Here is a 72,089-nt window from a genome sequence, read left to right as displayed (position 1 = left end):
TGCTCCCAGGACTCAACCAGATCATTGCTTGACCCCACTGTGTTATCAGATCCCGGAACCCCTGATCAACATGATCTAGACACTTAGAATGGATTGGATGCATCCCAGACTGAAGAGGACACTGAAGAAGTGAACGTAAGGCCGCGTCGCAATGTTCAGCGACCAAAGAGACTCATTGAAGAGATGTGAGTGAACATGTTAACAGTTTTGTTAAGAAAGGGGGAGATGTTGTGTGTTAGCAGTCTAGTAGCTGGGTGGGAGGAGCTAGGTGGTCAGGGACAGGAAGAGGCGGAGTAGGGACAGGATGAGGGCAGTTAGAGTAGGGACGGGGAAGGCACTGGATGTACACAATAAAGCTCCAGTTAGAACGTTACCAGTGTCTGTGTTTACTTGTAGCAGGATGCTACAGTTTTGACCCCAGATTGCTGTAGGCGTCTAAAAACCTTACGAGGGGTTTTCCGCAGGACTGGAGTGGATGAGGAGGTGGGGGTGTTGGGGAGGGGGATTACCTAGGATTAAAAAGAACAAAGGGACTTATTTATCAGGACAAACAGGGAAATACATTTAAAAACTAAAGGGACAGAGCTAATTACCGTGAAAAGTCCCACGGTGGGGGGGATCATGGGATAATGGGCGCGTGAGCTCCAAAACATCAGAGAACGGCACCTGCAGCAGGAAATGCAAGGTGCAGACTATCAAAAAAGCGCTCCTCAAGCAGCGATGGAGTGGCACATTAGCGAGTGAGTTCAATATAAATGAGAAAGAAAACTCACTCAGGGCTAATCACTATCGTGTCCCTTCAAATTACATGTGTGTGTGGCCACCGTAGTTTGCCTCACCTCGGGAAATTAAGTCCAAACGTTTAAAATCTGGAAGAACAACAAACAACAGGATCCGAAAATAATGAATACCAAACTCCCGCCAAAGTATGCATATCAACACAACTGAAATCGACAACACAGTGAGTTGCCGTGAGTTGCCCGACTAGGAATTACCTTGGGGGAAGGAGAAAGCAAGTGCTATCCGTTCAGGGTTTACGATCTAAAATACACAAATGGTAGCGTTGTACAAGGCCAGGCCCATCGATAGTCATAATGCTAGAAAAGGAGAGGCCGCAGAGCACGCGGTCTCGCAGAGAACACTCACCAGAGTTCGCCGTGAAATGCTCCGTCCAGGTGTCAGACGCTGATAGTCGAAACGCGAGTCACTGCGTCGAAACAGAAGAAGGACTCCCCCTGGACTCACACGCATATGCTGTCATGTGAACTCTTAAAAAAGCCTAATTCGGGCGGATCAGTTGCGCCACATGGAATGTCCGTAGTGTGTGTAAATATCAACGGTGCATTATGCTAGAAATATTCTGTGGCATTTAAAATGACGTTAGTATATTAATACAATGTCACTACATGACACGTACCTCTCACACAGGAGGGTAAAGTGTCAATCGAGTAAAACCGAAATGCATAGTTGGCCAAAAAGTATAAATATCAGCGGTGCATAGTGCTAGAAAGATTCTGTGGTATTAAACATTACGTTAATGTATTAAAAATACAGATTCACTACATGACACATACCTCTCACACATGACGGTAAAGTGTGACAAGACGTAATGTTTTAGAGCAAACAGCTACCTCACACACAGGGGGTAAACTAAATGGCATATGTATATAAATACTGAATGATGCGTACCTCTCACAAAGGAGGGTAGAGTGTTGGCTCAATCAATTGCACAAAGCATGGTTTGAAAAAACGGAGACTAGCCTTACAGATAGACTGTATGCAATTATGGTATTACAGATAAAATGAGAGAATGGAGCCTCTAAACCATGGGTATACACTGAATCTGGTGCATTGACTTGCCATGTAATATATGCATAATGCCATAAGACAAATAAATACATTTCCATACTATGGTTATCTAGTTGGACTTGTAGAATGGCAACCATTACTGGTATAGATTCAGATTCCTGGTTGTGTGGTACTGGTTGTCATACACTGGTGATGCATCAAAAACCATTGAAGTTGCTTGGGAACACACACGCAATGCCCATGGACCTCCTCCCTTGCGCAGAGTAATGCACTCCCAGAGATTTGCGATGAGTTGCATAACTCCAGATTTTTGAAGCCATTCAAAGCCACTAAAAGTGGCTTTGCGAAGCTTCAAAAATCTGACAATGTTTGCGTCACTCGTGCACCAGATTCCGTGGTGCAAGAGCGATGCAAAGTAGGTCTGACTGCAGAGGGAAGGCAGAGGCATGGATCTGTGGCAGCTCTCTGTTCACAGAATGATGTCACCTCCCCATGCTGGGAACACAAAGAACTAGCCCAACCATGATAAGTGCTTTGATGGTGCGAAGGAGAAAACCTGGAAACAAGGCTGTGGTCCATATGAAAGGAGGCGAGGAATATGTAAAACTGGAAATAAAGGCGTCTGGATTGGATTATGATCCTCAATGTGAGCCCTCTCTAGTTGCGGTGGAGGAGATGAATCTCCAGATGCTCCATTTTTGGAAGAGATGCCCCACACGTCATGTAGGCTAAACCTCTTCGCCATTGGGGACTCCTGGAAGATGCTCACAGGGCATTGTGAGGATTGCTTGACACATGTTTAAAGATTGGATGATGACCTGGGGGCTGTGAGTGGCACGGCATTGTGTGCCGTGTTGGGGGTGGTTGTAGGGTTGCCTGTTCTGTAGATAGGTCTGCTCAGTGAAAGAGAGGAGTGCGGCTACAAAGGGATGTCCAAAATCAACCAGTGCTAATTTTGTGCAGGGGATACAAGATAAATCCCTTTCAATGACCATTGCTAGAGCTTGGACAGTGACCGAGGTGCAAAACTTACTTAGGAAGGATGAGGTCAAACCATGTTCATCAAAAGAAGGGATGAGGAATACTTGTCCCGTTCAGTTCCCCAAGGACAATATTATAGTAATCAAGTAGAAAAGGACACTTGTATCTACAAAACCCATTGGTTCACTTTGACAACCCTCATAGACGCCAGAAGTTTTAACGATGCGGTATATTTGTTTGTCCGCCCCTCTTCTAGCGACATGGCATAGAGGTCAAACCATGTCTGGCTGAGCTAACATCTAGATCTGACACATCCTTGGTACACAATTGGATGTAGCTAAAAGCAGACCGTGGCAAGGACATTTCAGAAAGGACAATATACATGCAAAACATAACTACCCAATTTGACCCCATTGAGGCTCATTTGCAATCGGCAGTGCATGCAGAGCAGGTGGTCATCACACCCACTGTAGCCTTGCAGGAGCAAACCAAGCTTCTTGTTAATAAATGTAAAGAGCTCCAAAAGTTCTCCCAACAAGAAGATATATGTGGACAATCTGAAGGAAATGGGGAAGGAGGCAATACACTAACAGGTATGCAGGGCCTGTTCCAAGTTGAGTTCCCTCTGGGCATCGAAAGGGCACATATGGTGGGGATGAAAAGCTGCCTTAGTAGATAGGCTACGTGAGATAGTGGTCAAAATGTTCTCCTCACTGAAAGAGAGGATCACACTCGCGGGTGGGATGCACTGCAATACAATGACAGTAAAGTAACACAATTCCACTATGTAGCTGTAGCCGCTCTGTTCAGATGGAAGCAGTTCAAGCAAGCAGTGTTGGAAATCAACAAAGAACTGATTAAATACCACTGACTGTTGCTATCTGGTCTCTAATTCAAATACAATGTGCAAACTCCAGAAGTGGTCAAGGTGCTGTTGCATATCGAGGAGGATGCTGGAGGAAATAGGCTGTCCACTTGCACCAGGATATTTACGCATATGTATGAGTGGAGAGTGGATGATAAGCAGTGGCGTAGCTAGACTAGTTGCCTCCCGTTGTGGCCCTTGCGACGGCCGCCCTGTGGCTGTATGTAAGAGCAGAGGGGCTGCTGGCGATACCTGCGTCAGCCGCCCTGCCACCGTGTGTAAGAATGGGGGGTCTGGCGATGCTGCAAGAAAGAGCAGGGGGAGAGAGCCCGTCGCCCCCAAAACTTGTGCCACCTGGAATGGACCTACCCCATACCCTCCCTTGCTACGCCACTGATGATAAGGAACGCAACTAGGTTAGCGAGAGCAATGTTGATGGATGCAGACTGATGGAATTAAATGGTGGAGTCCTCAGTTGGGTAGTTTGTGACATAACACCAAATATAGTATAATGGATCCCCCACAGTTGATATCATTATTAGGGGTGGGGTACAGGCAGGTGAAGGCCTGACCCAGAAAGAGTATGATCCATGCGCACTGTTGTTTTGGAATATAGCAGGGTTTAGGCAAAAAATTACAAATCCGGCATGGGAGTCAGTAATAAATGGTCAGGATATAGTGGCTTTGCAAGAAACCTGGATACAGGAATCAATCCATGTAAGTGGCTATAGAACCTTTTTTACACCAGCTGTTGGAGGTCATTTTGGAAGAGCTAAGGGTGGGTTGACAACGCTTGTTTCAAATCAACTTAAAATTAAACAAGCTCACTGCCATTTGAGTTCTTGTTATTTCCAAATTATAACCTTACGGAATTATAAAGGAGCTGTGGTGCTAATTATTAATTTTTATAACAATGTCCCAAGAGATGATATCCTGGTTGTAATGAAGCAGCTTAAAGATGAAATTCAGTTAGAGGTAGACAGAAATGAAAGGGACCTGATAATTATATGGGGGGGGGATTTTAATTGTTCATTATGTACTAAAAGGAACCAGGGCCTATGTGGCCTAATGACTGAGAGAGACATGTACTTGACGCACTTTGATCATACCCTGATGGGTGACTTACTAAATGAATTATTATTCATGTTTGACTTGGGGTTTGCCAATGAATCTGCCCCAGAACCTACACCCTTTGTTCCGACTTTTGTTGGCAGAGGCTCATCGACAACTATTGATTTTATTATCACTTCCAGTAACCTCAATCATAGACTCCTGGGGGTGACGAATATCCAATTACCCATAAGTGACCACCTTCCACAATCTCTTAAGGTAGTAGATTTGTTCCCAGACCCATCGACGGCCGCGCCTCTAGTAGAGACAGCGGTTGATGTTGTCCTTGGGAGACAAAATGGGTACACACTTAAATGGAGTAAAGTAACCCCCACAACCTTTTTTGAGAAACTCTGGGAGGTGTGCGCAAATAGTTTCAGGATTTGCCTAAGTGATAACTCCACTAAAGATCAAATTATTGAGCACTTTGGAACAATAGCTGCAAATATAAAAAGTAGCCTAAGGGTGGAGGCAAAACGCAGAGGCAAGGGGCCTAAGAGCTGGTTTAATACTGTATGTACAAGAGCTTTGAAAAATTTAAAACAGGCTGTACACAGATGCCCTAAGGATAAAAATGAAATAAGAGAGTGTAGGAATACATATACTCAGGCCCTGAAAGCGAGGAAAACCGCATTAAACAAGGAGGCATTAGATTCCCTTTGTGAGGCCTCGCAATCCAAAGATTCCGCTGCATTTTGGAAAGCAGTTAATACTCCTTTCCCCTATGAAACCCACACGGCGCGAATTGAGATTGCAATAGATGAGGATAAATGGGTAGACCATTTTTCTAATCTTTATAAGGCACAGGAAGACATCCATGTTGGGGGTATTACCTCCAGCCTGGATGTACAACAGAGTTATAATCTGGTTACGACAATTGATGAAGTGCTCTTAGCCTTGGGATCAACTAAATGCGGTAAGGCTGCCGGACCTGATGGGATTCCGGCAGATCTATTTAAAGCTAATATTGAAATTTGGGGGCCAATGTTGGTACAACTTTTTAATGCAGCTCTCTCATCGGGCCTGAAAGAATCCTGGTTCACCTCAGTCATCGTCCCGATCTACAAGAAGGGGGATAGGAACAGCTGTGCCTGTTACAGACCAATCTCCCTTCTTGATTCTTCAGTAAAAATTTTAGGACGTGTTGTATTGGCAAGACTTCAAAGCTGGGCAGAGGAAAATGATATTATTAGTGATTTGCAATTTGGTTTCCAAAAAGGGATTGGTACAATTGAGCAAGGGTTAAACCTAATGCTCTTGCAGCATAAATACATAAGGATAAAATCCGAGCGCTTGTATTTTACTTTTGTCGATCTCTCTTCAGCGTTCGATTGTGTATCACACTCTAAATTGTGGAATATAATGAAAGGTTTGGGAGTGGATAATAATATTATCTGTTTTTTGAGGGAACTTTACAGTGGAGCTACAGCCTCTGTTCGTTACGGCAGGGGGGGAGAATGCTCCAGACAATTTAACATAGGTCGCGGAGTGCGGCAAGGTTGCGTACTGGCACCTTTTTTATTTCTTCTTTATATCAATGGGCTCGAGCGTCACCTGCTGCAGGAGTGTAGGGATATGCCCAGGGTGGGGAGGAGGGAAATCCCTGCGCTCATGTATGCGGATGACGCAGTACTCATGGCACGCACTTCTTGTGCTCTACAAAAACTAGTAGTTAGCTTTGAGAAATTTATGTTGAACCTGGATCTACTAGTTAATTGTAGTAAGACTTTTTCAATGAATTGCGGCCTAAAACCAGGTAAATCAATGAAGCGTATTGTTTTAAACAATGTCCCGCTGGATAACACCCCAACCTTTTCTTATTTGGGCATTTTATTCCATGAGTCAGGCTCCTGGACAAGCGCTATTAAGGCTAGAACTCTTTTATTTATGAAAACGATCATGGCCTTACAGAATTTTGTTAGGAAATTGGGCAGGAAGCCGATAAAAGAAATGTTAACCATCTATAAAGCTACATGCTTGTCTGTGGCTATGTATGGCTCTGGTCTGTGGGGATATGCAAATGTTGATCAAATCCAGCTGGTAGAGAACAAATTTCTGAGGGGAGTTCTAGCAGTCCCACAGTGTGCAGCCACATTTAATTGTCACGCTGAACTTGGCCAACCTTACATAACGGACATTATCAGAATTCAACCTATCCTATTGTGGCATAGGGTATGGACTACTAATGAATGCGTTATGAATCGGGCTCTGCTACGTGACACCCTCAGTTTGGACCATGCGGACAGAATGGAATGGTTGAGTTACGTAAATCATTTCTTGACCGAGATTGGTCTACACTCATATTTCTTGGATCCAATCTCAATGGACACTATTCCTAGGAAGTTATTAAAAACTATCTGCCTGGACCACCTGATGAGTAAGAGGAAGAGAGTGGAAATTTTGAAATCTACAGTACACTCTCACCTTCCTACCCTCTGTGAGACTAATACTGTACAGCCATATTTATCCCTGCCCATGACTAACTATGATCGCTTTCTTTTAACTCGTTTTAGATTTTGTATATTTTTTAGGTTAGTGTCTTTTCCATGCATGAACTCATGGACTCATATTTTGCCCACTTGCCTGTGTGATGGTACATCACAACAATCTGATATTCATATCCTTTTTTTCTGCAAATTTTATACTGCTATACGTAGGAAAACTATTGTCCCTTTTTTAAAAAATATGAATTTAACCAGATGTCGCCCAGCTTTTTTAGAAGTACAGAAAATGGACACGATTTTAACTGTTACTGTGATTTTAAATTATTTAAAAAGTGTTTTTAAATTTAGAAAACAAATTGAAATATCATAGATTACTTATTGATCTACCTCACTGTATTATCGATCATGAGAAGAATTTACTGTAATCATTGTATTTTGTTTTATGTTTGCTACTTTTATGGTTAATTGTTTTTTAACCGAATAAAGTTTATTGATACTGATACTAGTATAATGCATATAGCATTACGGGATAGCTCTAATTTCATCCCATCTTAGATAGGTTGTTTATTATAGCCTTATAGCCCACTGCAGGGAGCTATACTGGTTGTTAAAGGCTCTGAACCTAAGTAATAGGGCTTATAACGAGGGAGGGGGCCTTTGACAACTGGTATAGACCCAGGCAGAAGGGCTATAAGACTATTAGAACATACCACCCACTAAGGCTAGAATGTTTTGAATTAAAAAGGGATAAACCTGAAGACAAACATTGGAATGTTGGAGCTCCAGGCTTATACCAGTTATTAGAACATTGGATTATTGGGAGCACCATTAAAGACAATGGAGTGCTCCGAGCTTCTAATGGCTGCTAGAAGCCCGGAGCTCCAACATTCCAATGTTAGCCTTTGTTCACAGTTATTGCTGTAAACAAAAGCCTCACAGAGCCCGAGGGAATTTCAACCCCCTCAAGATCGGCAAGACCTTTGTTTTACTATTAAGAACATTCTGCCCTCTAGGGGTGGAATGTTCTAATAGTCTTATAACCCTCCTTAGAGGGCTGTACCGGCTATTAAAGGCCAACTCCCTTGTTAAAGTCAATTGCCTTCGGCTCAGGCTTTTAAAGCTGGAGCAGACCCTTAATGGCCGGTATAGCCACTACAGCAGGCTATAACGCTATGTTATATGCCCAGAGCTACTCCATTGTCTTCAATGGAACGCTCAATACTACAATGTTCTGATTACTCTGTCATGCATTTGAGGCATTGTTTGTGGTCAAGGAGAGACTGTCCATGTATCTTTCTCTAGAAGAGTTGTTTGGAGGTTGCAGTACAATTATCACTGGAAGAGTGATGTATTCGATGTATTCTGCGTGCAAGGGGTGAATGCAAATGTGGAATCTCAGTGGGCTGTAGCCATGTTGGCAGAGGTGAAGTTTGTAGAGGCAGGTTCCTATATTCTCTCACTTTGTGGACGGTTGACACAACCAGGTTTCTAAAACAGGAAGATCATAGTTAGGTTGCTCTCCTTAAATGTGAGGGGCCTTAATACACCAATTAAGAGGCAGTCAATCTGAGCAACTTACTCACTAGAACCAATATTATTTTTCTACAATAAACACATTTGCTTAGGAAAGACCAGTTTACTCTGAAACACAAAATGTATGAGGTGCAACTGTAGGCCTCCAACACCTCCAAAACTGCAGGGTTAGCAACAGTGGTTAGGCATGCTTTAGAGGTAATGGTCGGCAGGTTTTAGAGGGAAACAACTGGCAGATATCTCTGGGCTGAAGATCAAAATATAGAAAGTTGAGTGCATATAATAGAAGTCTAGATTTACTATTCCTAACTCTACATCTACATACCTTGAACATATATATATATTGGCACATTGGCACATTGTACGTAATGATCCGGTACTAGGTAAATTGATCCAAAGAAGACCACAGTTTACTTTTAGAAGAGCTTGTTCGCTTCACCAGGCATTGGTTAGCAATATGCTGCCAACCAGTTCTGGCAAAAAGCCCACTTCCTCCTTGCTAGGTAGGAGAAATGGTTTTGTCAAATGCCTAAAGTGTAAGGCGTGCACTTTTGGCAAGAACACCAGCAGTTTCCCCTTATGTTTCTCACAGAAGTCTGAGCAACAAATAAAAGAACAATTTTTGTGCAAAAACTGAATATGCTGTCTAAGTGCTTCAGTGCCCCTGTGGCCTGAAGTACGAGGGCAGCACTATTCTCTCTGTACATAAAAGGGTGCTTCAGCCTTTACGTGCCATTAAAAATGGGGATAAAACTTACGCCGTGGCACGACATTTCCAACAACATCATACACAAAGTGCTGAAGGGTTGTCCTATTTTGTAATCGATGCTGTCCCAAAAAATGTAAGGGGGGCGATCGAGAGAAGAAAGTAAGAAAGCTTGAATCCAGCTACATCCTTAAGCCTAACACGAAAACCCCAGAAGGTCTCAACATGGAAGAAGATTTATTCACATATTTATAGGCTTCCTCTCGTTATCTATTGGTTTTATTTTCACTTTTACACATAAGCACTATTTCTGTTACAGATGGCGGACTTCAATTTTGGATTTGATCTGGTACATATTCATACTGTGCAGTGGTGGTGTTTTATTGCCCACTTGGGCTGAACACGGGTGTCATTCGTAATCAAATAAACGGCGGTAACCCTGCATAGCTTGGATTTTGTTTAGTTTTGCCCACTGGGGCTTAATGAGGGGATTTATTGAAATTGAACAATAATCTAATTTGATTATGTATGCCTAACCCACAAGGGTGGAATATCGTTATGTTGATTGCCTGTAACAGTGACAGCTTGACAAAGATATTATGGCGAAATCACATGATTTTGTTTGATGCTGTACCGCAAATGGGTACGGCTATAATCTCCAGCTATTGCAATATGTGTCTTTTGACTAATATTACATACCAGACTGGTAAATACTTGAGTACAATTTTGTAATGCTCACAAAGATACTTTATGTTCAAAAGCATGAAATAGCAACTGTTCCTATTAATGAACTGTAGCCGGTATATTTACACCATGAACTACGAGTCTGTTGTTTACCTCTATTGTGTAGTACGTTACGTGACTTATTTGCACTGAAAGTTTAAATCACTTTGGAAAACTTTATTAAAATGCTAGTGACCAAGCCTGCAGGTCATGCGAAACGCGTCTAGCACTATCCAGCTGGCATTAACCACTTGGATGCTAAGGCCCTGGAAAGATTTACAACCACTTTCCATTGAAATCAATGGAAACTCCATGACGAGTTACCCTTGTCATTAGCAGCCATGGGGTTAAAGTAATTCTGCACAGACACGGCGTTGACTGCTTTCTTTTGAAACATTGGAAGCGCTGGTGAATTAATTTGGATCGCGACTGGGAGGTCCATGTGTCGATGCGCCCTTTGGTCTGGCGGCAGTGGGTGATCCCAATCACTCTGTGGAATATATATATATATATATATATATATATATATATATATATATATATATACGCCAACCAATTCCCGCCACTTCCGACCACACTTGTGCTTTGGCGAAGAAGGAACTCGGACCACCACAGCAATTTCAGGCAAGATGTAAGTTTATTCGGGTTCCTCACACAGCCTACAACGACGCGTTTCGGGCTTACAGAGCCCTTGATCACATTCAGCTAAAATCATGTCACTGCACTTTTTAAATATTTAACACACACTGTGCACGCCCCCTTGCTTCCGTGAAGTGCAGGTCACATGTCAATAGAAACGAACAACAGACTGTCATATTTCTTATGCTACAAAAACGAAAATTCTATATCTGCTTAAATGCATTTCAAATATACACGATAAATGCGCTATCTCTGACAATAGCATAACCCAGTCAAATTTATAATCAAAAGTATATATCAGGATAAATCCTCATGACATGTCTACATTAACATTCTGACAGAATTAATAATGTAAAATAACACTGACTGTGTTAATAACCGTGTGTGTTATTTGTAGACGTCAGTGTGTTGTCAAATCCACTCTGACTAAGTGACCAACAAAAGTGCTGAAGTGCTGGTAGTATATGGGTCATTTTTTAGTTCATACAATAAAGTGCTTAGATAATTGTGCAACAGTGCAAGGATAATAAATATATAAAGTGTCATGTGTGCATTCCATAATAATAAAGTCGACAACATCAACATTTCATAGCACGTCAATTACATACATCTTTAAAAATGGGTTTTCTCCAGCCGGATTAAAACCACTATCAAAAGTGTATTTGCAAAATTGCCATAAGAACATTTGTTTTCATACTTGTCAATGATGTCAATATAAAATTATTGTTATAGTGCATTTCATAGAAAACTAGAGAGAGAAACACAACTAAGCAGATGAGAATGCTATTGATGGGCAGGATATTAAAAAGCAAATTTGGCATTTGTACGATACATATAGAACAATGCTTGTAGTCCATATCGTTGGCATACACGAATTACATTGCTGTGTACAATTTATAAAAAGGTATACATATCCTCAGCATTATTGAGTCCCCGGGGCCATTTGCTATCTAATTCTAGAATGAATTTGGTTTCTAGCTGCCGCAGTTTCCTTTCTCTGTTGCCACCTCTTTTACATTTAGGAACAGCGGCGATAACAAAATAAGAAAGGCAATTGATATCTTTATTGTGGCACTTAAAAAAGTGCCGCGCCACGGGATAGGCGGCGTCATTATGGAGGATAGCCCTTAGATGTTGCAATATCCTGACGTGCACCTGAGGCTTCGTGCTTACCACGTAATTTAAGCCACAAGTGCACGTCAGGACATACACAGCGAAGTCCGTTTTTACAATTAAAGCTACCCTTGATGGCAATAGGGGATGTATCAAATGGTGTTTGGTAAGATGTCTTATTACAACCAAGGGGGCGTGGTTTCGGCGCCGACCGGGATGGCTGCGTGAGCGAGTTGCTCCGCGCCGCGTCCCATCCTTTATCCTGCTGAACGTTGCCCCGGGTCGCCTGGTGGCTGGGACTGAGGACCGGAGGGGCTGCTGCCCTACTGGGGAACGTTTGCACCCGAGCGGAGCCCTGGATGCTGTGTGCGGGGGGCCGTAGTGCTCGGCTCCCTCCGGCGAGCAGACAAAGGCAAGATGGCGGCATACCCTGCAAGATAGCTCCGAAGGCGGAGCGGTGAGGGACGCAGGAGCGGCGTCGGGCGCCTGCGGCACCCCCGAGCAGCGGTGGTTGGTGCGGTGACCCGTCGGAGCGGGCCCCGGACTGCGGAGAGGTTTGGAGGTGTTGCCGGTGGGAAGGGCCCCCTCCCCCCCCCGGGCCCTCGATCAAGGTGAGAGCGGCGCCTGAGAGGGCGCTGCGCCGGCGGAGGCACTGCTGTGCTGTGTGGCCGCTCGCCAGCCGGCCGACCCGCAGTGGGGGCTGACAGCGCATGGAGGAGTGCAGCGAGCGGCTGGGGCATTGAGAGAGGGACCGCCCAGGACGCCCACGCATCCCGGCTCAAGAGGCACACACCGTGGGTCTGGTCCTTGCCGCGGGTCCTGCCCGGTGGAGGGCACGGAGGCGCCGACCTACTAGCGCAGCGCTGGGCTGTGCTTGGTGTGTTGCGGTGACCAGTGTTGCCGGGGACAGTGTGCTCGGCGGGCCCTGGGACCCACTTCATTGCTTGGCGGCCTCTTCGGCGGAATCTGCTCCCCCTGGCCCTGGGGAGCCTGGCAGACGCCCTATGAGAGGCTGAGGCGGCATGGGATGCTCCTCTGAATTGGATGCTGTTGACTGACCAGGCGTGAGGGCAGTTGGCGCCACGCATTCTCCCTTGCCTGGGAATTGGTGGACCGCGCTGGCTGGGACACCCCGCTGAGCGTTTCTGGTGCGCCTAGCCGTTCTCCGAGGGAGCGGCTTGAGAGGCTGGATCCCTGCACGCAAGATGGCCGCGAAGGGGAATGGCGCCGCCGAACCGTCTGAAAAGGGATGCCGGGGGTTGGAGGATGCGAGTGGCGGCTTCCCAACGGAGGCCTCAACACAGGAACAGAGGCTGAACCTCCGCCTTGATACTATCCTGGCCGCGATCACTGCCACGAAAGATGAGCTGCGCCAAGACATTGCGCAGGTGGCGTCTGGCCTCGGCCTGCTGAGGGCGGACCACTCCAAGCTCTCTGACCGTGTGAAATCCAATGACTTGTTGCTCCAGGAGCTGAAACCGGCGGTGGTTACGGCGGAGCATAAAATCGATGACGTTATCCGGCGACTAACGAATCTGGAGCGCCGCACGGAGGACGCGGAAGGCCGCAACCGCCGGAACAACGTGCGGGTAGTGGGGCTACCAGAGAAAATTGAGAAAGGCGATGCGATAGCCTACTTGGAGGACTGGTTCCGCACGGTGGTGGCGCCGGAGGGCCTCTCCCCCTTCTTCTCCCTGGAAAGAGCGCACAGGGTGCCCGCGAGGCCTCCTCTGGAGGGCCGACCACCTCGACCGATGGTGGCCAGACTGCTGCACTATAAAGACCGAGATCTGCTGATCCAAAGGGCGAGAGATTGTGGGCCCTTCCAGGTGGATAACAGTAGGGTGACGATCTTTCCGGACTATACGCAGGAGGTACAGAGGAGCAGGGCCTCTTTTCTGCCGGTGAAAAAAGAGCTGAGAGAGGAAGGGGTTCAATACTCCTTGCTTTTCCCGGCCAAGCTGCGGATCATCGTGGATGAGAGGACGCACTTCTTTCAGACGCCTGACGAAGCGTGGTCCTGGCTGGAACTATATCGTGCAGGAACGGATCGGGCTCACCGGCCCGCCAGGGAACGTGAGCAGCCGGTCAGGGTCAGGAAGTCGCAGCGCATCCGCTCCAGGAATAGGCGCCAACGGGCCGAGCGTGAGGCGCAAATACTTGCTGATAGGAAGAGTGCGTTAGAGGCCACGGCGACCATCACGGGCTCACAACGGGATGATGCCTCCAGGGGCTCGGCATCGGAGGAGGACGGTGAAGGTGAGAAGACCGGCGACGAAGATTTGGAGAGGGGGGGAGCGCAGGGGCCAGAGGTTACCCCGCAGACTTCGGATGGTATCTTTAATGGATGAAGTTCGTGGTTGCTGAACTTTTATCGGGTCTGGACGCTCCTGACTTCGTTTGGACTACCAGGTATGGGGCTGCATTAGCAGCATGGGACTGTAGGCGCGGGGTGGTTGCTCTGTCGTCCTGGCTCGGGGCCCCATAGCCCTCTTTAGACCCTTAAGGTCTTCTGTGGTGTCGACCACAGATTAGTGTGATGTGTTGGGTGTTTGAGGTTTGGAACGGGGCTGAAGCTGGGTTATTAGGCCCTGTCCTGGGGAGGGGGGGAGTGGGAGTTGTGGGGTGTGTTTCTAAGGGGTTGTTCAATTGCTGCAATGCGGGTCACAGTTCTTGGCGAGCGCCACTGTTGGGATTGATGCTCTATGGGGACGTTACCTAATTTAAAATGTGTCACATGGAATGTCCGGGGAATTCGAACTATGGTTAAGCGCCACAAGGTGCATGCCTACTTGGTGAGGCGGGGAGTTCAGATAGCGATGCTTCAAGAGACTCACCTGACACAGCAGGAGTGTGGGGCGTTGCAGAGGAGGTGGCGGGGTCAGGTGTTCGGCACGACTTACTCGGCGTTCGCCAGAGGGGTGTTAATATGGATCAGAGCGGGCACACCATTCCAGGTCACGAGTCAGAAGATTGATCCGGAGGGTCGTTATGTGGTGGTGGAGGGGAGGCTGTGTGGTAGGGAAGTGGTGCTGTGTAACATCTATGCCCCCAATGCTGATCAAGCACATTTCTTTGAGGGATTGTCGCGCTCACTGGCGTATTATTTGGCGGGCCCGATATTGCTAGCGGGGGATTTTAACTCCATTTCGGATGTGCTGTTGGACAGGTCGCACCCGCCTTTAGCTGACTCCCCAGTGCGCAGACTTGCAGCTCATAGGCGGGACTGGCAGGAGAGGTGGGGCTTGGTGGATGTATGGCGGGCGCAGCACCCCGAAACTCGAGATTCCTCCTTTCACTCTGCCCTGCATGATCTGCATGTTCGACTGGATTCAGTGCTGTGTTGTGAGTCTCTGGCGCTGACGGTGACTCACTGTGAATATTTGTCTAGGACCATTTCGGACCATAACCCACTGCTGATTTCTGTGCAATGGCAGCTGGCGAGATCGGCGGTCCCTTCGTGGAGACTTCGCCCGGAGACGCTGGAGGACCCGGCGTTCTGTGACACGGTCCGACAGGGTATAGACGAATACTTCACGGTTAATGCTGGGTCGACGGAGACTAGAGCGAATGAATGGGACGCGATGAAAGTGGTGGTGAGGGGGGTGTGTATGGGTCGGTTTCTGACTGTGAGAGGTACGGTGCTGAATGACCTCGCGAAGGCGGAGGCAGTGCTGAGAGGGGTGGAACGGCGGCGGCCCGAGCGGCCGGAGCTGCAGGCTAGCCTGTCGCGGGCTAAGGAGGCGGTGGCGACAGAGACAGAGAGACTGCGGTGCTATGATTATAAGTTGTATGCGGTGAAAGTGCATGACGAACGAGATAAAGTGGGCACGCTCCTTGCGAAGTTGGTTGATCCGAACCCTAGAGGATGTCCGGTTATGAGTGTGCGCCAGGAGGATGGGGAGGTGGTTTATTCGCAATCGATGGTCCTGGGGCGCTTTCAGTCCTACTACGCGAACCTATACACCAGCCGCCTCGAAGTGGATGCCGCGGACATAGGTGATTATTTGGCTCAGATCCCTCTGCCGGTACTAGATGAGGAGGACGCGCGGGATCTGGGGGGCCCTGTAACTCTAGCGGAAATCAGAGGGGCGATTAGTCATATGGCGCGGAACAAAACTCCTGGGGTGGATGGGTTGCCGATCGAGTTCTACGCCAAATTTATGGAAGTGTTGGCTCCCAGACTGCAGGTTGTTTATGCGGAAGCGGAACAATTGGGGCGGCTGCCTGACTCTATGACGGAGGCGCTGGTTGTGCCCCTGCTGAAGCCGGGCAGGGATGCATTGGATGTTTCTTCCTTCCGTCCGTTGTCTATGCTGACTGTAGATTATAAGATCTTGAGCCGCATCCTGGCCACCCGGCTCCTCCCACTGATGACCTCTTTGGTGCATAGGGACCAGGCGGGATTCATTCCCTCGAGGAGCACTTCGATGAACGTCCGCCGGCTGATTGGGGTTATTGATAGTGCTGCCCTGGCAGACCCAGGCCCGGTAGTGTTGACGGTTGATATTGAAAAGGCGTTTGATAGTTTGGAATGGGATTTTTTGGATGGTGTGCTGTCGAAGTTCGGAGTTGGGGAGGGGTTCCGGGGCTGGACGAAAGTGCTCTATTCTTCGGCTAAGGCGAGGGTGCGGTTGGGGTCCTTGGTGTCCTCGGTTTATCCGGTCTGCAGGGGCACGAGGCAGGGCTGCTCACTGTCTCCTCTGCTCTTTGCTCTAGCAATGGAACCGCTGGCGGCGCAGGCGAGGCAGGGAATTGTTTTTGAGGGGATTGCGCTGGGGCTCGACTCGCATTATATTTCGTTGTATGCCGACGACTTGTTACTGTATCTGGCAGACTCTGGGAGGGCTCTTGAGGGTGCGGTGGACATGCTGGACAGGTTCGGGAGGCTCTCAGGCCTCAGGGTGAACTGGACTAAGACTTGTGTGTTTCCGCTGCGGAAGACCGCGCTCTGCCCACAGCTCACGAGGCCGGTAGTGTGGGAGCCCTCTTGTTTTGTTTATTTAGGAGTGCGTATATACCATGACACGGCGGACCTCCTTGAAGGGAATGTGGGGCGCTGCATTAGGGCGCTACGAGGCAGTATGGACTTTTGGGCCTCTCTCCCGCTATCTGTCTTGGGCCGTGTGGCGCTGTTGAAAATGGTGGCACTCCCGAGGCTCCTCTATTATTTTAGAACACTGCCGGTGTGGATCCCGCAGGGTGTCTTTCGGGAGCTGAGGACGTTGGTGACCGGCTTTCTCTGGGGCCGGGGCCGCAGACGGGTGGCATTGACCACCCTGATGAGACCCAAGTGTGAAGGTGGGGTGGCAGTCCCCGACTATGAGCTGTACTATCTGGCAGCGCAGCTCCAGGTCCTGACGCAGAACGTGGCCAGAGAGTTCAGGGGACCTGACGATGGCCGGGAGGTTGGCATTCGGAGGTACGTCTTGTCATCCATCGTGATGCAACAGAAACTGGCCAGTAGGGACCTCACGATGGAGGAATGGACGCTCAGGTTATGTTGGAACAGGCACCTGAAGAGGGCTGGGAAGCGCCGACCGTACGCGCCGGAGATTCCGCTGGGAATGCTCACTGCCTTACCGCACGGGGGTGATTGGTCCCAATTGTTGGAGTGGGAGGACCTGGGACTGCAGATGGTGGGTGACCTTTATGTGGACGGGGCGCTAGCCCCGTTCCAAGCCTTGCAGGAGCAATTCGGCCTGCCGAGTGGTACCTTCCTGTTGCACGCGGCGGTTATTGCGGCCCTGCAGAGGCATTGGGGGGGCGGATTGACGGAGCCGGAGGTGACGACGGTGTCCCAATATGTAGTGATGGCCGCGGGCACCGTTAAGGCGGTGACCTGCCTCCATAACAGGATGTTAAATGAGGGTCTGGCCCCGTTGGCTGAACTGAAATCGCGTTGGGAGACCAGCATTGGCAGGCAAATCCCGGACTCGGTATGGGGTCAGGTGCTCCACAGGACCTGGAAGGGGACGAGGAATGCGAGATTCCAACAGGTGCATTATTTTGTGCTCCATAGGGCGTATTTGACCCCGGAGAGGCTGCGGCGACATTTCCAGGTGCTTGATGCCATGTGCCCGCGATGTCTAGAACCTGAGGTGGATCTTGACCACATGCTGTGGGGTTGCCCGAAATTGGGGGACTACTGGTCTGAGATAGGGGACCTCTTGAATGCAGTCACGGATCGGGAGGTAGATTTTGACATGGCCGCATGCCTACTTCTTTGGTTCCCTCATACTAAAAAGACCAAGGTCACGAGCAAATTCATTGGGTTGGGACTGATACTGGCGCAGCGTGAGATCACGTGGCATTGGAAGTCTAAAGAGGGGCCGTCCATACGGAGGTGGAAGAATGAATTGGTGAGGTGGTCGAGCTGTGAGAGTGTGTTACGAATGCGCCAGGCGACTAGGGCTGGCAACGAGAAGTGCTTGGAACTGGCGCGGTCCTGGGAGTTGGTGGTGCAGGCATTGAGGGACTATCTCACCGAAAGCGAGGACACTGCTTAGTTTCGCCCAAGGGTTCCGTGTGGCTGCTTGCTTATCGAAGCTTCCTGATAGTGGTCACCCGGGAGCAGTACGGGGGTGGTGGATCCCGCATTAGCAGCAGTTGGGGGGGGGGGGGCACTGGGAGGGAGTTATATGGAGGAGTGGTATGCCGACTAGCGGCAACCTCCCGGAACTGACTGGCCCAGGATAGTACTTATGATGCTTTAGTGACATGACATTAGAGTGGCCTGGGCTCTGGTGGAGACTGTGGGTTGGTTGTTGTGGGATAAAAGCGGATAAGAAGTGTTATACTTGACCTGTGTCCCGAATAGGGCATGCACCGAGGTACCCCCAGTGTCCTGACTTATTGATACGCCGCCCAGCCTCCGGGATGTGGGCCGATCGGCTGTGTACTGTATTATTATTGCACTGTGTGATGGGGACTGTTGGTGTACGGGTTGGTTTGTTGGATGGTTTTTCTTCCTGATTCTGCAATAAAAATATATTCCCAAAAAAAAAAATGTCTTATTACAACCAAATTTGCATGCACGACACACAGTGCATCTTTTGAACCCCCTGGATGAATGTAGCCATAACATTGGTTTAATCGTCTCAGGGGAGTTTTTATCTAGGTCACTGCCCATCGATCTACCCTTTCTGAAAGTGACAACAAGGGAAGATGTCAAACGTTCACCCAGAACCTGATCAGTGAGGACAATAGGCCAGTGTTTTTGAACAATCGCTCTAATTTTTCTCTCTTGTCGTGAGAAAGTGGTGATGAGTCTAGGATTGTCAGAGTGGGTATTGGTAACACTGGGTGTGGACTCAATGGCAACTTGCTTAAATAGACTAGCTCTTGGACGTTTGTCTGATTTGCTGATCGCATTGTTGATGAGTTTGTTACTGTAACCTCTCAATAATAATCTTTTACGCATATCCTCAACGCAGATGCGAAAATCGTTTTCATCGCTGCAGATTCGCTTAAGGCGGAGCACCTCACCATAAGGTATACTGGCGATGAGGTGCTTAGGATGTGAGCTATTGGCGTGTAATGTAATATTACCTGCCGTAGATTTTCTATGTAAGGTACTTTCAAGTTTGTTGTTATTAACCTGAAGCTTAACATCCAAAAACTCTGCTTGTGTGGTATGGATATGTGAGGTAAAGGTTAAGTTGAGGTCATTGTTATTAATGTCATCAATACAGTTTTGTGCCATTGAGATGTTACCACGCCAAATTATAAAGATATCATCAATATATCTGAGATACAAAAGCATATGTTGCTCACACACTGTTTTGTATTGGCGCCTGAGGACCTGTTCCTCCCACCAGCCCACGTGTAAACATGCGTAGCTGGGGGAGAAACAGGCCCCCATAGCAACACCCCTCAATTGTTTAAATAGTGTGTTATTGAAGAGGAAAAAATTGTTGTGCAGGCACCAGTTGATCAATTCAACAATAACTTTGTTGTGGGCATAAAGATCAATGGGTCTAGTAGCTAAGAAATGCTTGGTCGCTAATAAACCTTGTGTGTGATTGATACTTGTATACAAGGATTCTATGTCTAAGGTTATTAGACATAGGTCGTCAGACCATGTAACATTTTGTATTTTCATCAAGAAGTCCCCAGTGTCTTTAACAAAACTAGGGAGAGATGTAACCAAATCCTGCAAAAAATGGTCGATGTATTGACCAATGTTCTCACTGGCACTGTCAATGGCAGAGATAATGGGCCTGCCTGGCACCGGTGTTACCTGCTTATGTATCTTAGGAATCAGATACAAAACGGGCAACACTGGATGTTCTTTGAATAGATATTTCATTTCATCATTGGAAATCAGGCCCTCTCTTCTCCATTGAGCTAGCATTTTCTGCAATGCCTGTCTCGCATTTTCGTATTTTTTGAATGTGGCTTTTTGGTAACACTGTTCATTGCCTAGTTGTTTATCAGCTTCAGCTATGTATTGTTTTTTAGGCCAGAGAACAAGGTTTCCCCCTTTATCGAATTTTTTTATCACAATATCATGATTATCGCCCAATTTTTTTATCAACTTATCATATGCCAGTTGCCTGAAAAAAGAGCCACGCTGTTGCTTATTTTTCTTGACATTCATATTCAGTTTTTTTAAGTCATTGATGATCATATCGTGGTAGGTGTCAATCGAGTCTTTCGGCATTAAGGGAACAAACCTAGATTTGTTCTTAAACGAACTAAAATGGAATATATATATATACATACATATATATATATATATACATATATATATATATATATATATATATATATTGTTGTATTTCTATCTAGGACCCTAATTCGATATTCCCAATTTATGCCCTTGTATGGCTATAATAAATAATATCCTTATAAAGGCATAAGAATCATATCCATATTTAGTCGTAGCCCATGCAGTCCAAATTAAGCAAGGCTACTTCCCCAGACTCCTAGAGAGTTCAACGCGTTCTTTAAACAAACCAAACCTCCAGCAACCTGGGAATTCCCCATGCTCCTGTTTTGATTTGTCCTAGAACTCCTTCGAGCACTGAAAGAACGGCCAGTTCTTAGTGACATCTTTTATTGACGTCTTATGTCCAACCTTACGTCAAACCCGGCACCTTTCAGGTATAAATATACCACCGTTGCCTTAAGCAAACACACGGTGGTTTGGAGCAGAGCGGCTATCTACTTGCCCGAGAGCCCAGCTGATGCGAGAGCCCACGGACGCCGCCCCTGCCTTTTGACGCACTGAGAAAGACGCTGTCTTTTCTCCAGCCGAGAAAATCCAGCTCCGGTATTTCCAGCCACCCTTGCGGGTTGCTGGGATATCGAGTCCTGAGAGAGAGATACCAGACCTCCTGCATTCTATTACCCAGGTACGGAGCTGACTAAACCCTTAAAGAGAATTCTTGATTCAGATTCTTGGCAAAACCAACTTAACTTAAACTGCTACTTACTTACTCCTTCCCACGTATTAGGCTTAGGTCAGATACACCGGGGTAGGCATATTTAGAAGCACCAGTTGACTACGTTAGTCAATGTTTTTATGTATGTATATATTTTATCTATTTTAAAGTATCATATGGCTAAGAAACCATATCAATGCTTTTACAGTATTATTTTATAATACTCCTTTTACTGTACGCAATTTACTTTACTATAAGTATTGCAATTGTGGCAATTCATTTCTCTTGCATGAGAAAGAAGACTGCTCAATAAATAACACCTTTTATTGAAAACGCCCGTCTCTCTATTTCTCTGCACTCTGGTGAAACTAAGTATGCACAATTGATTGAGTGAAGTAGCTGTCTATTGATTTCACAGGACTCTAGAGATGCACTCTTATTCTGAGGGAGCAAAGTTGTCATGTTTTATGGTTGTCAGAAGCTAATCCCTTCTTGTCTATCCAGGGAAGTTAAACTCCTCCTTGTTTATTCGAGAAAGTTTCTAGTGAACTCTGAGCTAGCTGGCAAAACTAATTAAGTCTAATATAGTCAGTAGAGACCTAGTCGACCTCAGTCCTACGTCTACACTGCTGTTTATATTATTCCAATGCGCAGAGCCTATTGGGAATATAGGAACTACACTACATGGCGCCCAACGTTTGGTAAGGCGATAAATCTAACGCAAGACGTTAGAGTAACTCAGTCGTGCTTTTTCACACAGACCCTTTTCCTGTAAAAACTCCAATAGACGTCTGGAGTGGGTAAAAGGTTAAAATCCGCCTGAACTTAGTATGAAGAGATTCCTATGTATAGTTTTTGGTTTAGTCAACGTTGAAGGATACAGTGTTCCAAAATATTGTGCACCTAATCTTTGTTTCCTTGAAACTTGATCTGCAACAAAAACCTTTCTGTCAGTAAAATGGTGGAAAGTGACGATGAAACGGAGAGAGATAGAATAGCAGCACAACTGGTAGCAGATGACACAACTCTCCAACAAAATGACCCGGATGCTATTATCATCCCGGAAAATATAAGAAGAACTATAACTCTTCAACTTATAGAAAATGGACTGACATCACGAGGTGGTACAGTCATATTAGTGGTAGAGGCCCATGAATATCGGCAGACAGAGGTATTCTATTCATGGATAAACTTTCCAGCAGCAAACGCTGTAACACACGAATTCCACTATTACAAAATAGAGGAACCTTCGGATGAATACACTCCTTTCGAGGATGTGGAAATCCCACTAAATTACCAAGAGCACCTGCTCTGGTTTAAAGCCGCCCTAAAACATCAAAATCACATCACCAGGCTCAGTCCACTAGGTAGACCAGGAGCAACGTGGCCCGTTCTAGCCAGCTACACACCACATCCCGACATTGATAAAAAGTCAAGCGAAGAACTTTTAGTTAAACTAAAAGAATTAACAAAGGCATATAGAGAATTAGTTCAATTGGCAATGGACGATATAACATATCGCCAGAAATTGAAAGAAACAGATATAACAGAACAACCATTTGAACTTGCCAGAATCATAGAAAAATCCTATGAAGAACTAGGTAGAGATAGTTTGGGTGGGAAACCAGTAAAACCCCAACTAACTGAAAATCCTGAAAAAAAACATTTATTAAAAATAATCTAAATACTCCAAAAAAGAGTTGGGATGGTAATAAACAATCCACTCCCATAGAAAAACGATTCCAGTCCAGAGGAAGGTCTCCTCAACCGAGAGAAAGATCTCCGGACCGAGGAAACAAGTCTCCCCAGAGGGAGCCCTCTGAGAAAAGATACAATCTTAGAAATAGGGATAATTTGAAAAAACCTGATAGATATCAAGATATTGATACACGTCCCTCTCGATATTTTTAGACTTCCTCGCAGTAATCGGAAAGAAGAGGACGGTCAGAACACAGGGAAGAGCACGTCAAGTCCAAAGACAAGGAACCTGCTCATCAAAGTAAAAAATTACAATTTCCAAGAAAAAAGGTAGCCAGTATTAAAATAATAAAACATGCCGAGGATACTGAGGACACAACTGAAAAACGGAGAGTGGGCCCAGACAATGCTAGACAGCGCAGCAGAAGTGACCATAGCTCGCAAGATCCTGATGAATCCTCTGGAGACAGTGGACACGAATGAATACATTCAGGTGGAAACTGCAGATACCAGAGTTAGCAAACCTCATAAAATATACGAAATACCATTGCGTATAGAGGGAGATAAGACTAGGAAAATAAGGGGTCTCTTTTGGGATAACCTTTCGAAAGGCTATGACATCCTGTTAGCTGAGAAAGACTGGCCACCAGAGTTTTTCAGGGAGTGCCCTCATGGCGAAGAAATGATTATGCCTGCCTTCTCAAATCATATTTCAATTCATAAAAAATCCATATATGCAAGAAAAGGGGCAGTGGCCCAAGCTCCTGCATTATACAAAAATCATGTAGGATGGGATGAGGATTCTCCTCACCACAAAATCCAGTTAAAAAGTCAACCCACTGCACAAAGGCAGTACCCAGTTAAACAAGAAGCTAAAAAGCAAGCCAGGGAGATCTTAGATCAACTTAAATACCAGGGGGTGATTGAAACATGCACCTCACAAATGAACAATCCTTTGTTTTCTGTCTCCAAGCCAGACGATTCATATGGTCTAGTTTTGGAGTACAGACACTTAAACTCCTGCTGCAAAACATTTGCAGTACAAAACTCACACAGTGCAGCACTAATGAATAAAATTGTGCGCAAAAAATACAAAATGACATTAGACATCTCTAATGGATTCCTTTGTCAAAACATTGCACCTGAAAGCAGGTATTTGACCGCTTTCTCAATAATGGGGTCACAAAAAAACTTCTGTCGACTCCCACAGGGATTCAAGAATAGCCCAGGATAATTCTCAGCAAGGGTAACAGAGTTACTACAAATATATGATGATGAGGCATTATCTTATTTCGATGACATCTATCTCACAGATGATGACCTGGAGACTCACTTGAAAAGAGTGAACACCATAATACTGGGGTTTGCAGCTGAGGGTTACAAATTCAACTTTAAAAAGTCACGAATTGCCCATCTAATTGTCCTGTTTTTAGGATATGGATTATCAAGTGAAGGCAAAAGGCTAGCAGACAACTTCTTAGAGAAGTGTGCTGTACTCCGAGCACCAAAAACGCTGAAGAACTTACAATCAATACTAGGTTTCCTGAATTTCGGAAGAACATACATTCTAAATTATGCAGAGAGGGTTAAACTTCTCTATGAATTAATAAAACCCGATTTCAAACCAATCAATTGGACTCAGAAACACACAGAAATTTTAAGATCATTGCAAACAGACATGTTAGCTAAAACAAAATTACAAACTCGCGAAAACGTACGCAACCTTGTAATCCGAGTCATCCCAGGAAGATGCGGATTCATGTACCTAACCTCTAATGAGGGAGAAACGGTACCAATAGCTTACAAATCACACTTGTACACACAAGCTGAAATGAAATTCAGTTCTACTGAAAAAATTCTAATAGCGGTTCAAACTGCTGTAGCAAAAGAAAGAGCCCAAGCCCAAGGCAGAAGAATAACTGTTTTAACAGCAGAATCAGCCCTTGAGGCATTAACAAGCCCACGCAATTTGACTGCTGTGGCATTAGATCCAAAATGGATACAATGGGAAAATTCTCTTGCTGCAGAAGACGTGAAATACTATTTTGACCTGAAAATGAAAAAACTAGAAAATCTAGAATATGAAGAAGAATATCCTCTTTCAATCGAAATTCTCCCTCTTGAACAGTACACATGTGTAATCTACATGGACAGATTTGCACAACATTACGATGTAGAGAAAAAATCCGACAATGCAGCGTGCGCGATTGTTAAAGGTCGCTGGCGCTTTGGTAAATTCAGACCAATAGTCACCAAAACTGAATCACTCAGAAAATGCTCAACTCAGCGAGCTGAAATAAGATCTTTAAAGATGGCGCTTGAAAATGCCGATCGCGAATTCCCCACACTAATAGTGTGCGATTCGCATTACTGCGTAAAGTCTTACAATAATGACTTGCAGAACTGGGTTCAAAACGATTACAAAGATGACACAGGTGCCACAATAAAGCATAAGAGGCTTTGGGAACAGGTAGTTCTTTTGCAGAAAGAACTACAAAAGACTCATGTGATACATACACTGAGTCATCAACGTGATGGCGTTCACGTTGTAGGGAATTCATTGGCTGACACAGCCACGGCGGAAGAGGTGCAACCGGCTTTCGTAGCCACAAAAAAGCGTTCAGAAAAATACATAGATGGGGAAACGATGCTGGCGGTAAATGCGTCTTTGAAAGGCGACTATGCAGCATTACCTGTGAACTATCCACTCAATAATACATGCATAATTGATGCAAACTCCGTTCCTTTTGCTCAAATCCCTGGAGTGGGGGACAGAGTAATTCCAAACACGAACAGGAGAGTCTTCTTGATTGAAGCGGCACACATGGGTTTGGGACTAAGGCACCAAGAGATCAAGGAATCTCTGAAAGAATTACAATCAGAATACTGGTGGCCGGGGATGAGCCTGCAACATTACAGATGTCCAAACTGCAACAGAGATCGCAGTCGTGAACCGACCGGAGTATTGCCAGGACCCTTTTATTAGAAAGCATCAGGATATCTATACGCAAAAATCCAGTAGGAAAAATGCGTCCCCATAATATTTAAGACTTAATTCACCTAAAATGTAGACACCAGCGCTCGGCTGATGCCAGAACTGTTATAAAAGATTTGCGAGTCTTTATCGGCACATACGCAATTGGCATGCTACATTCTGACCAGGGTCCTGCATTTAGCTCTAGGGCTTACAAGGAGGCAATGGCCAGCATGGGCATTGCATTGCGGTACTCTTGTCCATTCCATCCTGAGGGTAATGCGGTAGTGGAAAGAACAAAACGGGACATAAAGCAATCTATAACGGCGAGGATATTAGGTTCGGTGATGGGTGGGTCCAACATTTAACAAGTGTCCAACGTAGTTTTAATAATCTGCCAAGAAATTCTCTAGAAGGTCTCAGTCCATACGAACTATTGTTCAGTACTAGAATGCACATTCAGGATCTTGATAGTCACACTTCAGTGGTAGAAGAAAAATGCTTTGATATCAAAGACCGTTTGGCTGTTTTACAGGACTTAAATGAAACAAGACGAAACCTGAGTAACATAAAGATAAAGCAAAAGCCAACAGCCACTGAAGAAAAACCACCTGTCCCAGCAAGACCTGTCTGGATTCCAAAGATTGGGGATCTGGTCAGAGAAAAGATCGCGGTGAAGAAGGAATTTGGGCCTTCTTACAGAAAAGCAGTACCTGTCTTAGCTGTCAGCGGAACAAGATCAGTAGTACTACCACCCCTTGCTGGTAAAAAGGAGAACCGAGTTGTATCCATCGATCTGGTAAAACCACAATCATGTGGCCAATAATAAGTAGTAGGCCCAGTGGACTCCCAAGAAATAGCAGAGTACCAAAATTTGCTACAATCCAAGAGGTTCAAACTGAGAGACTAATCACATTTGATAAACCTGCAGTGAATAAAAAAGGACTATGCAACAAAGCCATGGAACTTGTGCCTCTTGAAACCCAAATTGCAACAGTTCGTCAAGAAACACCAGTCTACAATGATGTAGCCTCGGACAATGCTAATGAAACAAAGAAAAATCCAAAAGCAAATGAAAATTCGGAAGCAATTCCAACAATTGACAGAACTGCATCTGGCTACTTCATCAATTTCGATGACTTTTCTGTAGATCCAAGCGAGCCTGAAGAAAAGCCAGCCACAAAAACTTTCAAAGACAAAGTGACTGAACTCTTTCATCAACTAAAAGAAACCTATCTGATTTCTCCATGGATTGAATTTTGGATTGTGTTAGGTGTACTTTTCCTGCTGCTTTGGCTCATCATGGGTCTATGTTTTGGAAAATTAATTGAAGGAAAATACAGTACAATGGACACAGCAAGTCAGAACATCAACTTGGTCCTAAAACCTCACAAGTCAACTCACATCGAGAAAAGAGAACTGTCATCAGTGAACATCACAGCCAATCCAATACCCGGTGGGGTAGCATGGGACAAAACGGATTATGAAATTTATGGCCCGATTGAGCTCTTGAAATATCCACACCGGTTCAAGGTTTCCTTAAGTGACTTTGTAACACCAAGTACTTTTTCTGATGATTGGGACTTTGAAAATATTAATAATATGATGTCAGACTTAGTAATGTCAGCAAAATTTACAGAACATGATTATTTACAGGGTTCATCAAATTATGAAGAAATGTATTGCTATAATCATTTTGGTGATCACTATTTGCATAAATCTGCTCAACCTAGAAATGTTTTTAATTATAACCAATGGGAACATTGTGCAACACCGCCTAAAAGCAGCTCGAAAACATTTTATGAGAAATTCCCATACTTCTCAGGGTTTAACACAAGTGATGCAGAAACATTTTATATTAAAATGTTAAATAAGACAGGAATGAAAACAATGCTGACAAATACTAAATTGATTTATTCTGAAACATGTTATGAAAAAATGACTACATTTGGTTTTGAATTCTGGAAAAACAACATTGAAACAAAAACCATCTGGGGTACAAAAGAATGGCAGGTCCAAGGTTTAGAAGCATTATTTAGAGCCTGCATGATCCCAGAACAACTAATATTCTTGAATGACACCATTCAACAGACTACTTGTCTTGGCCTAGCTAAGATAAAAGACTTAAACAAACCGTCTATTCCGAAAACCATACCTGATAGTAATAGCACTACAGATGTGGAGATAGACGTATCCCATATTTTATACCAAAACAGAACACATCCTGATTGGAAAAAAAGGTTGATCTGGCCCACAGACACAAATAACTGTCAAGATAGATTCCTGAACAAAACACAGGGGTTTAAAATTACCAGGCCAGACCCAAGATACTCCCAGAGACAACATCCAGGGATAGTTACAACATACAGTGTAGGGAAACTATGCTTCGAATGGCTACAAAAATCCACACTGGCAGAAATTAAGCAACACTTGACTTTACTTAAAGACGGTGCTGACTTGCGTGATTTCATACTGGGACCATGCAAACAGCGTCAAAAACGTTTCATAGCGGCCGGTATATACGCTGCATACAACGAGGCTTGGAAAGTAACACAATTTGAAACAGCAGAAAAAATACGAGAAATTGATTGTATTAATTTGGAAAAATCACTTTCTGTTGTGGATAATGGGTTAATGACTCTGTCCTTCAGAATATATTCACTGGACAGTATTGTATCATCTGCTATTGATATAATAGAGCAGGACTTGCTAATGTTACAACATGGTCAGTCCCAATTACGTTCTATTGTACAGCTTGGCTGGACGTTGCAAAATCTGCGTTCAGGCTACGTGCCATGGCGTTTAATCAACACAACGTCATTATTCTCTATCTTTAACCTTACTGATAAACAAATCAGTTTGGCACAAAAAGGGGCAGACTATACGATTCTGAGCATTGAAAAACTTGAGAGATTACCATTGACAATGTCAGAAAGACCGGTCATTGAATGGATAATACACGGAAGAATTACAATTCCGATAACAACTTTCCAGTTTACATATTGCCAAGAGTATATACCAGAGGGCCAGTATGAAAGGTTGGGTAAAGGGTACATCAAGTCAACATGGAAATTACCTTATACACACAAATGTTATAGTGAAAAGAAAAAGGAGGTATTTCTTAGTGGTAACAATTGTAAAAAATCACTAAGCGGTACACTTCTGTGTCAAGGTATTAACTTGCATGGGGCCTGCGAAGGGTCTTCGAATAACCTTTCATGTCACCTGCACGGCACTCCTGCAACACAGATAGAGCCATTCTTTAGACAGCTTTCTAACGGCAGCTATATTCTAATAAATGACCACAGCTGTTGTGGCATGGTGCCAGGAAAAGCCTATCTCTTGAGAGTTAGTTCCATGGTCACTTGTTGTATGCAAGTATTGTATCCAAACAGCACTCCAGACATGGAGGCGGCAATATGGCCTTATTTGAATATCTCTTCTATTCGAATTGATACTTTAAGCAGAATGAAGTCTATTCTTTTACAGACAACTGTGCCTTTGACCTCGTCCAAAGAAACGTATGATCTGCAAGTTGCAAGGACAACGGCAGAGATACATTCCCTGTTATCAACAAATTGCCCCGTGCATTTCGTAGAAATGTTAAGCCAAATCTTAAACATGTCAGATACCAGTGGCATCGCACATGTATTTAAGACAATTTTTTCGGGACTGTTAACACCCTTTGAAACAGTTCTGGGCATCTTTCCTAATTTTGTCCATTCTGTCTTTGGCGGCCTACCTCTACTTTTGGGACTCGTGGCAGGAGTTTTATTTTTGAGCCTTCTGCTTCGATATGGCAAGCCAAGCCGCAGACAAGACTCCAGTTGCTGGAAGAAACGATCCTAGCTATACGCTATCGGGACCGCATCACTAAAGTCCTCGGATTAGCCCCGCTAAGAGATCTGAATATGACCTGGTTTCTTTCATTCAGACCAATCTGGCAAAATTGCATCTTACCTGTGCTTCGATGTATGCTATGCGGAGAAGAATGCATGTTGGACGTCTGTCTTACACTACCATCAGCAGTACCAATGGATACAGATACCTTGCTAGGTCATGTAACGGCTCATGCATCGTGTTGTCCCCAGCGGCTACCCATTCTGATGACGGCATTCGTTGAGACTTCACCACTACGAGTATGTGGCGGTGGAGTACGAGATGAGAGCAGCATCACACAGGTACAACCTTCTGTGAGCATTGCTGATCCTGACATCGATGATAGCAATCATTCTCACACATGCACTGTTTCGGCATTTTCAAACTTGGTCGAACTTTCACCTGATGTTGTAGACCAATTTTTTGCGAGTCTGTCTGATATGATGTTCTCCCCTGAACAACGAGAATAAATTTTAAAGCAACGAGCACACAGCGTTCCCTGAACTCTGAATTCGGCCTTTAGTTTTTGATAAACACAGCTACTGAAAACAATTGGAACTATTTTTCCCCCGAAAGCGAAATTTTTTTTTTCACTTCCAAAATATTTACCTTTTTTCTGGCAGATGTACTCTGCTTAAAGTAGAAATATTCTTAGAGAACAGAGCTTCTATTTTAGGAACTCTAGAGGCAATATTTTACCTCAGCCTCTAGCATATGTACAGAATCTGTATAAATATGTGATGGAATGGTCTCGACCTTCTTTTCTGTATTCAGAGCCATTTCATGTGTAAATTTCGCAATTCATTCAGCTGATATATATATGCATTTTTAACTGAATGATACCACTGCTTGAAAAGCGTACAGTACCAATACTCATTTTCGTGCATTTACCATATACCATTTCAAATGCGATTTATGTATTTTGGGGTGGGTTGGAAAACACACATGCATCGTTATATGTTTACTATTGCTTAGTTTTAGTAATGATGGACATTAGATTGTGGAGTGGGTGTTTTATTTCTATCTAGGACCCTAATTCGATATTCCCAATTTATGCCCTTGTATGGCTATAATAAATAATATCCTTATAAAGGCATAAGAATCATATCCATATTTAGTCGTAGCCCATGCAGTCCAAATTAAGCAAGGCTACTTCCCCAGACTCCTAGAGAGTACAACGTGTTCTTTAAACAAACCAAACCTCCAGCAACCTGGGAATTCCCCATGCTCCTGTTTTGATTTGTCTTAGAACTCCTGCGAGCACTGAAAGAACGGCCAGTTCTTAGTGACATCTTTTATTGACGTCTTATGTCCAACCTTACGTCAAACCCGGCACCTTTCAGGTATAAATATACCAACGTTGCCTTAAGCAAACACACGGTGGTTTGGAGCAGAGCGGCTATCTACTTGCCCGAGAGCCCAGCTGATGCGAGAGCCCACGGACGCCGCCCCTCCCTTTTGACGCACTGAGAAAGACGCTGTCTTTTTCTCCAGCCGAGAAAATCCAGCTCCGGTGTTTCCAGCCACCCTTGCGGGTCGCTGGGATATCGAGTCCTGAGAGAGAGATACCAGACCTCTATTACCCAGGTACGGAGCTGACTAAACCCTTAAAGAGAATTCTTGATTAAGATTCTTGGCAAAACCAACTTAACTTAAACTGCTACTTACTTACTCCTTCCCACGTATTAGGCTTAGGTCAGGTACACTGGGGTAGGCGTATTTAGAAGCACCAGTTGAGTACGTTAGTCAATGTTTTTATGTATGTATATATTTTATCTATTTTAAAGTATTATATGGCTAAGAAACCATATCAATGCTTTTACAGTATTATTTTATAATACTCCTTTTACTGTACGCACTTTACTTTACTATAAGTATTGCAATTGTGGCAATTCATTTCTCTTGCATGAGAAAGAAGACTGCTCAATAAATAACACCTTTTATTGAAAACGCCCGTCTCTCTATTTCTCTGCACTCTGGTGAAACTAAGTATGCACAATTGACTGAGTGAAATAGCTGTCTATTGTTTTCACACGACTCTAGAGATACACTCTTATTCTGAGGAAGCAAAGTTGTCATGTTTTATGGTTGTCAGAAGCTAATCCCTTCTTGTCTATCCAGGGAAGTTAAACTCCTCCTTTTTTATTCGAGAAAGTTTCTAGTGACCTCTGAGCTAGCTGGCAAAACTAATTAAGTCTAATATAGTCAGTAAAGACCTAGTCGACCTCAGTCCTACGTCTACACTGCTGTTTATATTATTCCAATGCGCAGAGCCTATTGGGAATATAGGAACTACATTACAATATATATATATATACATATATATATATTGCTGAAGCAAAGATTCTTCACCAAGGAAGACGCCGCACACCACTTTAAGTTACGCTGTTTTCTTTATTCTACTGTAGGTTTCCCCACCTACGCGTTTCGGACTGCCAAGAGTCCCTGTTCACGGTTTACAAATATTAGTCTTTTGTTTGTTTTGCAAATTTATACTGTTTGTTCCATTCAGCAAATTATGATGCATTTTGGGAACAGTAGGCAAACTTTTTTCTTGCTAGTATTTCTAGCATAGACACTGTGTTGGGTCACTGTCGTTTGGCGCTTTGCACTGTATAAGAATGTTGAACAAGGAGTTTAACCCTGGTGCTTGCATGTATATCAGTGTTAAGTACGTTGATATCCAAATAACTTTTAAAGTTATATATTGGAATCATGCTTTGACATTAAAGGTTATAAGTCAAAATAGCAATTATGGCTGAGTGCCTACATTTTTTATGCGTGCGTCAAACTGTACAGTTCTCCTACACTGTGACAATATATTTAAAATTGCATTTTATCCTTTACATCACGAGTGTACTGTTAATTCATTTGAAAAAGTTACAGTAATACTATTTTCTCATATATCTTTTGTCATTAGTTGTCATCGATTGGTACAGTTAATCTTGTCTGTTTAAGTCTCTCAAGAAGCAAAAAGAGGCTACATGGTGTAGTTATTTATAAATGGACATGCATCTCCTCGTCCCCTTTTAGACCCATCGGGGTTCTGGTTTTAAATCTGATTATTAATTTAGATTCAAGGCGTCTTAGTTTGGAAAGTCGATCACCTCCTCTTTCATTCGCCTTTATCATTGCAATGCCTGCATATTTTACATCCATCCAAGTTTTGCCAGGATGAGTTTTTAGGTGTTTGGCAATGGCATAACTATAATCACAGTTTTGAATAGATCTAATATGTTCCAAAATCATTTTTTTTAAGGGGGCAGGATGTTGAGCCGATGTATTTCATCCCACAAAAACATTGAAGTTGATAGACAACAAATTATGATTCACAGTTTATTTTTTCCTTTATCTCAAAGTTTCGTCCTTTAGGATCTTTTAAGATTTTTATATTTTGGCCAATTTTGCATGCCTTGCAAGATTGGCATTTAGCAAAACCACGCTGTCTTTTTTCCAACCAAGTAACTGGTTTATTTATTCTGAAGTGACTATTGACCAAAGTATCTTGTATCGATGGTGCTTTCCGATAGGTTATCAATGGTCTTTCTCCAATTAGGGTCCCAATTTCAGTGTCTTTTTTTAGTACACTCCAGTATTTGGTCAAGATTTGTCCGATTTTGAAACTTTCTTTGGAGTACGTTAGAATCATTCTTGGTTTATCATCATCTGTTTTCAATTTTGTGTCTTTAGAGATAAGCGTTTCTGCTCTCGTTTTCAGTCTGGCTCTTTTCTCCCCTCTTATGATATCAGAGTGTTTGTATCCACGGGTGGTGAAGCGGTCCTTAGTTTCTTTAAATTTGTTTTCCATTTCTTCTTCCTCTGAACAATTGTGTCGCATGCTCACAAATTCACCATACGGTATACTTTGCTTAAGTGAGGTAGGATGAAATCTAGTACCATATAAAACACTGTTCGTTGACGTCTTTTTTCTGAACACAGATGTTTCCAGTTTGTTGTTTTTGATATAGACCTTGGTGTCTAAAAATTCTATTTCTTTTTTCTGAATGTTAAATGTAAATTTGAGACCTACTTGGTTTTCATTCAGAATTTCGATATATTCAATTAGTTGCCGCTTTGGACCTTTCCACAGGAGGAAAAGGTCATCGATAAACCTGAGCCACAATACCACATTTTTGGTATACATATCATTTTCTTCTCCCCAAGCTATGTTTTTCTCCCACCATCCCATGGTGAGATTGGCATAGCTTGGGGAGAAAGACACACCCATGGCACAGCCACATGTCTGAGCATACATGTTCTTATTAAATAAGAATACATTATTGGTTAGACAAAAGGTTATCATTTCAATCAACATGTTGGAATGTCTTATTTCTGAAATTGGTCTTTGTTTCAAGAAATATTTAATTGCAGTTAATCACACATCATGTGGTATCGAAGTGTACAGAGACACCACGTCTATTGTTGCCAACCAGTAATCTGAATGCCACTCAATATTCATAAAGTTTCTGAGAAAATCCCCAGTGTCTTTGATATATGAGTTGAGCGTAGGGACAATAGGTGCCAAGAAATAGTCTACATAGGAAGCTACCGTTTCACACAATGAGCCACAACTAGATATAATCAGTCGGGCTGGTGGATTGTTTAATGTTTTGTGAATTTCTGGCAAAAAGTACATTGTGGGTGTTATTGGATAGAGTATTGTAAGGAAGTTTTTTTCATCCTTGCTGATCACCCCTTTTTCATGCCATTCACTGATATTTTTGAGTAGCTCTTGCATCATTCCTGCAGTTGGATTTTTTTGTAGTAGTTTATAGTTTGCTGCATCATTTAATTGTCTGTTTGCTTCTTTTACATAGTCTGTTTTGTTTTGTATGACTATGTTGCCCCCTTTGTCTGCTGGTTTTACTTCAATTAGGGGATTCAGATGGAGGGCTTTTAATGCTGCTCGTTCCTCTTTAGTTGTATTTTCATTGCTGTTGGTCACATTGCTCATAGTTTCCAGTTCTGCTATTACAAGGTCATGGTATGTGTCTATACGATTTCCAGTATGTATAACCGGGCAGAATTTTGATTTTTTCTTAAAGTCAGTTTTTGAAGTTGATGTTGTCTCTTCATACATGACGAAGTAGAGATAAGAATTGACGTATACAAGTATATACGAATATTGAAACTAGAAAAGTTTTTTGCTAAAAGAAAAAAAGGAGAAATGGCCACTTCCAATAATGAAGAGACAACATCAGAGCCAACAGCAGAACACTTTACAGTGGCAGATGCCGCAAGCCTAGAAACTGCGTACCTACTCGCACATGAAATGAATGAAATAGACTTAACAAAATACCCAAATAATGACTGATATGGGGATCCCAATTGCATCAACTTCAAAACATGACTTTAAGAAAAAAATCAAAATTCTGCCCGGTTATACATCCTGGAAATCGTATAGACACATACCATGACCTTGTAATAGCAGAACTGGAAACTATGAGCAATGTGACCAACAGCAATGAAAATACAACTAAAGAGGAACGAGCAGCATTAAAAGCCCTCCAACTGAATCCCCTAATTGAAGTAAAACCAGCGGACAAAGGGGGCAACATAGTCATACAGAACAAAACAGACTATGTAAAAGAAGAAAACAGACAATTAAATGATGCAGCAAACTATAAACTACTACAAAAAAATCCAACTGCAGGAATGATGCAAGAGCTACACAAAAAATCAGTGAATGGCATGAAAAAGGGGTGATCAGCAAGGATGAAAAAAACTTCCTTACAATACTCCATCCAATAACACCCACAATGTACTTTTTGCCAAAAATTCACAAAACATTAAACAATCCACCAGCCCGACCGATTATATCTAGTTGTGGCTCATTGTGTGAAACGGTAGCTTCCTATGTAGACTATTTCTTGGCACCTATTGTCCCTACGCTCAACTCATATATCAAAGACACTGGGGATTTTCTCAGAAACATTATGAATATTGAGTGGCATTCAGAATACTGGTTGGCAACAATAGACGTGCTGTCTCTGTACACTTCGATACAACATGATGTGGGATTAACTGCAATTAAATATTTCTTGAAACAAAGACCAATTTCAGAAATAAGACATTCCAACATGTTGATTGAAATGATAGCCTTTTGTCTAACCAATAATGTATTCTTATTTAATAAGAACATGTATGCTCAGACATGTGGCTGTGCCATGGGTGTGTCATTCTCCCCAAGCTATGCCAATCTCACCATGGGATGGTGGGAGAAAAACATAGCTTGGGGAGAAGAAAATGATATGTATACCAAAAATGTGGTGTTGTGGCTCAGGTTTATCGATGACCTTTTCCTCTTGTGGAAAGGTCCAAAGCGGCAACTAATTGAATATATCGAAATTCTGAATGAAAACCAAGTAGGTCTCAAATATACATTTAACATTCAGAAAAAAGAAATAGACTTTTTAGACACCAAGGTGTATATCAAAAACAACAAACTGGAAACATCTGTGTTCAGAAAAAGGACGTCAACGGACAGTGTTTTATATGGTACTAGCTTTCATCCTACCTCACTTAAGCAAAGTATACCGTATGGTGAATTTTTGCGCATGCGACGCAATTGTTCAGAGGAAGAAGAAATGGAGAACAAATTTAAAGAAACTAAGGACTGCTTCACCACCCGTGGATACAAACACTCTGATATCATAAGAGGGGAGAAAAGAGCCAGACTGAAAACGAGAGCAGAAACGCTTATCTCTAAAGACACAAAATTGAAAACAGATGATGATAAACCAAGAATGATTCTAACATACTCCAAAGAAAGTTTAAAAAATCGACAAATCTTGACCAAATACTGGAGTGTACTAAAAAAAGACACTGAAATTGGGACCCTAATTGGAGAAAGACCATTGATAACCTATCGGAAAGCACCATCGATACAAGATACTTTGGTCAATAGTCACTTCAGAATAAATAAACCAGTTACTTGGTTGGAAAAAAGACAGCATGGTTTTGCCAAATGCCAATCTTGCAAGGCATGCAAAATTGGCCAAAATTTAAAAACCTTAAAAGATCCTAAAGGACGAAACTTTGAGATAAAGGAAAAAATAACCTGTGAATCACAAAAAATAACCTGTGAATCACAATCAACTTCAATGTTTTTGTGGGATGAAATACATCGGCTCAACATCCTGCCCCCTTAAAAAAAGGATTTTGGAACATATTAGATCTATTCAAAATTGTGATTACAGTTATGCCATTGCCAAACACCTAAAAACCCATCCTGGCAAAACTTGGATGGATGTAAAATATGCAGGCATTGCAATGATAAAGGAGAATGAAAGAGGAGGTGATCGACTTTCCAAACTAAGACGCCTTGAATCTAAATTAATAATCAGATTTAAAACCAGAACCCCGATGGGTCTAAACGGGGACGAGGAGATGCATGTCCATTTATAAATAACTACACCATGTAGCCTCTTTTTGCTTCTTGAGAGACTTAAACAGACAAGATTAACTGTACCAATCGATGACAACTAATGACAAAAGATATATGAGAAAATAGTATTTCTGTAACTTTTTCAAATGAATTAACAGTACACTCGTGATGTAAAGGATAAAATGCAATTTTAAATATATTGTCACAGTGTAGGAGAACTGTACAGTTTGACGCACGCATACAACATTTAGGCACTCAGCCATAATTGCTATTTTGACTTATAACCTTTAATGTCAAAGCATGATTCCAATATATAACTTTAAAAGTTATTTGGATATCAACGTACTTAACGCTGATATACATGCAAGCACCAGGGTTAAACTCCTTGTTCAACATTCTTATACAGTGCAAAGCGCCAAACGACAGTGACCCAACACAGTGTCTATGCTAGAAATACTAGCAAGAAAAAAGTTTGCCTACTGTTCCCATAATGCATCATCATTTGCTGAATGGAACGAACAGTATACATTTGCAAAACAAACAAAGGACTAATGTTTGTAAACCGTGAACAGGGACTCTTGGCAGTCCGAAACGCGTAGGTGGGGAAACCTACAGGAGAATAAAGAAAACAGCGTAACTTAAAGTGGTGTGCGGCGTCTTCCTTGGTGAAGAATCTTTGCTTCTGCAATTTACAGCGAGGCTGTCCCAATCCTCGCCGCCAGCACCGGCTTTCAGTAGCTCCCCCCGCTTGGGACATTTGCTCGTGATATTAGATATATATATATATATATATATATATATATATATATATATATATCATCAATTGCAGGAAACCCAACTGTGAGGAAATTTGCCACACGAAGATGATGTACAGCACTTTATTGAGCGAGGAGCCTGCCAGCAGAAACCTTCAAGGAGCAACAAAAGTGAAATGGATCCAAGCCAGACGCGTTTCAGGAATCACCCTTTCTTCAGTGGCTTTGCATAACACTGCAGGCGCTGCGTGGGGAGCACATTTATTTTCAACACCTGTCCATGTGGGCGGGGCCCTCTGCACGGCCCTCTGGGTGATGTAGTCCACCCCAAATTCATCCCAAGTGGGTGCTTCGCCGCAGTTCTCTTAATGTTCAAATATATTCACAAGCATACCATGATGGGTCCTGCCCTGCTTTGTGGCTGCTCGCTATGGCTGTAAACTGAATTCTCCCTGCAAAGTCATCAGCTTTCTTCGTTCCCTCGCGTTCGACACCAGGTGGTGCCTTCGCAGACCCGCTAGACGCGGTGGGCCATTCCTCGCGACCGGGGCACGGCCGCTATAAACCATCAATTGCAGGAAACCCAACTGTGAGGAAATTTGCCACACGAAGATGATGTACAGCACTTTATTGAGCGAGGAGCCTGCCAGCAGAAACCTTCAAGGAGCAACAGAAGTGAAATGGATCCAAGCCAGACGCGTTTCAGGAATCACCCTTTCTTCAGTGGCTTTGCATAACACTGCAGGCGCTGCGTGGGGAGCACATTTATTTTCAACACCTGTCCATGTGGGCGGGGCCCTCTGCACGGCCCTCTGGGTGATGTAGTCCACCCCAAATTCATCCCAAGTGGGTGATTCGCCGCAGTTCTCTTAATGTTCAAATATATTCACAAGCATACCATGATGGGTCCTGCCCTGCTTTGTGGCTGCTCGCTATGGCTGTAAACTGAATTCTCCCTGCAAAGTCATCAGCTTTCTTCGTTCCCTCGCGTTCGACACCAGGTGGTGCCTTCGCAGACCCGCTAGACGCGGTGGGCCATTCCTCGCGACCGGGGCACGGCAGCTATAAACCATCAATTGCAGGAAACCCAACTGTGAGGAAATTTGCCACACGAAGATGATGTACAGCACTTTATTGAGCGAGGAGCCTGCCAGCAGAAACCTTCAAGGAGCAACAAAAGTGAAATGGATCCAAGCCAGACGCGTTTCAGGAATCACCCTTTCTTCAGTGGCTTTGCATAACACTGCAGGCGCTGCGTGGGGAGCACATTTATTTTCAACACCTGTCCATGTGGGCGGGGCCCTCTGCACGGCCCTCTGGGTGATGTAGTCCACCCCAAATTCATCCCAAGTGGGTGCTTCGCCGCAGTTCTCTTAATGTTCAAATATATTCACAAGCATACCCGGTCGCGAGGAATGGCCCACCGCGTCTAGCGGGTCTGCGAAGGCACCACCTGCGGCCTCCCAGCCGCGGTAGATGCACCTCCCGGAAATTTGGGGCCACGGTGCTCCGAATCACGGAGTCTCAATGTGGAGGCATCCATGGAGGATTGACAAGCCGGATGTGCGAGTGGAGGCCCATTGGTGGGCTTGAAACATCTCAGACAGCGGCACATAACTGAGGCACACACCACAAGACCCACAAACCAACACGGACTCATTTGAGTCGCCCATTGGAGGGCTCATATTTTTAAGTGGGAGGTGTGGCCTCTATGCCAAATTGACTGTCGCGCCGCTGAAGAGTGCAATGAGCACGAAACACGTCCGGCGTGAATCGACAGGCATGCTGTAAACTGGATCCGCCCGCCAATCCGGCTTTTACCTCATGAAGGTTGCTGCAGTGGATGCCAGAGCGCGTCTCCAACAGGTGGGAACCTTGGAGCTTTGAGATATATATATATAATGACGGACCTTTTGTTGTGGAGCAACAGTGAAGGATTTAGGACACAGACAGCGTGCCGAGGCCCATCCAGGGCTTGTGAAGGACTTTGACAGTAAATCAGTGCCTCCATTTACGGAACTATGAAAGATTGAAGACTGCATCTCCCATAACGCCCTGTCTCATACGAGCCGCCCATAGAGGGCGGGCAATTGGATACTTAATGAGGATGCATGTCGGACCTTGCGCGCAATATTTCCGCCAGCCTCTGAAGAAGTGAGGTAACGAAACGCGTCAGGCAATGACGGCACGGCTGTCTTTGATTGAATCGGCAGGCTGAACTGTGACCGTACCTAATAAAGGCTTGCTTCTCACTGCTGTTTTGAGTGCTTCTCTCCGGACGGGTAACCTTGAGCAGGTATATATATATATATATATATATATTATATATGTGCAAAAAAGAAGAAGAGAACTCTGGGTAGTTCCCAAGTTTAGGTGGAAGGCAGCTCCTGTATAGAGCACCCTCAACACCAGGGACACTCTAAATTTGCTCTCCTCAAATGTCTGCTTTTCTATCAAAGTTTTTAAGCATTGGATTAGAACAGTGCTATCCACGCCGAGATAGAAATGGACAAAGTCTTTTGCCATTCATACAGCAAAGTCTATAAGCATGGGATTAGCACAGTGCTATCCACGCTGAGCTGTAAAATGACAAAAGCCATTTACCACTCCAGGCACAATATTACAGCTTTGGATTGGTAAAATACCATCCAAGCCAACCTGAAATGAATAAAAACCACCCCTGACACGTGTTTCGCAGTCATTACAGCTCTTCAGAGAGGTTTAGCTTTGTCCAGACACAAGGGAGCACCCAGTATAAGTCAAAACAATACCCTTGCAGGCATAGAGTGACGCATAAATTATGCAAAAAAGAAGGAGAGAACTCTGGGTAGTTCCCAAGTTTAGGTGGAAGGCAGCTCCTGGATAGAGCACCCTCAACACCAGCGACACTCTAAATTTGCTCACCTTAAATGTCTGCTTTTCTATCAAAGTTTTTAAGCAATATATATATATATATATATATATATATATATATATATATATATATATATATATATATATATATATATATATATATATATATATATATATGAGGCATACGACGTCTTCAAAGGTCGATAGGACAAGACAAGACAAGACGAACCCGCAACTGGTGCAATTATTAATTTATTTAAAGCCCAAATACCAAATCCGCCATGACGCGTTTCAGCCCGCGAAGGGCCTTGATAACATGACATCGCTGAGAAGGCGGAGTGACCTTTTAAAGTACTAGCGTGCTGACACTGTTACATGAACACAAAAGACAGACTAATGTCTCCTTGTTTGCGGTCAAAAACATATGGATAATTGCAATGAATAGACCACAAGAATAAATGTAAAATACAATAAATAGCAGAGCAAAATGTATATATCCAACAGTACAATGAATAAAAACATGTAAAAAGATCTTAAATAAGTACAAGAATTAAAATGATCTTTAGTCATCTTCCTATGCACATGTTCATTCAAATTGATACTGCTAAAAATTCCCATACAAAAAAGCTCGCCAAGGACAACTGTAAAAACCAGCACAAATGTGATAAATGAAAAGAACCCTATTATGTTCATTTTCCACCATCAAGCCTGTTGTGTCCCATCAGTCCATTCATTTAATTGCTTTTACCTAAGTTGTACGGCCCAAGTGGGCTATAATCAATGTGCAAATAGCAATCAATTAAATGTGCAAAACTCCGCAAATAAATACATATCAACACGGTGTACCAATCAAAGTGTTAAATGATTACAAAAAGTGCAAAAAATTACAATACCTAAATATATGAAAAAGTTAAAAAAACAGAATTTCGGTTGGAAGAGCAGATAATTACAGATATGTTCGAGTCAACAAAGGTGCCTACAAACAGGTAAAAAAATCCTCACTTGAATTCATACCGTTGGGAATTTTGCAATCGAACAAAATTATGTGTCTTGTTTCTAATTTACGTAGGAGTGACTCCCGGTCACCCCCTTTCCTGAGTGGAGGAACAGTATCGATTACAAAATACCTCAATCCTGCGGGGTTCTGATTGTGAGATTCCTCAAAATGTCTCGCAACTGGGTACGCGGTGTCGCCGTTGGTAATGGCTCTCAGGTGCAGGAGTATCCTTTTGTGTGCCGGCAGCTTCGTGCTGCCCACATAACGTAGGCCGCACGGACACACCAGCACATACACCACATACCCAGTTTAGCAAGTCAACTTAGATTGGATGCGAACAGGTTTCTCACTAAAGGGTATCATGTACTCACTTTTGTTTATTCCGTTCTTGCACGCCTTGCAAACTGAGCACTTAAAAAACCCTTTACTGCCAGATAGCCAATTTCCTCCTACTCTGACTTCAGGACTACTGGAAACCAAACTGTCATGCATAGACCTAGCCTTTCTATAGGTAATACTGGGAGGGATAAGTAATTGCTTTCCTAGAACCGGGTCACTTGAAATAAGAAACCAGTTCTTTCGCACAATTCTACGAATTGCCAGATGCTGCTTACTGTACGTTAGGATCAGTCTGTACTCATTCAATGAGGTGGAAGACACGTGCTCATGTGATCGTACAGGTCGTAGTCTTCCCACAGTATTGACTCTACACAAGGCTTTGTCCAATACTTCAGACTGATACCCCTCCTCAGGAATCTTGCCCTGCACTCATTCTGTGCTAGTCTGCAGTCTAGATCTGAGCTGCATATCCTTCTAATGCGCATCATCTCACCATATGGGATGCTGCGTATTAGATGGGCTGGGTGCCGGCTGTCGGTTTTCTAAAAAGTCTGGTTTCCAGTTTGCCTTTGTGAATGTAGATTTCCACATCCAAGAAACAAATTGATTTCTCACTAATTTGACTCGTGAACCCCAAATTCAAAGTGTTATTGTTCAAGTCTTCAATGAAATTGACCGCATCGCCCTCAGACCCTTTCCAAATTATCAGGAGGTCGTCAATATAGCGAAGCCATTTGACGACCTTGTTGGAGATTATCGTCAGGGAGGATGGCGTGAGGACACGTTCCTCCCAGTATCCCATGTGGAGACAGGCATAACTGGGAGAAAAACAGGCCCCCATTGCCACCCCCCTTACCTGATGAAAAACCTGATTGGAAAAAAGGAAAAAATTGTTATGAAGCATTCTACTGTGTTCATGGAGGCAAGCCGGTCTACAGCTGAGATAGTACTGTACAGCTTTGAGTCCGTCCCTATGATGAATAGAAGTATAAAGGAAGGAAACAGCAAGTGAAATCAGTAAGAAATCAGGTTGCCATTGAATATCCCTTAATATGCTCAGCAAGTCTCCAGTGTCTAAGACAAAAGATGGTAACTTCTTGACATAATCCTGGAGAAAAAAATCAACGTACTTGCTCACATTCTCAAGGATACTTTTACACACTGATATTATCGGGCATCTTGGAGGCTTGATATTTACTTTGTGTATTTTGGGGATAAAGTATGCAACCTGCATCATTGGATTTGCAACCTTGAGAAATTTGTACTCGTCGATTGTTAACAGACCCAAGCTCCTCCATGCCATGAGCTTGCTATACACCATATTCCAAGCCAGTTTCACCTCACTCATGTTAGTTCTTTTATAACAGTCTCGATCATTGAGTTGCCCCCAAGCGTCTTCCATGTAAAGGTTCCTGGGCCACAACACCACATTTCCACCTTCATCCAATTGACGGATAATAATATTGGTGTTGCCTTGTAATTTCTTAATTAACTGATGGTATGCGACATCACGGTAGTGGTGTTGTTTCTTGGTTTTCATTTGTTTTATAAACAATTCTTTGAGCTTAAGAGAGACTTTGTCTTGAAACAAATCTATGTTGTCTTTTAACATGAGCGGGCAAAATGTAGACTTGGGTTTGAATGACGTGGGAGCTGTAACAATATTAAGACCTGTGTCCGAGCACAGTGCCGGTACTGCTGCCCCAATATGCATTTGATGGACAATCTGTATAGAGCACCCTCAACACCAGCGACACTCTAAATTTGCTCACCTCAAATATCTGCTTTTCTATCAAAGTTTTTAAGCATTATATATATATATATATATATATATAAGTTACAGATAACGTTTTTCTAGAGTATGGTTTAATCTTGAAATATATGCCAAAAGCCCACCGGAGGGCATGCTATGTGTTTCCAATAAATGATGAAATAGAGCGAAGTATAGCTCATATAAAAAATATTGGGAATATGAATTGGTGAGTTATCAAGTAAATCGAGAACAACTATGAGCTAAATGCCCACTGGAGGGCATAAACGTTTACTGATGAATTTTTGTAAACTGTGTAAATAAGCCACTATAGGATGATTTGTGATAAGAGACAATTGCAAAGATATAGAATATCATCAAAATATGTCTTTAAAATCGGTTTTGTAAATATCGACAGGAATGAATGAAGTGTTTGTAATGTTTAACAAAACAGTATAAATGCATCTATGACGATAATAACCCAAATTTGAAGTTGAAATATGGGCAAAAGACTACAACTCCCAGGTCACTTCCGACTCATGACACAGGAAGTGAGGTATTGAGTATGAATCGTTTTGGCGGTTCCCTTCTAGAAATAGGAGGGGCTCGAAAATATCTAATGATTAACCGTGAGCAAGCTGCGTGTGTGCAGCGAAACGCGTCGGTTTTCTGTGCTGAGATGCTGGAAATCGCGAAAATAAACTGAAAACTTGGGAAAAGCATAACCTTGTGAGTGCGTACTTAATCCTTCCTTGTGAAGGGGTGTGCGGAATAATTGAAGGCGGGGCTCGGCTAAGAAGTACCGCACCGAAGATAGAAGCGCCAGGGGTCTTGCAAAACTTGGAGCCATTCTGGAATATAATTACATGCAGACCCGGTGAACGCCAACATTGTACAATCTCTGTGAAAACGTGACAGTGTCCCGTGGAAAGACAGACACAAACCGGCGGACCAACATCGGAGGGTGAAGGTGAGCACGGCAAGTGTTAGTTGGAACATGTGGTCACATTAATACGTGACACAACCGAATCGTGAATGTTGGTTACTTTGCAAGCTGAGGGTGTGTTCGTTCGTACCTTTCAAATACCGCAAGATAGATTGAAGCGTCAATCAGCGGAATTAATAAACAAAACGGTACCGACATAGTTAACCACTTGCTTGCACAAAGGTTGTTTCCCTAATTGCATGAAATTCCTTGGGGAGAGGAGAGGAATTTAAAACCAAATATCAATTATCCAGCCAACAGCGTTTGAGACACAGTTAAAACATGGATAAAAGAGATGCCAAAAGAACTGAATTACTGGACTCTGCTTTTTTTGAACAAAAAACACCAACAGCGAATAAGGATAAAAAAACACAAGACAATTCCAAAACAGACACGAGGAGCAAACTCAAACTATGGGAAAGATTGAGCAAGAAAGAAATCAATAAACGGTGGGAATTAATTACTCTAAAGAAATATCTTGAAGTACGGAGAGTTCCCCGGGGATTAAGATTATCATTGATGCCTAGTCAACAGGATGTAACGGATGAATTATTAAAGGAATGGGGAGAGCACATTTTGGATTCTTCTCTTGGCTTAATCGCAATTTTAGTAAAACATCTAGAAGTGGCATTGGTGAAAATCAAAGAAGAATTGGCTGAATTAGAAAAAGAATTAACAACTATAGAAATGAACCTAGAAATGATTAAATTAAGGGAGGATTTTGAAAAATATGTGGATAAACATGAAGAGATTGTGAGGAATCGTAAACAATCCAAATTTCAACGGGATGCTGATGATTATACATATGGGAGAATCTTCACATATGCTAGGAAGTTTGATATTTTCAAAAACCAGAGTGGAAAAGGTTCGGGAAATCAAAGTGCGACAAGCGGAACATCCATGACATCGACAGGCACATCAGAGGATGGCTCAGAGAGTGGAGACCAGACAACGAAGGATTTTTTAGGCGACATGAGACTGGTCCTAAAACAGAGATTTTGGTAACAAAATCAGCCACAAACAACAAGAGGAAGGGGAAGAGGCCGCAAATGGGTACCAAGATCAGGTGTAGCCCCAAGAAACCAACAAGAAGAAGTCAAAGGAGGAAGTGGCCCCCAAAACATAGGAACGGAAACAAGATCGATGCGCAAGAAAAATCAGAAATAAATTGGTCCGATATGACTTACAATGATGAACAATTGGAAGTTATACATTTATCAAATAGAAATGTCAATGAAAATGAAACATCTCTCTTGAAAAAATGTATCAATTTCTGTCCGTCAGAATCGATGAACATGGCACAAACTCGGATTGACTTGTATAAATAGATAAGGATGATAAAACTGGAAAAAATGTTTGAAGAAAATGAACAAATGGCAAACTTCACAAAATTAAAAACGAATGGATGACATACAAGAAGAGCGAGGATTAACAACTGGAGATTTACCAGCATTGGTAACGCTAGCAAATTTGGATATAATGAATGAGGAAACAATCCCTGAATCAGGAGTATGCCCACAGAAAGGCGCAGGATTGAGTGGCATGAAAAGACCATCGAAATTGTATCCACAATTGCCACAGGGCAATAAAATCGATATTTTTCAGGAAGCCATCATTAAAGAAATTTACAAAATTAAGGGAATAAAATATCAGGACAATTTAAAAACAGAAGAGAGAAAAGCATTGAATGACCTAACAGAAGATAAAACAATAACAATAAAAATGGCCGACAAGGGAGGAAATATTGTTATTCTAAACACAAAAGACTAAGTGGCAGAGACCCATTTACAATTGGGTGACAAAAAGTATTATAGAAAACTGGAAAAAAATCCCACAAATCATTTTAAAGAAAAACTGGATAAGAAACTTGATATGTGGAGTGATCAGAATCTGATAGATTTGGATGAAAAGAAATTTCTAACAACTGATCATCCAGTGCTGGCCACGATATATTTCCTGCCCAAAGTACATAAGAACCCACTAAGACCACCAGGGAGGCCTATTGTTTCTTCTAAAGGATCACTCATGGAACCAATAGCCAACTACATTGACTTTTTCCTAATGCCGTTTGTGTTGAATTTGAGCTCCTATCTACGACTGATCTGTTGAAACATCTTGAAGAATTACCATGGCAGTCGAATTACATGCTCATCACCATGGACGTAGTATCTCTGTATACTAACATTGAAAATGACATTGGATTAAATGCTTGTGCGTACTTTCTTAAAGACAGAGACATCCAATTCAAAAACATAATCAGATGCTAATAGACATGGTGGAAATGTGCTTAACCCAAAACATCTTTCTATTTGGAGAGGAGATCTTCCAACAAGTCAAAGGATGTGCGATGGGCTTCTCATTCAGCCCGGCATATGCATGCCTTACTATGGGTTGGTTTGAACAACAGATTGCATGGCACCCGGATAATGACATCTATGTAAATAAAATTGCCAAATGGGTCAGATACATCGATGACCTTTTGATTGTATGGGAAGGAACCAGACAAGAGTTTGAGGCATACTTCCAAATCCTAATCTCGTCAAGCACCAATCTGAAATTCACATACAACATCAGTCAAACTAAAGCGATATTTCTTGATACAGAAATATATATTCGAAATGATCGTGTTGAAACAACCTTACACAGGAAGGAAACTGCAACAAATTCAACGCTACATGCTAGCAGTTTTCACAAAGCTTCAGTTAAGGAAAACATTCCGTATGGAGAATTTTTAAGAGTGAGAAGGATTTATTCGGAGGAGAAGGAATGGAAGAATACGAGTTATGCCATGGCACAAAGATTCAAGAATCGGGGTTACAACAAAAGAGTCATTGCAAGAGGGTGGAAGAGAGCAAATGGAAAAGAAAGAAAAGAAGCCTTTACCTCCAAACGAAAAAACACAGAAACCACAAACAAATCAGAGGATAGAAAAGTAAGACTGATCCTCGATTACACAAGAGAATCCAAACAAATTGTGAGCATCATTAGAAAAAATTGGAAACTGCTACAATTGGACCCAATAACCAGCAAAATTATGGGCAAACATCCCCAGATAACATATAGAAGGGCGAAAAACCTTAAAGACAGACTGGTACAAAGTCGTTACAAAGATCACACCAAAAAACAAAAAGGAATTCAATGGATGAAAACCAAAGGGTTCATCAAATGTCAGCACTGTAAGGTGTGTCAAATAGCAGTGAATAAAAAAGAAGTATTAATGCCTAATAACAAAATGTGGAAAATCAAAGAATTGATCAATTGTCTGAGTACACATGTAGTATATTTGATAGAATGTCCATGTGCATTAAAGTACATTGGTAGCACCAAGAATGAATTGAAAAAAAGAATTCTAGAACATGTAAGAGCGACGGTGAATAAAGACAGAAATAATGCTGTTGCAAAGCATATGGAGACCTCACATAACGGGGATTGGACATTGTTAAAATGTTATGCTTTGGAAACAATCCTCCCACATGAGAGGGGGGGGTGACAGAGAAAAAACTTTGAGATGCAGAGAATCACGTCAAATTCTAAACTTCAGGACAATGACCCCGATGGGCCTTAATCAAATTGAGGAATTATATGTACATCTTTGCGTAGAAGAATGGTATTGGTGGTGGTTTGGTTTATTTGAAGTATGGGTTCGGATAACAGAGGACGGTAATTCAAAAGGACTGCAAAATAGTTAAGATGGGAACTGAAATGAGATCGTTCACAGGATGCATTTACAACGACATAAATGAGAGTCGTATCATCTACATGTAAAAATATAATATAATTTAGATTAAGTTACAGATAACATTTTTCTAGAGTATGGTTTAATCTTGAAATATATGCCAAAAGCCCACCGGAGGGCATGCTATGTGTTTCCAATAAATGATGAAATAGAGCGAAGTATAGCTCATATAAAAAATATTGGGAATATGAATTGGTGAGTTATCAAGTAAATCGAGAACAACTATGAGCTAAATGCCCACTGGAGGGCATAAACGTTTACTGATAAATTTTTGTACACTGTGTAAATAAGCCACTATAGGATGATTTGTGATAAGAGACAATTGCAAAGATATAGAATATCATCAACATATGTCTGTAAAATCGGTTTTGTAAATATCGACAGGAATGAATGAAGTGTTTGTAATGTTTAACAAAACAGTATAAATGCATCTATGACGATAATAACCCAAATTTGTAGTTGAAATATGGGCAAAAGACTACAACTCCCAGGTCACTTCCGACTCATGACACAGGAAGTGAGGTATTGAGTATGAATCGTTTTGGCGGTTCCCTTGTAGAAATAGGAGGGGCTCGAAAATATCTAATGATTAACCGTGAGCAAGCTGCGTGTGTGCAGCGAAACGCGTCGGTTTTCTGTGCTGAGATGCTGGAAATCGCGAAAATAAACTGAAAACTTGGGAAAAGCATAACCTTGTGAGTGCGTACTTAATCCTTCCTTGTGAAGGGGTGTGCGGAATAATTGAAGGCTGGGCTCGGCTAAGAAGTACCGCACCGAAGATAGAAGCGCCAGGGGTCTTGCAAAACTTGGAGCCATTCTGGAATATATATATATATATATATATATATATATATATGTATTGATTACCAGTCCAACTCCACACCAATTATGGAAGGCACTGACACCGTGAATTTTCAACTCAAGAAAGAAAGTTTTATTCCATAATGCTGCAAAAGACGCGTTTCGGCGGAAGCCTCCGCCTTGCTCATATATATATATCCAAGAACTCTCCTTCCACCTCTCGCCGTTTGGACGTATGAATGGAGCACGGACCACCAATTTTGCGCTATTGAGTTATTTTTATTTTAGTTCCACAGAACAGCAACATCCCTTTCACATTTCAGCCCCGGAGGGCCTTGATCACATGACACGCTCGTGAGTTGGCACGTGATTTTATCCCATTTTTTCTTTATATATTTAAAGTATCAAGTGCATAAATTACTGACATCGTGGCTATGAACATGGAAAATATACTATATGTTACTGTTACAATGCAGTTTTTTTTCTCTTTCTGTTACATTGCCTTAATTACTTTGTTCATATCTGTTGTATTGATGTACCACTGATATTTTGCCATTTTAATAGGTTTGTGTTTGCAATACTGGTCTAAATACCCATTGTTAACATAGAGTTAATATTATTCACAATAAAAAATCTCTATAAATTGCGCCTATTAAATATTAAACCTCAGTTAAAAACACATAAAATCTTAATAAAGTGCATAATGCAATTTGTGCAAAATTAGCAAAATACAGTAAATAAAGCCTTTGATCATATTGCCACTGATTTGATCCATAACTAAAGTGCTTTTTTTACAACAGTTCTCTTTGTTGTTGTCTTCTATGTAAACATAAGCGACTAGTGCAAAAAATGTGTATAAATATCTAAAAAGTGCAAGTGCTAACACATCACCTTGGTGTTAAAAGAAATATAAAAAAGATAAAGTTGATCATTGTGCAATTGAGAACCTAAATGTTCTAACTATCTAATAGAGGTATTTTGCGCAGCTTTTGAATTCTCTTACTCTGCTGATCTCTAAATATATATATATCCCAACAAACACAGGTTCCCCATGTGGAAGAGTCAACGCAAGGTAGATGTTTTCCTCAAATATTCACGAGGGCTGCATGCAGGTTCAGGATAAAGATGTCATCACCAAATACTGCCAGACGCGTTTCGGGTCCTCGCGACCCTTCATCATTTTCAAATGAGTACGTAAAGAAAATCGACAGTGAGCAACTTCATTTTAATCCAAACACCTCCCCAGTGGGCGTGGCCACTCTAATGGCCTCATGGTATTTGAAGTTGCACATTATTTAAACCTCAACTGAGTCTGTTTTGCGAATACACAATGTTCTCAATGAATTAAAACCATAGTAGGCTAATGTTCAGTCTTTTCTGAAAAATGCTACAGCTTCATTTGAGGAAAATACCTACCTTGCGTTGGCTCTTCCACATGGGGAACCTGTTTTTGTTGGGATATGTATATATATATATATATATATATATATACATATATATTTAAAAAAAATCCGCTCGCTTTACACCCCCGTGTGAAGCACTCTCAAGCTGGTGCTGATATGCTGGCGTTGAACTCCACAATTTATTGATGCTCTTTTCCTTTGAATTGAAAGAAAATCTGCACTCGCGGGGACATTCAAAGATGTTTTATTTCATCCAGCAACAAACGCGTTTCGGCGGTCTGCCTTCCTCGGTGTTACTGCCACACCAGAAGCGACCTTATTTTAAACTCTACCACATGTGCAGTCGATGTTAGGGACTTAGGAACATCTGTTTCTTCGAAACTTGAATCCAGTGACCCCTACTTTTTTACCATATTCCAAAGCTCCACAAGGACACCCACCTGGGAAGCCGATTGTGTCATCACAGGGAAGCCTCACTGAAGATTTATCTATGTTTATCGACCACTTTCTTTCTACATTTGTTTTCCAATTAGCATCATATGTAAAGGCCACAAAGGACTTTTTAAACAAAATTGTTGAAATGACTTGGGATCCCTCATAGCAATTAATGGTGGTGGACATCACCAGTTTATACACTTGTATACACCATGAAGATGGTTTAAAAGCCATACAGTTTTATTTAACTAAGCGACAGTTATATATATTGATGATCGTATGGCAGGGCACATCACAAAAAACTCATAAGTATATCAAAGTTTTGAACAGCAATGACTTAAATTTGCACTTTTCTGGTACAGTCAGTCCAGTGGCAGTGGACTACCATGACCTGAAGGTGTTTGTATCAGCAGGGAAACTCAACACAGCCCTGTATAGAAAATCGACAGCAGGGAATTCAACACTATTTACAACCAGTAACCACCCACCCAAATTAATACACAGCATTCCATACGGTGAGCTTCTAAGATTAAAAAGAAACAGCTCCAGAGATTGTGACTTTGAGGTAGCCGCAAGAGAATGTTTAGCTAGATTCACCTTGCGAGGCTACGATTCAACACTACTTGAGAAAACACTTAATAAAGGTAAAGGAATCCCTAGAGGTCAATTACTGACCGATAAAAGCAAGAATATCTCCAAAACTACCAGGGAGGGGAAGTTCAGGATGGTCACAACATACTCAGCTGAAGCGAATTACCTGAAATTCCTAACTCTACATATGTAGATGTAGAGTTAGGAATAGTAAATCTAGACTTCTTGTTGGACCTGGCCTCGTGGCGTGGTCCCCTCCCCGTTCCTCAGCACTCCATTAGCCTAGCCCCGCACCCAAAAAACCCTGGTCGTCCCGTTCCCTGTCCGCCCAGCTCCCTACACGACCCCACCAACTGACGACCAGCCCCGCATTCCACCGTCCTCCTTCCCGGCACCGGGCGCCCAAAACCTGCATCACCCCACAGGGCCCCAGCCGCCATTTTCCCTCCCCGAGGTCCCTGACTCCCTGGGCCTTGCCTGATCCCGGCCCCAGCGAAACGTAGGCTCCCGACGCGCCAGGCCCGGCTGGGGGGAAAGGGCTCCCTGAGTGAGATAAGACAGGGAGTTTCGATTGCACCTCCGGCCTCCCCTGAGAGACTGGTCTCTCTCACACCTCTGGCCTTCCCCTGTGGGCCGGTTTCCATCACACCTCTGGCCTCCCCGAGGGCTGGCTCCAGACCCTGCTGGGCATCTGGGAATTCCCGGACGCATCTTCAAAAGGATCAAAGGGCCAACCGACGGACCTCTCCAACGACCAGCCCCTAAGGCATGAGACCTCCGCCTGCGAGGGTCCGGACATCAAAGGGCCACTGGACTATATCAAGGCCCGCCCAAGAACTAGCAGTAGTTGTATCCTGGACAAGAGAGCCCTGCTGATCTGATCGCGGCTTACCGTTGGGGAAAACTGAAACTTGGAACTCTTCGAGCCCTGCTGAAGCTGTCGCGGCTCATTCTCGTGAAGACGGAACTGGAACATCGGAGCCCTGCTGACGCTGTCGCGGCTCATCCTCACAAAGACAGAACTAGAGCATCGGAGCCCTGCTGACCTCGTCGCGGCTCGATCTTGAACACTAAAGACCTTCGTGGAACATCCTGAGCCCTGCTGACGTGGTCGCGGCTCCTCAAGAACTAATCTCCGGATCGAGCCCTGCTGACCTCGCCGCGGCTCGAGGAGTGCTCTGGTCTGGCTGGACCATCGACGCTACCAACACGACCTTGTTCGACCTGAAGTGAGTGAAGCAGCCAGTACGAGCATCATCTTTCGTATCCCCCGGGTCGAGGATTGAGAGCTGTGCGCAGAGTACGCTTCGTGTTGGCCTAAAGATTGAGACTGTCCCGCTTCCCTCTTCCCGAATTTCTGAGACTTTACAATCCCTCGATCGGTTGTAGATACGAATGCTGATTCCTTTTTACTGTTGATAAAGAACATGCCTATTGAAATCTACGGTGTTGTGTCCGTTCGTAAGTGTGGTGTGTACGATCCTAGACTCGAAGTCCTCCCCAGCTCCCCAGCGAGGACCTCACGTTAAGACTCGGCAGTAATTGTGGGAGAGGTGGGTCACGGAGTGGTCGGGAGAGCATAGCCTGGCCCTCTGGGATCGCCCATTCTAACACTTCTGTTAAAGGATTCAACTTTCTATATTTTGATCTTCAGCCTAGAGATATCTGCCAGTTGTGTCCCTCTCAAACTGTGGGCCATGTATGCAAATAGGGGCAGAGAGAGTGCAAACATTTGTTTTCGCTGCAGGCAACGTTTGTGTTAATATTAACCCCTTCGATGCTGATGACGGCCCCCAGCCGTCATGCATCACGGGGCTCGTGTGCTGAACACGCCCACTTCGAAAAACGCTGCACAGGCGCAGAATTGCGGCCACGCCCACGGGTTAACAGCCACTAGACAAAAATCGAGTTCACACACTGACCTGTCAGACTATCCCTTCTGGCACTGCCAGATTGCCCAATACGCCAGTTCGACCCTAATTGACCTGAACTTGTGTGGGATCCTGCCCTAGACTTTTCCTCACAGAGCATTTATGGTACACTGGAGAGGAGCATACAAAGTAAGGCCTGTTGGGGAATCTGGTCTTGTTGAATACCAGGAGACATCGTCACATGAGTGATCATGACTTCTCTTTGTCTGCCACAATCATAAATGTTACAGTAGAATTGATTACCTTTTTAAGAGTTAAAACTTAAACATAGAGTTGACCAAGGCTCTTATTTGAGGGATATCAGTCTTGGACAATTTATGGTTTACAGATGAGTGGCTAGGGCACGTACAGGGTTTGAATGGAAACTCATCCAGACCTTTTAAGAGACCCTGCTCATGGATATATAAATTACAGGGGACATTGATGAGTTATTTCGCATAAATAATCCAAGCAGCGAATTGGTATACCTTCAATCCATCCATCAGGGCCCCTGCATGGGTTTGGAAGCCAGGGTGAAATGGGTAAGGAGATAAGTAGAAACCTGAAAGACCAAAGAACTCCTGGACCAAAGAGCTCATGCAACTGGAGAAAAACTCCCAAAGAGACCCCTGAGAGGCAGTAGTGGAAACACATTTTGGCTCTTGGAGAACAATTGTATACCCTGAAAATGAACTAGGCAGACTTAGGACTGCTTGCCACCAAGAAAGGGAATAAAGTTGTGAGTATGTTGGCCCTTCATTTTGCTTGAGTTTCCCTCTCCCCTGAACCACATACACTTTAATGACCAATTCTTGTCAGAAGCTAAGGGAGGGGCATTTGAGTGATTGAGTAAGGGAGAATGCAAGAGGCCCAGGAATTTCCTTGATGATGAGGGGCACTGTAAGCATGAGTTTCAGCTCACAGAACAGGAATGGTTTCATTATCCTCTGCTAAGCCATTGGGCTTTATATCACCAGTACAATCGTCATCATGAAAAATACATTCATGAGTGTATCAGAAGGCTAGGAATAGGGAACTCAAGAGGGCATTGGAACCGGAGGAATGGGAGTAGTTGTGGAAGTGGGTGAAAAAGAGTTCGCCTGCATTCTGTCCCATGTGCTCGGCTATTAACAGTTTCAGTGTGTGAGAAATTGAGTTGTTGGTTGACTGGGGTGTGAGTCCATCCAGCAGAAACTACAATCCTTGTCAGGTAAAGTCACAAGGAGACTCCAAATTAACCCGGGCTCAACCCAGTGGTAGCTTGGCACAGAGTAGTCAAGCTTCACCTAAAGGCAATTTGTAAAGTATTTGTGCAACACTTCAAACAGTAAAACAGTGAAAGCACCACTCACAAAAATATCCCACATCCGTTAGAAAAATATTGCAGAATTAAATAAATAAACCAGGATCAAAACAAAAAAGATTCAATTGGTAGAACCGGAGTTATGAGTTTTTAAAGAATAAACTGTAAAATAGGACCTAGAAGCATAAAGAGCCAACCAGGGCTATCTGGTCTTGTTGGACCGGGCCAAAGTCAAATGTTGAGGCTGACTGCAATAGAGCGTAGGTCGGATTCAATCCCAGCTTAGTCCTGCTGAAGTTTTACCATCTCAAGTTCTGTGCCAAGAGTCCTGTTCACGTTGGAGAGCAACGCGGGGAGCAAGGACAGTGTTGCAGACAGTTATCACATCGTGAGAAGAGCAGGCCAGGAGTCATGGCTAGGCGAGCTGCAGCTTCACGTTGGCAGTCTCCTGCGGGCTGTCGATGATGCTGTGTGAAGAGACATGCTGGCGGCTGCACGCCCTGGATTTCTGTGTGAGTGGTGTGGTCTTGGTGCAAATGGTTCAGTTTGTGGTTAAGAACAGCTCAAAAGCCTGATTTTAAGAGTGCTGAGCCACACCAAGTGTCCAGGACCTGAAGGGCACCACTTGGGGGTCAGGAACTCACTGCAGCTGGGGACAGGAGTTGGTTGGGGTACCCTTTATGTCCCTGATGCAAAAAGAACAATTGATGGACAGAATGCAGAACAATGTCATACATTCACCCCAGTACAGAGATCTGGGCCTAAATCATCGTTTTTTTTGCTCACCAGAACGATGGATTCAACCAAGATCTCTTGACTGGGGGTGAATGTATGATTGATTCAGCATTCCGTCCATCATTTGTTTGCATAGCACTTTTCTGTCCCTGAGGCACAGATCAGGATGCCAACAGACTAGCCCTTGGAGTAACTCTGGAGTCCTGAGTACAAGATGAAGTTCCAGGTCCAATTCTTCTTCCCCTGGCAAGAGGACAACAGGCAGCAGGTCAGCACAGCAGGGCAGCAGTTCTTTTAGAGCAGTAGTCTGTCAAAGAGCCAGTCCTTGTAGCAGCACAGCAGTCCTTTATGGCAGATTATCCACAGGTCCAGAATGAACTGAAGTGGTGCTGACTGTGGTACAGTAATTTTATCCGTTTGTGCCTTTAAAGTTGTGGAGAAGCTTCAAGAGGTTTCCCTTTGAAGTCCCCAGGCATCCTACCTTCCCTGCCGGGGCTCCAGACTAACTACAGGGGGTATGCATCCCTTTGTATGGTGGCAGGACACAGCCTATTCAGGTGTAAGTGAGGCTGTGTCCAGCTCCTTCCTCCCATCCTGCCAGAGATGGACCATCCAGGCACACATATGCTTGCTACTGTGTGTGGCTGTCTAAGGGGAATATATAAAGGTCGACTGCCAGCTACACCCAGTCATGTGACCAGAGACAGGCTAAAGGCACTAAATGATGAAGCCAAGAAAAGGCCAACTTTCTAAAAGGGGCATTTTCAGAATTCTAATTTAAAATCAGACTTTACCATAAGTTAGAATTTTAAACTAGGATCCCAGGGACACTAACCTTGAATGGTTACCTTTTCCCATTTGGAAATTACACTTATAAAATGTAATACGGTAATTCCAATGTTATCCTATGGGAGAGGTAGGCCTTGCAGTATTGAAAAACAAATCTAGGAGTTTTTCATTACTAAGACATATAACACTTAAAAGTAAATTTTTTACTTTAAAAATACATGAAACCCTACCCTCTGGACTGTCCAGGGACTACTCTAGGGGTGGCATATGCATTAAAAAGGAAGGTTTGGGCCTAGCAAAACGTTTACTTTGTCTGGTCGAAATGCACTTTAAACTGCACACACAGGCTCAGCAATGGCAGGCCTGAAACATAATTAAAGGGAAACGTAGGTGGGTGGCACAATCAGTTCTTCAGGCCCACTAGTAGCATTTAATTTACAGGCCCTGGGTACACGTGGTACCGCATTATTAGGGACTTTTTAAGTATAATAGATATGCCAGCAGGGTGTATGCCAATTCTACCATGTTTCCAGGAGCGAGTACAAGCACTATAGCACAGGGTCCTAAGGCCATCAAAAACCAGTTTCGTAAAAAAAAACATAAGAGGAGGAAGGCAAAAGGTTTTGGGGTGTCCCTGCAGAGAGGGCCAGGCCCAACATAATGGAAAAGTGGCCATTCTTGCTTTAGAGGTTGGAAAGTATGTATGAGTATAAAATCCTTGGGAAAGCGAGCTAAACCGCAATTAAGACTAATTAAATCAATGAAAAGGCTCATTCCCAAAGTTGCTCTTGAGAAGATCACATAAACGTTGGTAATCTCAACGCTAGAGCATGGAGTCTCCTTCCTCACTGGCCTCCCTGCTGTCCAAATAGCACAACTAGAAGCTTTCTTTCATGCTGCTGCACATTTGGTCACCAATACGAGGACATTTTCCCATATTGCCCTGGACTCGTTAAACCCAAGTAGCTCCCTCCGCCGCCATTGCTTTGCACACCGCTCTATCTAGATTATTTTCAGAGCTTTGGAACTGATACCCCCCATTATCTAAGAAACAAATCAATACTGGCAGGCAGGCAGAGACTCCTGAACAACACCAGCCATCAACTTGAAGCAACAACGCCTAAACCCTTAAACATCCCTTTTCAGGCTTTGCCCCAAACGTCTGGAATGGTTTCCCTTTTAATATCAGGTAAGAACTGTCCTTCGCATCCTTTAAAAACCAAATTAAACCCACTTATTTGTGAAACACCTGTTCACCTAATGATCACATCACCTCTACAACAGCTTGATTACCACTCCCTAGATCTACGTACTCCCCAGTGAAACTCTTCCACCACCAGAGGAAAGGACGCAAGACCTGCTGTTTGAATGAACAGAGCACCCGTCCACGAAGCAGCAAGCAACTCCAGTACCCTGAGACCCTTACGGGTGATTTGCCACGCTCTATACATTTTGAGTGAGTGAACAAGATACAGGGCCATATGTATCATCTTCACCATTTGCGATTTCTAAATAGCGATTTTTAAGGAATCGCTATTTAGAAATCGCAAAATGGTATGTATGTAGAAAATCGCTATTTTTTAGCGATTTCCAATTATTCCTTATTTGTGAATTCGCAATTTGCGAAATCGCAAATAAGGAATAATTACCCATTCATTCCTATGGGCCAGGAGGCCCATAGGAATGAATGTGAAATGCATTTCATTTTGCGTATCACAATTTGTGAATTCGCAGAATGAGATTGATTTCAAGGGTGCAGGGGTGTCTCAAGGACACCCTGCTGCACCCCTGAAATCAGCATGTGTGTGCATATGGCGCACATACATCCCCTATGGGCATGTATGTGCGTCACATGCCACATTTAAAAATGCCAATTTGTGCATTTTTATGATAAATCGCTATTGAAAATTGCATCATACATAGCATTTAAGGAATCGCAAAATTGCGATTCCTTAAATGCTATAGCAAAATAAGGAATCGCACATTTTTGCGATTCCTTATGATGCGATTTTTACATACATAGCAAAAAATGCTAAACAGCCTTTTGCGATTCGCAAAGGCCGGAATTCGCCGAATTCCGGCCTTTGCGAAACCAAAAAGGCTTGATACATATGGCCCACAGTGTCTAACTATCTCTGCCCCTGACATGCCTCTTGCCTGCCTCCTACCCTGCTAAGCACCAAAGTTATCTGCTGTTTGTCTCCATTTTTTGTCTCTATGTGTCCTCAGAACCACTGAAATGATAAATGTGTTTACTAAATCATTTTCTCTCTTCCTGTAAAGCGATTTAACACCCTCTTGCTTCGTGTTCAACCTACTGATAAATCTAACTTCATTAAACATACAAAATACCAAAGTGATTGACAGGTGATGCACATGAAAGAAAGGTGAAGCCTGAATCTAGATGGAACAGGGGTGCCAGCATAACAGCTTGGATCCTATTCCATCAGACACCATCTGCTTTTGCTGCAGACGTGATACAGTAGGTGGCTGGAGAGGCTACAGGGGGTTTGCTTTATCCTTGAACCGAATGGCAGTCACATCTACTACCACTATGGAGTGGCGGGGAGGGAGGGCAGCAGGAACGTCGGATGGGGAGCAGGGAGGGGTTTAGAATTTTTTGTTTAAACTGTTCCTGAGGCCACTTTGTGCTTCGGTGCTCCACCATTCTGCTGCTCCAGGCAGTCCCTGAGACAACAGTCTCCCCATCCAATTCAGACGTTGCTTTCATACTATGAGAGAAGCGTAGATTGGCCTGAGCAGGCTGGTTCTACGCTTCACTCAGGTACAGGAATCTGGGCCTTTCTCTAACCCAGCTGTAGAATACAGCTGGCTTAGAGAAACCTAAGTACACATGTACAGGCCGGCCAAAACAGACATGCGCACTTAGAAGTGCATAACATTCATCCTCCTCCCTACAATGGCCCGGTCCTGCTCCTACCTACATGTGCTGGCTCAGAGTCAGCAGCTAATAACTAAAACAATTGTAAAATATTGTTTTATTTTTCCGCTGCTGACTCTGATCCATTGGGCAACACTCCATTACGTAGAAGCTGCCGCTGCCGAACACCATAGGAAGCTCTCATTTTTTTTGCCTAAGCATCAAGCTTCTTTAACTTCGCACGGGGCTCTCGCGTTTTTAGGAAACATGGCTTTTTTAGCATTTCCTATTACTTAAATGAATGTGAACGTTTGCCCATTCGTACTTTGACGCAATTGTCACACTAGACTAATTAACGGTTCTTCTCCTCCAAGAGAAAAAGAAACTAATTTTTTTTTCTCGCAATTTATATTTTTCACACTGGTTTATGTAAAAACCGTGACTGGCTATATCAACAGAAACTCAAAAGTGACGCTCCCCCGTTACTCCCCTCTCGTTAACTGACTCAATATCATGTGTAACACCTTCTGCCAGTTCTGCGTTTTAAGCTAACAACACTGCAAATCCTGGGCCTTGTAGTTTTCCTGTTCCCAGTCTGAGCTTGGCCATAAAAATTCGAGCATGCAGGTAGTTCAACTAAAAAGCCAATGTAAAAAAATGGGTTATTAGTTGGGAGGGGTGAGAGCCCCACTCAAATAATAAACAAATCCTTGTCAGAGTGAGCCATAAAAAGTCACTAAATAAATTTGTGTTTAACCCTCTGGTAGCTTGGCACAATGTGGTCATGCTTAACTTAGAGGCAATATGTAAAGCATTTGTGCAGCACTCAAACAGTAATAAAGTGAAAATATAGCACAAGAGAAATCCCAAACCAATTTAGAAAATCAGAGTACATTGTATTAAATAAAATGATACCAAAACGATAAAAATCTAATAAGTAGAATCAGAGTTTTAATTTTTTTAACTTTTAAGTAAATATAGCACCAAGAAGCACAAAGCGCCAATCATGGTTTTTCTAATTGCACTGGCCTTGGTCAAAGTCAAAAGTTCAAGCCAATCTTGATGGCGCGCAGGTCAGATACAGGGATCAGGTTTGTCTCAGGGGAAACATTACCTTCTAACTTAGTCCAGTTACACCTGAGGATCCTTAATTGGAGCTTTGGGTTGGTTGGGGACCACAAGGAGATCGTTGTTGGCCTGAAGAGATAGTCCCTGGTTGGAACTTTGGGTTGGCAGGAAACACAGGGTGGTTGTAGTCGACGCAAATTGCACCGTGCAGATGAAGTCCAGAGTCCTTAGCCGGTAAGGTCGCATCGGCAGTCGGATGCCTGTCCTGCATTGTCTTTGGTGAAGTCCGCTAGCATTTACCAGGAGACAGGTAACGGTTCTTTTTCGAGGTACAGAGCCCACAACTGACCCTTGGAGTCCCTTCTTTGGTCCTATGTTGAAGGCAAGCAGGTGCAGTCTTCCTTCAGGCTTCAGAGAGCTGGGCAGTCCTTCTTCTGAGTCTCTACAAGTCAGCATTATTCTGAGGAGAGGTTCTTAGGGTGACACTTTTATACCCAGTGCCCGCCTGTGTGTGGGGGCCACCATCTTTTCCAACCCTAAACTTGTACTGGTCAGCTTTTCCCCTTCCCCTTGGTCTCTCTCGAATCTAGTTAGGGTGACAGGGGACAGGCAGGTCCAGGTGTGATTGCATTTGCTAGTGAGAGGACAGGCATCTTCAGAAATCAGAACGGGGATGGGTATATCCCCCAAGCTACCCTTGGAAGCTCATGAAAGGCTAAGTACAACCCCCAGGTAAGGAACACCCTTCCCCACACCCAATCCCTCTCTGGAAGGAATACACATCACACCGTAGAAGGGACATTAACAGTCTTGTGATTCTGGACACTGGAAGAAAGGCACATTTGGTTTAGACATAAAAATGCCAACTTGTTAAACATTACATTTTCATAAGAGAAATGTAAAACCCAACTTGCAGCTTTTAATTTACAGGCCCTGGGTACATGTAGTACTATTTACTAGGGACTTATAAGTAACAAACATGTTACCACTGGTTAGCAGGAGTAAAGTGTGCAGAATCCTAATGACAACAAAAATGGGTTCAGCAAAATATAGGGTACTGAAGGCAAAAATCTGGGGAAATACCACACACACGATGGCCATTTCCAACATCCAGGAATTGCTGAAGGTGTATAATTCCATAGAGCAATATGTAAGCTACGTAAAACTGTTCTCATACTTTGGATGGGTGCGCTGTTTCATTAGCATTTACCAAGATAGATAATACCAATTGCAGTTGAGCCCCGAGAGAGCAAGTTTTGTGTGTAGGCCCTGCGAGCGAAGGGTGTATACAGAGGTGGGCATGTCAATAAATTAACAGGGAGAGCCAAGTCAGAGCAGAGCCAAGGGCTTGGCTCGGCTTGAAGAGCTCATGCATGAGTTGGGCTCTGACAATATTTGGTATGTAAATCTTGCAACAAATATAATACAAACATTTTGATAAATTCTCTTCTACTCCAAAGAGGTGCATTTCTTCGACATACAGAAACGGTTCACTTTAGTACATCAGATTCTGTCACTCCATTAGACACATTTATTAAAAATGAAAGCTATTTAGGTTTAAATACATTGCAATTGGCATTTGAGTTTGTTTGCTTAACAAGTACATTTAAAGATAATAAACATCTAAAAAATGCCCTTGCCTCCCGATATGCACCCTACCCCTTCCTTCCGTGACCCCCTCCACCATCATCCTCATCGCTTCCCGGACCTCACTCCCAGTTTTCTGGGTAACGTGAGCAGTGGCAATTTTATCAGATTGTGTGGTTGCAAAACTGAGGTGTAGTAATCGTTCATCTTACACTCACCTATTACATTTAAGACCCTGGTTCCTCCTGGGACAAGAAAATTCTTTATAGCCTTTGCTAAACTATTCGATGAGCAGACTCCATTGTTTTGTCAAATCTTTTTTTAATCCACCTCGAGCTGCTTTCCCCAACTCTTCCACTCCCAAAATCCACCTTAGCCTTTCAAACCATTCGTTCTTTGAGGGGGGCATCTACTGATCCCACAGTGAAAGATTTGTTGGCTTGGCAGCTAGCAATAGATGAGAGGTAAGCCTACCTTGCTGCCATATAGGGTTTATATATCTGTACCTGGGCGACCCAACAATATCACTTTGGGGCATTTGATTAAGTCAGAGTCTGTGGTCTGCTCTATACGCGTCAACATTGATTTCCAGAAGGATTTCAGTTTGGGGAAAGACCGGAGTATTTGTGTCAAGTTCCCATCTTTCCCACACTCCCTCCAACAAAGCAAGTTTCTCCCTCCTAATTCTTGCCAAACGCGTCAAGTTCGTCCCATCCATATTGAATTTTTGGGTGTTATTTCCTTACCGCTAGGATGGGAGGCAAAGTTATTTGCCCCCTGTAGGATATATTCCCTTTTCTCTTGATATAGAGTAATATGCAACTCTTTTCTCCCGGCATGCTGGAAGGCAAATCTTCCCTTCTAGTGCTCAATATGTTATGTATTTTGGATGGAGCATGCCCATCACCCACACAGATTAGTAGATATTTTTCTAAAAGAGTCAAGGTTCTGGTGGCCCCCGCTTGGCAACGGGGTGGAGCAACCAATGGTGTAGTTGATGATAAATGAAGCGTTGTGCCTCTGGGAGTGCAAATTCCTCCTTTACTTGTTCAAAGGACTTAATAATAGGACTTAACAATACCTAAAGCAAGAGCTTACCTACCAACGTGATGCCAATGCCACTAATGAACAGAGAGGCAAATCAGCTGTCTCGATTGCCTATAGGTGGCTCAGATGCTTATTATACATGGAGAAATGTTATGTTGTTTATTTATTTATAAAGTGTATAGTTAATTAAAGCCATGACACTACCAACAAAATCAATTAATTAACAATAACTACAGCAGTTTAAAAAAATGGTCTTGTCATAACGATTTCATATTTGTTGTCTTTTAAAAATGCCTTACGATGGGAATAAAACTTGAAGCATTCATAAAAAGTAAGATTCATTACAGAGTTGTACCAATATGAAATTTATTTTCAAGGCAGACTGGTTGTTACATGCCTATATCACATTTTTTGCTATTAAAAGAGGTCTTAAAATGATTCTAAGATACCGAGAGCTCATAAAAGGTAATGATTGATATGCGATTTTGCAAATTCATCAATATGGCTCTTAATTAAGGAAATAATGCTCTGGAACTACCTTTCTCCTCTGAGTACTCCCTGTAGCCCTACCTCATTAATCGGTGCCATGGCTGCTACTGCCTTCTTGAAGATGTCAAAGAATTGGACTCTGCGAATGTTCAGCTTGGGGTTTTGTGGGCACAGTGATTCAATAGGCGCTTGCCTGCAACTCCGAATTCCCAGAGCCCTTAGTTCTTTGCGTAGCAGGGCCCTGCGGTGTATCAACAAGCGCGGACAAATGCAAAAAACATGTATCAAGGTTTCACCAGCTGAGTTACACAGTCTGCATTTTTTGCCCATGGCAATCCCCGCTTCCATCCACTTTGCTCTATAGTGCAAGGTCGGGAAAGGCTCTAGCAGCAAAGCCATGAACTTTTTCTTGATGTGAATTGAGTAGCTGTCCCCCAGATATGGTTGCTCCATAATATTTATATAGGAATTTAGGACCACCAACCCTTGTGACTGCTTTTCAAAGTCGCTGTTATCCTCCAGTCATCTTATCATCTGAATACATTAGTTTACTGTTTTTTTTTAAATACAGCTTGAGTTATTGACATTTGCCACAACTTCCCAAGCCCTAGGATGTCAATGAATGCCTCTAAACATATTATAGACAAAATATGCAGATTATGTAGCAGATGATTGGTTATGTGGCAAATGTGGAGGACATAATTATGTGGAAAGCGCCATAGCCGCAGAATCGCATAGTTTCAGTGTCCCTGATTATAAACTATTAAATCAAACACAAGAGTTTTTTTTACAGCAGCCATCCCGAATTCCCATATTAGAAGGTGCTCTCATAAGTGATGATGAAGAAAAAGGAGGCTCTATGAAATAAAATATTTGCCTAGGATCACACAATTTGGGTTTTCTGATTTCACCATGTGAAATTCAGCCACTATACTTGTATCTCTTTCTAAGGCATCTACGTTTACATCTAAGGTGACTTCTATGTCTTTAATTCTTTGTGTGAGGTTAGAGCATGTGTGATAGAAGCAGCACCATGAAAGCTCGGCTCATTTTGGGCTTGAAGGCTGAAGAGGACCTCAAGTTGAGCCAGAGCCGGGAATTGGCTCGAGCCTGGCTCAAGCTTTCGGTGGCTCGCCCACCTCTAGGTGTGTACTTGAGCGCTGTGGGTACAGGGTGTGTGCTCTGGCGCTGTGAATCCAGGGCAAGTCCCTTGGGGTTGACCATCCCTGCACATTGTGAACAAGTACAACTCTGTGACTTCAGGCACCTCTAGAATCCATTGTATGACACTCTGGGATGAGCTACAGTTTTATGTTTTTGCACATCTTTTTTTATAATGTAAGATCAAGGAAAGAATGCAATACTACATTCTGCCTTACAGTGCTGAATCAAATCTGGAGCAGTGGTAGGGCGAGGATCATTATTGCCAACTATACCCGCGATGGTACGCTGGCACGCAGTTACAATTCTCATTTGACAGACCTTTGTGGTAGACTGAGGAGCAAAGGAGTTAGCATTCAATAAAACAATTCAAATTCATGTTGCCCTTTTGACCACACAATAAGGACCAGGAATCGGTGGCTAAAGTTAAGTGGGTTTATTACACATTAGTATCCAATTCAAATTAATGCAAATTAGGTATATTTCCCATACAGAATTCAAAAGGAAGCGTTAGTTACAAAGTACATTCAGTTTGATAGCAGCAATATGCAACACATGGAGCCGCATAAGTACAAATGGCAAAAAGTTTAAAGTCATCTAAGAAAGGCTCTAAGTTTGGGTGGGGATGGTTCAGAATGAATAACCTCAGGCAAATTTAAGAAGCAGGAAGGTGAAGCAGGAAGGTGTCAGCACAGAGAGGATTTCAGTAGAAATCTTTTAACGGGGAACACTTGTTTAGCATGTAGCTTTACACTCTCAAGAATAGGGCAAGCAGAGAGGTGTGTACCTCTCAAACTCCAAAGGGATCTGCTCTAAACCCTAACAGTGTATGCATTAATGAAGCACACAGATACAGTCTCATCATCTGATCCTCGCACCACCCTTCCAAGAATCAATGGTGTTTCACCTCATGTACATTGTGACAACACCTCCAGATTTTCTCATCCCACGAAACCTGGACATTCACATGATCATGGATAGTGCACCATTACTGATACACGCTGAATAGAAACCTTCTCCAACGTATTAGTTATTCATGCCTCTGCCAAGATTTTCTTCTCAGGCCTCGCTATTACTAACACATAGCACTCCTTAGTCCTTTCTTCTCTTACTAAATCATAGCACTCCTTTATCTAGCTAATGGAGCATTGAGAATGCATCTGCAGAGGTAGAGACTTGCAAGGCAAACTGAAAAATACATTCCGAAATTCAGGCTCAGCTGAGCACTAAAATGTGCACTTTGACTACATGATTATATGTGCACGTATAACTTCAAAATAAAAGCAGTAATACAAATGTAACTTAGGTAAACGAGTATGCAATGAACTTTCAAATCAATGCAACGTAGCTTGAGACATAAGTGTAATATGTATGATATGTACATTTCTTCATGGTTAGGCTAAGCATTAATATGCACATGTTTAGGATTTTCTTGTTTCTACAATGAATGTAGCCCTTCACTACTCTCCAGGCAGCTCCTCTTTTCTTCTCCTCACCCCAGGCTCTTGCTCCCAACTTACCTACCCTCTGACCTGCCATATTGGTTTCCCCTAATACAGATACAGAAGGACTAGAATGGAATCAGTTACACCATCGCTAATCCCATGTCAAGCAGAAGAACACAAGTGTCGGCCTGACCAAGAATAAACTTCACTCTCCATGCTCACCTCTTGCACAGTCACTCTGGTTACTTACATGCGATGTTTGCACACAGGATGTGGTCAGCTTATAAGAGCGAAAGATGCAGGTTGCAGGTGATTCTTAGCACTGCTCATTGGGGTTTATCCAGGTAATGCACATGAGTTAAACTATTTAACATTACCACAGACACTCAGGTTAGAGCCATAAACTTTAAAACGTTAGCAAAATAACAGATTGGACAACCCAGCACTGTAGCCGGTAAGTAGACTATGATCATAAGATATACCATAAAAAACCCACAGAGCCTTTCAAAGTTGCCAGTTTACTGAAGACCATAAACTGCAGGTTTATCTCTCACACCTCTTCATCTACCACACATATTTAATTATTAAAAATAAGGTCTCAACACTCTCTTCTTGGCATTCCATGCCTCCCCTAGACTCGTTCTCCATGTCTGTAGCATCCAGCAGTGATAGAGTGCTCGAGGAGCTACGCTTGCCTCATCAACCCACCCCGGCCCAGAGCTGGGACTGTGAGCAGCCAGAGTTAAAAGTAGGCAGCGACTTTGTTGGGGACAGGTGGCCACATACACATGCCATGTACACGTTCGGCAACCTCAGCTCCTCCCTGTTGGCCCATACAAGGTTAAATTAGCAAGTGCCCTTGAATGCAGGACTGCTGCCATTGACTGCCTGCCATGAGTCATCCAAACATGCTTCTGTTCCACGCACGTGTTGATAATGGGACCAGTGGGCAATGGGCTTATGTGAATCATTGTGAACCTGAGTACGTAGGGAGTGCACATAACAAAAGAGCGGGAGCCCAGCCCAGAGTTCGAGGGCAATGACATAGCGAATGAATAGGGTAGCGCTCTAGTTGTTCGAAAAGATCAGTAACTAAATCAGGGACGCAGAGAATCAGTCTTGCATATGAATTCCTACTAGTTGTCCTCTCATTTTTGGCCGCACTCACCCACTCACATTTCTCTAGGTCTTTCTTAGTAAGAGAACGCAAAGAAAAAAACGGTGCAGTGCTGTTCTAACCGCACAGTTTGTAAATGTTTTTCAGATGAGGCCCATATCAACAAGGCAGAAATGTGACAAATCGCTTTGATTACCGTTTCAGATAGGACCAGAGGTCTGTTTCACTCACTCATGGCGAATTCCCGACTCAGATACATTTTTTGCACTAGTTGATTACTGTTAAATGTGCTTAATGATGGGCACCAGTAAACTCAGCTACTTGGCAGATGGCAGAATTTTGCTGAACTCCACGCTCCAAATGGAGGGCAGAGTTGCAAAACTTCGCAAATTCAGCTGGCGGAGCACAGTTTGTTGACCAGCCCTACCCTAGGGTAGGCTCTATACTGCAGAGAGGATAGGGTGCTGTGTATTTAAAAAGTTGGGCATGTACTTTTACACGTTCTACTAGTGAGAAACATGAATTAATTTTTCACTGCTGCTAAGCCTACCTCTCCCCTAGAATAATATTGGTCTATCTTATTACAATTAATAAGTAATAACTTTTAATAATTGGGAGCAGGTGGGAATGCCGAGTTTGGTGTCTAAAGAATTGTAATTTAAAGCCCACTTTAATGGTATAGTCAGATTTTGAGTCACAATTCTGAAAATGACACTTTTAAAAAGTTTGCATTTTCTTTACATGTTGCCTCTAAGTTGAGCCTGGCTTCTTGTTCCAAGCTACCAGAGGGTTAAGAAGAGGCAAATTTGGGGTTTGCTTGTGGCTTCACCTTGACAGAAATTGTGGTTGCTGCTTGAGTAGGGATTCACCCCCTCAACCAGTAAACCAATTTCTACCACACCGCCTTCTAGCCTGTACAATTGCAGCGAGTCTGTCTTCTGGTAAATACGATTTTAGCTTAGCTAACACTTGAATATGGACCTGGCCTTCAAAACTCAAGTCAGTGGTCAATACAAACCTAAGAGATGTGACCTTGTTAGAAAGGCCTATAGTTGAATGCACAACAGTGCATCACCTATAGAGTGTATATTGGGATGGAGAAGTCCTCTGCTTAGTAATATTTGTGCACCTCTACCCTGAATCCTCACCTGTACAATGTTTGCAGCCCTAAGGCTGATTTGTATTGTCATATGCAAGCAAGGATCATATCTGTGCACCATGACATAGGCCTGTCTCATGGATTGTGGTCTTGTTGGACCAAGAGGGACATCTAAAACGCAACCCTTGTAGTGGTGAGAGACTACTGCCTTCACCAGGAGCTAAACAGCACAAGTGCAGTGGTAGCAGGATACAGTGTAGGGATCAGTATGAGTGAACAGGTCCTTTTTAAACTGTGTCACTGTAGTGAGGCCTTCATGGTGTGTAGTTAATGTTCTACTGCATTGTGCTTAACTCACCCTTGGCCTACATTGGTTTGATGTGTAGTATACTGCACAGCGCATGAGTGGTGTATCTGCGCTGGGTGTATGTGTGCCTGGGAAGGGTAAGATGCATGGATAATGCAGTACTGTGCAGTGTGTGCATGCTGAGTGCATGTGCTGAGTGTATGTGTGCCTATGAGAGATACAATACATGGAGGGCGTTGCAGTGTAGGCATGGTAAATGCATGTGCTGGATGTATGAGTGGTGCAGTACATAAAGGATGCAGTGCTGTGCAGTATGTAGACTGTATACATGTACTGGATGTATGTGTATTATGTGATATATCAAGGACCCCCTGGTAAGGATAAAGTTCCTGGGTCAGGGAAATTAGTTCAATGCAAAGGTATCAACCCAGGCCAAATTACAAGACAAACACTGGCTATTTAAAGACAAAAATTATGCAGAAAACTATTAACTATAACACAGAAAAATATACTGTTATAAAAAGTTTTTTTTTATTATATTGATAAAAATAGATTAAACACATACATCACGTATACATGATAAATTGATACAATAACATTTTTTTTTGTTAATGATAAAAATGAAACATTTGTTTTAAAAAAGGCTCGAGAGAGTTCTATATGTTATTGGCGTGGCTGTAGTCTGTCAACACGTTTCGACACGTCGTAGTGTCTTCCTCAGGACAATATTTTTTGCAGGCAAATTTTCATTATATATAGGATGAACTCAAAATCACTTAGATAGCTGTAATTTCTGTGATATCAGGTTAAAAAACAGTCGATATTCATCAGGCCTGGAGTGGCTTCTTATATGCCATTCAGTCTTCACAGTAACCACGAAGAATGAGGCACCTCAAAAGACTCTTTGTTTCGGTATGTGAAATCTTTTTCTGAAGATTTCACTGCTCACTTCTCATTCTTCGTTTCAGAGATACATAACCACTTTTTTCTTTAAAACCAATGTTCGCCACAAATGATATTTTAGCTTTGAGGTCGTATAAAATGCTGATACTGGAGAAAACGCTCAGGACGCCATGATAAGTCTGGATGTTACCCCTTACACCTTTTGGAATTACGCTATAGATATACGAATGATGATTTTCTATTGTTGATTTTATAATGTGAGACTACAGCAGATTAGCTGAGTCTATCTTTTGGTGTTTGGGAACGTCTTCGCATCTTAACGTCTTCGTATCTTGACGCTTAGAAACAGTGTCCCCTGCCAGCCATACGCTAGACTGAGGTTTTCTGGTCTCTATATTCGAAAGTGCATAAAAGAGAGACAGGTCCAACCAAGTGGAAAACTAAGACTGACTATTCTGCAGGGAAAGGTGTTGAGACCTGTGACCTTTAAGTTTTGTGCTGCGTGGCCTAGTGGTGGGAGGGAAACTGGATGAGTGGAAAGTATGTGGGTAGAGGTGCAGTGTAATGGGTGGATGTGTTAGTTTTGAATAACCGGCTGTTGCTCGGTGAGGTGCAGCAGCTGCACCTTGTGACTCCTTGTGTTTGGCAACTTATAATGAGGACCAAGGTGCCTCAAGGCGGGGAGGCACAGTCTCCGGGACAGGGGACTTCTACAGTGAGGCCGGACACAGGACAGGGGAGGCCAGGGGCCTCTGGACAAGGGAGGTCATGTGACTCTGGACAAGGGAGTTCAGGTGCCCCTGGACCGGGGAGGCCAGGTGCATCTAGACAGGAGAGGCCAGGTGCCTCTGGACAGGGGAAGCCAGGTCCATATAGACAGGGAAGGCCAGGTGCCTCTGGACATGGGAGGCCAGGTGCCTCTGGACAATGGAGGTCAGGTGCCTCTGGACAGGGGAGGCCAGGTCCATATAGACAGGGAAGGCCAGGTGCCTCTGGACAGGGGAGGCCAATTGCATCTAGACAGGGAAGACCAGGTGCCTCTGGACATGGGAGGCCAGGTGCATCTAGACAGGGAAGGCCAGGTGCCTCTGGACATGGGAGGCCAGGTGCATCTAGACAGGGAAGGCCAGGTGCCTCTGGACATGGGAGGCCAGGTGCATCTAGACAGGGAAGGCCAGGTGCCCCTGGACAGGGGAGGTCAGGTGCATCTAAACAGGGAAGGCCAGGTGCCTCTGGACATGGGAGGCCAGGTGCATCTAGACAGGGAAGGCAGGTGCCCCTGGACAGGAAGGCCAGGTGCATCTAGACAGGGAAGGCCAGGTGCCTCGGGACATGGGAGGCCAGGTGCATCTAGACAGGGAAGGCCAGGTGCCCCTGGACATGGGAGGCCAGGTGCATCTAGACAGGGAAGGCCAGGTGCCTCTGGACATGGGAGGCCAGGTGCATCTAGACAGGGAAGGCCAGGTGCCCCTGGACAGGGGAGGTCAGGTGCATCTAAACAGGGAAGGCCAGGTGCCTCTGGACATGGGAGGCCAGGTGCATCTAGACAGGGAAGGCAGGTGCCCCTGGACAGGAAGGCCAGGTGCATCTAGACAGGGAAGGCCAGGTGCCTCTGGACATGGGAGGCCAGGTGCATCTAGACAGGGAAGGCCAGGTGCCCCTGGACATGGGAGGCCAGGTGCATCTAGACAGGGAAGGCCAGGTGCCCCTGGACAGGGAGGCCAGGTGCATCTAGACACGGAAGGCCAGGTGCCCCTGGACCGGGGAGGCCAGGTGCATCTGGACAGGGAAGGCCAGGTGCCCCTGGACAGGGGAGGTCAGGTGCATCTAGACAGGGAAGGCCAGGTGCCTCTGGACATGGGAGGCCAGGTGCATCTAGACAGGGAAGGCCAGGTGCCCCTGGACAGGGAGGCCAGGTGCATCTAGACAGGGAAGGCCAGGTGCCCCTGGACCGGGGAGGCCAGGTGCATCTGGACAGGGGGGGCTTGAGCACTGGGGCAGTGAGGTGGAGCGTCATGTCCGTTGAGAAGTGTTGGCACTGGGACTGAGAGAAGCAGGCATTGGAGAATGGACGCAGCGCCCCAGTGATCCGATTGAGGTCTGCGGGAGATCACGAGGAATGCCAGGCACCGCGTTACCAGGTCATTCCTGGGGCAGAGGTGACTACACAACTGGTGAGCATCAGTATAACTGGGAGCTCGAGAAGGGGGGCGTGGCCAAGAGCCGAACATGGCGGACGTGTAGTTGCGGAGCTCCGTCCTAAGCCCTCGATACCAGCATAATATCCTGCCTACCCGAAGTGCGACCCACCTAGTGATTGCGCCCGGAGCCTCAGGAGGTGAGCGGCGTGCAG

The sequence above is a fragment of the Lissotriton helveticus genome, chromosome 7, assembly GCF_964261635.1.
Source record: "Lissotriton helveticus chromosome 7, aLisHel1.1, whole genome shotgun sequence".
In the NCBI taxonomy this organism is placed as follows: domain Eukaryota; kingdom Metazoa; phylum Chordata; class Amphibia; order Caudata; family Salamandridae; genus Lissotriton; species Lissotriton helveticus.
This window is presented reverse-complemented; position numbering follows the sequence as displayed.